The sequence below is a fragment of the Varanus komodoensis genome, unplaced genomic scaffold (genome assembly GCF_004798865.1).
Source record: "Varanus komodoensis strain SLA01 unplaced genomic scaffold, ASM479886v1 scaffold2, whole genome shotgun sequence".
NCBI classification, from domain to species: domain Eukaryota; kingdom Metazoa; phylum Chordata; class Lepidosauria; order Squamata; family Varanidae; genus Varanus; species Varanus komodoensis.
This window is the reverse complement of record NW_025335568.1, coordinates 44,302,483-44,365,938: the sequence shown is the minus strand read 5'-3', so window position 1 is coordinate 44,365,938 and position 63,456 is coordinate 44,302,483. Positions and strand designations below refer to the sequence as shown.

Here is a 63,456-nt window from a genome sequence, read left to right as displayed (position 1 = left end):
TCCTAAATATCTTTGTTCTAACAGAAATCCTACTGCATTCAGTATGACTTCCTTCCTTGTGAATCCATGTGGAATTGCAGCCTAAGGCATAGTCTCATATTAGTTACACTGTGGGGCTTCTCTATGTGAGGACTTTAACCCTCCACATATGCTTTATGAAGCTTCTTCTCTTTCTTGGTGGGGGGAAAAGAGCATTCTTTATGGGAAGGCAGGTGACTGTCAGGTTGCCAGTTGTCTTTCCCTGCTTTTCTATATTTTTCATCATTCAATCACAAGCTAAAGCTATGATATAGATGCAGTATAGTGGAATGACACCATAACAACAGACTTTCATTGCCATTTGTTCTGCATTTTATTATTCATAACACTAATGTTATTTCTAATACCAGTAATAATAATATTAGTAATATTAGTAATCCTAACAATATTAGTAATCCTACTAATATTCCCCCACTCTAAAAAAGGGATAAAAATGGGTAGAAAACACAAGCAAAGCAACAAAGAAGCAACTACTGGACATTGTGAAAACATCCGTTTAAAAGATGCATTAACTAAAATCACACTACCAGCAATTAGTTGAATTAGACAATCCCTCATTAAAGAGATGTTGCACTGTGCAATAGATATGAAACTAATCATTTCTACTGAACAAGACTGAGCGATGCAACAAGTAGAAGGCAAAGCAAAAAAAGAAAGAGAGGAAGGGATACAGCAGCTGACTGTCACCTTCCCTCTGGCAAGTGAGAGGGGAAGCCTGGCCAGTCCACTCCCCTTTTTGTGAACAATTGTCTCTCAATGAAACCAACATCTATGCAAAATAGAATACAGGGCTGACGTACAGGTACTACACATACATGAGTTCCTGAACCTCAAGATGCTTCCAGGAGGAAGGGACACTTTGGTGGGAGCTGGAATGCCCACCACAGAAGCCCCAACTCCACTGGCTTCTCTGTGTGCAGAGAATTTACTTAGCTATTGTAGGGCAGAGGAGGTAAGAGCAAAAAACCTTCAAACATTTAGTGAGGAAGGATTCACTCACAAAAGCCTAACTTCAGCTGTTCCAGAAGGCTGTAGCCAGACTCTTGACCATGTCCCCTTACTGAAAAAAGATAAAACACAGGAGCTTAGGAGAAGGTAGGGAAGAATGGTCAGAGATCAGTTTGGCAATGATTGTGAACTGTCATTTTGCTCCCTCTAAGTATCCCTTCCACTCTGAGTTTCTCTTACTAATATATTTGCTGGAAGAGGTACAACTAGCAAGTGGCCCAGAGTCCTCAAGGTGGTAGCAGGAGCCAATGTGGCTTTGCCTTATTCTCACAATCCCAAAGCAACTGGCAGGTGAAACAGGCTTTTCTTGATTAGGCCCTGCTCCAACCACTGATGGCTCAGTTCCTGGCAATGCCTGTGCCAGGCTGGTGTGGTGACCTTCCTGGGAGGCGAGAGGTGAGACCTCCTGGCGGCCGTTAGTCAGTGGCTGACAGCCACAATGTGCTTCCCTGTTTTGCAAGCAGGATTTATATAAGAAATAACAAAGCACCTGGCTTTGAACTGGAATTCAGGCATGATGGCACATTCCCTTTGCTACTTACAGAGCATTGGTCAAGTATACACAACTTGACTCTGCCGGCAATTGCTGGCACAAAACAGAAAAAAAGATCTCTCTCTCTCTCTCTCTCTCTCTCTCTCTCTCTCTCTCTCTCTCTCTGCAGTGGAATTTAACAGAAGTATCTAAAATTATGCAAACCTTCTGCACTGATACAAAAGAAGGAATAAATGCTGTCTTCACAAAATATGATTCCATTTGAGCACATAGTCGGTAATCAGAGAAAGAATTGCTAAAGCAACTTTATATAGCAATGAACGCTCTGGGAGTGCTCTGGTGTATGTGTCATTTTCCTCCTTGAAGCAGCTGAGCTGTTCTGAACTGCTTTACAATGACAACACATAGAATCTCCAGTGGGATAGATGTATTTCTGGTGCTTAATGTACTTCCTGCTCCAGTATAGCTTGACCTTCAGCTATTTGTGGCATAAGTAATCTGGAACAATGACCATGTTCCTGAACAATTTGTTTCAGTGGGATAATTGAAGATAATTTCAGTGTTCTTAAGATAATTTCAAGAGGATGCAGAACTTGCCAGGAGAACTTCAAGCACAGCCTTAGCTACACCAGAGCTGTTTGTCCTGGAGCTGCTGGAATGACATCTGAATGGCCAAGCTGCTTCAGTGGGTGGTGGTCAGAACTGCAGAGGCACCAGTTTGCCTCCTCCAGTTGGAAGAGTCCTCAAGTAGATGTTTCATGTATATAATTTTAGTGATCAGGACAGATTCTGAATTTAGAACTTTCTTAATATTTATTTATTCCATCTCTATACTGCCCAATGCTGAGGCTTTCTGGGCAGTTAACAAAAATTAAACAAAAGTTAAAATGACACACACAACAACTATAAAATTAAAAGAACAAATCCATAATTGCAATTGCTATTATTCAGCACAGCAGTGTTAAAGAGTTGTATGGTTAAAACGCCAGAAAAATAAAGAGAACGTCACATGGAAGAAAACAGAATACAAAGTAGGCACCAGGTGCTTCTCTTTGAAAAGCTCATTTCAAAACCGCTGTGCCACAGCTGAAAAGGTGTCACCCACCTCACTTCCTTTGGAAGGGGCTTCTGGAGAAGGACCCCCAAAGGTGGCTTCAGGCTCTGTGTAGGTATATGAGCTCAGTGGCACCAGCTCCATAAATTTGAGCATGGAGAAATTTTCAACTGAGATATTCACTGCGAAATGAATCCTAAGATGATCAAACATTTGTGCCAGATGTAAGGCTTCTGCTGTCCTTTTCAGAATTCAGTTGTTGGACTTTTTAACTCTTCTATCCTTCTTGTCCAAAAGGATTCTACTTTCTGGATGGAGTTGGAAACAAGGAAACTTGAGGGGCAAAGCGCTCATTCCCGTCGAGTGTTTACAGAGCAAATCACATGCTCAAGATGCCAGGCGAATTGCGGATGCAGTCGCAGCTCTCCATCAGTCTTTCAAACGCTGCGCTTGTCCTTTGCGTTTGAAAAGGCTGCCCGGCGCTCGCGACTGAACTAAGTGCAAGAGAAGAGAACAAGACAAGGACGAATAAAATCATCGCCTGGGTTGAGGCTGTGACTCCTCTGTCCCTCGCCCGCCTGGACGGAGGGCAGCCCTTCCTGCCCTTAGTGAAACCCACCCCCGGGCACGGGACCGGCTGCGGGGCGTGCCCTCCACAGCTCCGAGGGGCTGAGCGAGGTCCAGAAGACCAGTGCTGCGTCTGCTGGGCAAAGGCTTGCCAGGGCTGCTGCCTGGCAGCGGAAGAAGCGCGGCCGAGCGCGGACTCGCAGGCTCAGCATCTCTCGCTGCCCAGGAGACCGCAGGTGAGGCCATGCGGACTTGCAATGTGGAGATGGGGAAGGGAGATAGCGCGATGTTAGGGTGGGCAGGCACGGAAGAGGAACGGACTCTGGCTCCTTTAAGGTGAAGCAAGTGGCAGGACACACTCTGCCTGCTGAAATGATCTCCTCTCCTCACCAAAGGTGAGCTCTCTTCTTCTACACCTGGCACCATCTGAAGTCACCCAGCTGCAACAGCCTTCTACGGATCCAGAGAAATATGTTGTCCTCTGGTATAACATGCAGGCAAACAGACATGTAGTGAGGTCAGCCGCTTGGTGACTGGTGCAGTTCTGTACAAGTCCATTCAGAAGTAGGTGTCATTCTGTTCGGTGGGACCTGCTGCCTGGTGTGAGTAGGAGCTTTACCCATGGTTGCTCTCACTGCTTAGCAGCACAGTCCTATGCCTGTATACTGAGGAGTAACTCCCACCAGCTTCCGTGAGGCTTACAGAAAAGTAGAGACAGGATTGCAGAGTTAGAAATGCTTCTGTCTTCCAAATGTTAACAATGTATTGTAAAACACAAAACTCTATATAATTTCAAGACCAAGTGTGTTTGTGGGTAAGGTGTGTTTAAGATAAGAAAGTGTGCGGATTCTCCCTCCCTTCTCATGTGTGCCCTTGGAGTTCAAAACTTGGAGTTCACTTTCCCAAGGCACACAGGAGAATTCATCCATTTCTGTGTCTGTACTGCCTATTTCCTTGATGTAGATCCATTGGACTTCAGGTAGTCATGATTACCTTGAATCCTATTAATTTAAGTATGGGCAAAATTGGATCCAACTCAGCATCTGCCCACAGCCATCACTAAAACAAGCAAATGAAACAAACCAGGCCCAACCAACCCCCTAAACTGGGAGGCTTTTGAATATTCAGTGCAGAGTGGGAGACTTCCCCTCCACCTCTCCACCCATTCAGCATTCACTAGACAGCATTTTGGGCTATCTGAGCCATGACATTTGGGGGGGGGGGGGCTACAGCAGCTTCTGGCTGCCTGACAACTTAGCCCCTGCAGTCTCCTTTCCTTCCTGCCCCCCCCCCCACCCATGTCCCAGAATTTTACCTTTCCTGCCTCTCCATGGTCACATTCCTGATCTTGGATAGCAGTTGGAGTAGTTCTTTGCAAGGAGAAAGGAGATCCAATCTCTGGTCCCCAGCTCCGAAGTCAGGAATGCAACTTTGTAGGTGAGAAGCTGAACTAACCTATGGCCCCTCAGACGATGTCTAAGGACCATGGGTTTGTTTGTTAAGAAATCTTTAAGAAATAAAATATCTGTCTGCACTGGGAACATATCTGAAACATTCGAGGGAAATTGATCCACATGCTACAGGATATAGCTTCTACACAATCAGGCACTAGTTTTCTCCTCCCTTGATAGTCATCTCCATCAGCCATTCCAGCAGGCTATATGGAGGGTGATGAGAAAGCAGGGCCATACTGCCACCCAGCTGAAAGATTTAACACTCACTCTTTCCCCCTTTTCCTTTTCCCTTATGTCTCATGCATTTTATATTGCAAAGGCCGTAAGAGAGACTGTGTCCTTTACTTGATTGTCTGTCAACGGCTTCAGAAGCCCTTTCAGATAAGGAGTGGGACAAACATACTAAAAATAAATGCAAAATGTCCATGCTCATATATTATGAGAGCCAGTGTGGTGGAGTGGTTAGAGCACTGGACTGGGACCTGTGAGATTTGGGTCTGAGTCCCCACTTGGCTGTGTAGCTCACTGGGTGACTTGGGGACCAGATGCTGACTTTCAGCCTAATGCACTACACTGTGTTGTTGTTCAGGTAAAGTAGCAACAATTCTGTAAACTGCTTTGGGTTCCTTGCAAGAAAGATGGCAAGATACAAAACAAGTAAATATACATCAGAATATAATTTCTACAGGAATAACTGTGTTAATCTGTTGAAAAAAAATCCGGAGTGCCCTGTGGCATCATAAAGACTAGCAAAAGTGCCTCCAGTTCTCATGGACTAGCATCTTCAGATGCATGAGGCATATCCTATAGGATATGCAAGAGCATAGATAGCTCAGGAACGGGAATCATAACCAGTAAATCCATGGGAAATGTCTTTCACAGTGTGAGTTTTCCTGTTAGCCTTTCTTGATTGACTCGAATTGAGGGGTATTTTACTTTTCATTGTTTCAATTTAAATGCATCCAAATTGCCATGCATTTCTTTTCTTGCTGGTTTTCAATGTCATGTTGAAGCAGCTGCTTATAAAGTCTCTTATATATTCTCTTTTGGTGCAGTTTTTTGGTGAATACTATTTACTCTTGAAGTCTAAAGCATCACAAAACAATGAAAGGTCATTTCAGAAGTTATACCGTGAATGAAGTCTCCAGACCTGGTAAATTGTGGTATCTGATTTTCTAACTGTAGGAGCAATATGACAATGGGACCAATCATCTAGGGAGAACATGGACCTTCCCACATTGAAGGCATTCAAGGTGCAGCTAAGCAGCCATCTGTTAGGGATGCTTTAACTTGAAATCTAAGTATCAGCATTCAATAAAGCAAGAGCCACCACATCTGTTCTCTCAGCATTTGAAATGATCAGGTCAGCAACTGATCTGAGAGATAGAGGTTGTGACCTTAGGCAGCATTCAGGGTGCCATGGGATAATTCACATTTCCAAGTCCAAGACTGGAAGAAATATTCCAATGTCAGAGCTAGGAACCTGTGCTCACACAGCTGGCACTATGCTGGCAGCCTCTTCAAGATTGGCAATTAACCTTGGAGAGGAGGTAAGAACTACATTTCATGGTGCTAGTGAGAGGAGAAGGCTAGGCGAGCAGGATACAGTCTATTCTGATGAAACTCCAGCCTCCTTCCCTCAATCTCCAAACATGTTAAAATCTATTGCCTCCACTATTCTTCCCACTCTGCATCAGTTGCTCATATGCCTCTAAATCTGAGGGCTTATAAACATTTAAGCTTCAGTTGATCAGATCGCAGCCCAAGATTATCATCCCCTGTCTAGGTTTAATAAATCTCTCCTGCTTCTCTTAAACTCTTGTTGTGATACCTTGTTGTGATCTAAGTTAATATTTCGGTATCTATGAGAATTAACAAAAAGATTGATAGTTAGTGCAGTAAGTATAATTCTTGCTAGGCTTAGGAATCTCTGTAATATAAGCATCATGGGAAAGAAAAGCAATCTGACTCAATATGATTATAAAGATGATGAAGCTTTGGAACTAGCAGAAAAAGGGTTTGGTAAAACTTATCTGGAAACCCTTCTAGAGTCAGGGATTTTCTGGGATTCATATTTCAAATTGCTGTTCAAGTTCTGGGGAATCTCATCATGGAAGATCAACATGAGCAGAAAAAAGTGTCCACATCCTGATCCAATGTATCACTGTAGCACCTGTACATACAAATCAAAATAAACCATTCAGAATTACACAATTTTATATATAGAAGGGGTGGCATTATCATATCACTGTCATCTTTTAACATGTTAGTGGATTTGCTGTTTAAGATGCGGACAGAATCTTACCTGGACATTTATCCTTTTCCCAATATGCCTGTTGTTAACTGTTAAGGCAAATTCTGGTGTGAAAGAATAATATTAATTCATATTTAATGTCCTACAACTTCTCTTAAAGCTGTGCAGTTGGACAAATGTGGCAAACCAGTTTATCAAAGATCACTTAAACCATCATTAAATCCTCTGAAATCCACCTGCCTTTTTTTTTTTTTTTTGAGAAGAGCTCATTTTGACCTCCTATTATTTCAGCCAAAGATTTAAAAAAACTGGTGAGAGATAAATATGTATAAACTTTCTAGCATCTCACTGACCCAAGAATGCATGTTATTGAATTGGTACTGCCACATTAGATTGGGGAGTGGGGGTAGGTATGAGAAACATTGATGAGAGAGTAAGATATCACTGTTCAAATCTAGTGTTGTCTTTTGCTAACATCTTGTTAATGTACAAGGTCTTCAAAAAGTTTCTGCACTTTTATCTTTTATAAATATATTTTATATATTTTTGCTGATGGCATTAAAAAGGTACAGCGCCGGGAAAAATGCATCACAAAGGAAGACGACTATGTAGAAAAGTGATGTAATTTGTTTTTGAAATTCTAAAAAGAGTTTTAAAAAGTGAGGAAACTTTTTGAAGAACGCTTGTAAAAACTTTCATGAATGGAGAGTTACTTCTGTATTCTGTATGTGCAGTTTCAAGTATAAGACTGTTAGAAAGACACACACTGAAACTTTTCAAAAGCCTGTGATGAGCTAGTTGCTTAGTTGAAGTTTATTCAGGGAGCTGCTTGCTGGCTTTGTCACACTTTAAAAAAAAAAAATCTCTTTTTTAACCTTTTAACTTAATTGCACTGGAGAGCTGTCTCTGTATGGGTAAACACTGCAAATGAGCTAGATCTTCTGGAATAATATCAGCCTAAGCAATTAATTTTGCTTATTGAATTCTGTGCATTTTTATGAGGCAGGGAGATGATTAGATAGGTAGATAGATGGTAGAAAGATGAGAGAGAGAGAGAGAGGTAGAGTTCTCAAAAGATCTATTGTGCTAATTCCAGCCAACTTTTTTTTTATCAACAGAGCTACCGAGCCATGGCTATGACAACCCTGCTTTCCAGCTGAATGAAGTAGCTGCCCAAAATGATCACTTTAAAAAGAACCAGAAAAAGTAGGTTTATCTGTACTGAATTTTGTATTTACTTCAGAGGAAATTAAACTGATTTGATATTTTGTTTAAATCTTTTTAGAAAGGAAAATGAGAAGTCAAAGAAGGAAAAGATCATGATGGTTGGATTTTTTGAGCTGGTGAGTTTGTAATCTACTGATTTGCTTTCTGTTTGTCATTTGAGGGAGCTACTGTAGTTTAGATGTTACTGTTTCCACATCTACCATTACAGGGAGAGCAAAAGCATCCTTTGGGCTCAAACACTTTCTCCCTTCTTTGCTCACAACATAGAGACATTACAGTATCTCCTTTTTCTGAACTGAAAGTTACTTTTCAAATCCTCAGACATGAGTAGGAATAGAGAGATGAGGAAGTGTGCAAGAGCAAGTAATCTTGACTCCATGGTACATAATATTAGAATAGCATCCAAAGCAGCCCATGTTTTTATGGGGCAAACACTGAAAAGGCCCTGCTGCTTGTTGCCAGGTGAATCTTCCTTAGAGTTAGCAGAGTCAGGCCCCAATCTTGATCACGACATCTGGGTAGATTGCAGTTTAGACAGCTGTTCCATCAGCTATTGTGGTCCCAAGCCATATAGAGCTTTATAGATTGAAACAAGCACCTTGAGTTGGGCTCAGAAACATATAGGCAGTTAATGCAAGTGGACCAGAATTGATTCTATGTGTTTGGACCATTTGGTCCCTGTTATTATTCTAGCTGCTTCATTTTGCTTCTGAATGATCTTCAAAGTCATCACCATGTAAAGTGCATTGCAGTAATCTAGTTTAGATATTAGCAGAGCGTAGATTATTGAAAGCAAGCTATCCCTGTCCAGACAGGGGGAGTACCCAGGCTGCCAAAGTCAGCAGATGGTGCTTCATGCATCTAAAGCCACCTAGGCCTCAAGTGACAAAGATGACTCTTGAAGAGCCCCTAAACTATGAACCTGCTCCTTCAAGGGGAGTGCAAATCCATCTAGAACAGGTTGGATTCTCTACATCCAGTCAGAAGGACCATCCACTAACAGCAATTCATTCTTCACCTCAGGCACTGGTTTAGGACATTCTCGGCCTTACCTGCTGAAGGTCTGAACAGGAGAAATAGAGCTGCATATCATCAGCATACTGATGACAATGCACTTCAAAACTCTGGATAACCCACTTAATGGTTCCATATAGATGTTAGCATGGGGGACAAGACTTACCCCTGAGGAACCCCATACTGCAGAGTCCAAAGGACAGAACAATATCCGACAAGCACTACTTTCTGGAGCCAGCCATACAAGTAGGAGTAGAACCACTACGATGCAGTGCCCCTTAATCCCAATTCAGCCAACTGCCCAGAAAGATACCATGGTTGAGGGTATCAAAAGTCACTCCTGGATTACCAACAGGGTCACAATCTTCTCCTAGCATAGGTATCATATGGGATGAACAAAGCTGTTTCTGTGCCAAAATCCTAACTAAAATGGATCCAGATAATCAATCTCATCCAGGAGTTCCTGGAACTGGTTGGCTGTCACCTGCTCAAGAACCTAGCCAAGGAAGGGGATATTTACCGCTGTTCTTATTAAGAGCTTCTGGATCCAGAGAAGGTTTCTTCAGGAGTTGCCACATCGCTGCTTGTTTCACATGTCATGGGATCACTCCTTCTTGTAAGAAAGCATTAACCACCTCCCTGGTCCAGCTGGCAGTTCCTTTCCTGCTAGTTTGTATTAGCCAAGAACAGCAAGGATCCAGTACAGACATGATTGCACAAACCTGTCCAAGCACCTTGTTAAAATTCTGGAGCTACACCAACTGAAACCCGTCCAATAAAACTAAATCAGGCTGTACTCTAGGAAATTTGCCAGATTCAGCTGTTATAATGTTGGAGTCTAAGCCCTGGCAGACGCAAAAGATTTGGTCCTGGAAGTCCTTAGCAAGTATGTTACAGTGAGCCTCAGATGGGTCTACAGCAGCCTTCCCCAACCTGGTGGCCTTCAGAGGCATTTGGAGCTCAACACCCAGAATTCCCATCCAGCAGGGCCATTGACTGGTAGGACTAGCATATAGTAGGCCCTGGGTGACCTTAGGACAGTGGTGCTGAACCTATGGCACACGTGCCACAGCAGGCATACAGGGCCCTCTCTGTCGGCACATGAGCCAAGTTGCCCCAGCATTGCCCCAGCAGCTGAGAATTGGATAACAGTGAGCATAGGGGCCATGCGCATGCTCGGAAAGGAGTAGCGGTGCCAGGCAATGACATCACAAGCTGTGACTCATTAGCTGCAACTCATCCGAGCTTTCGCACGGCCGGTCAGTGTGCTGCCAAGGATATACTGTGTATATATATTTGCTTGACTGGCTGTGAGTTGTTTTTTCTAAACTTAAAACATCAGTATTCAGGTTTTATTGCAGTGTTGGCACTTTGTGCTAAATAAGTGGATTTTGGGTTGCAATTTGGGCAGTTGGTCTCTAAAAGGGTCACCATCACTGCCCTAGGAAGTTCCACTGGGTAGCAGATAGAAGACTGAATAAGGTCAATGAACAGTTGTTTCTTTGTTGCCTTCACTGCCCTCAATATACTTGATTATAGACATATCCAGGCCTTGACTGCATCCACTTGGATTTTTTGACCATTTACACTCAAGCTATTTCCTGTTTTGTTTCATTGCTCTTAGTTCTAGGTTATTCCACAAAGCCATACAAGCTCTACTATGCAGAGAGCATGCAGGAGCAATTGTGTGAACTGCATTCGAGAGATCAACCAGGATTTCAACAGGGCTGCCAGTTTTAAACTTCCCTGAAAACTATTTAATTCTATTAGCATCTTGAGACAAAGCATTCTAATAGGTTCTCCTAACCTGGCAAAGGGGAAAAGCTACTCTCTGTCTAAATCTCGGCTGGCGGTGAACTAACTATGACACGAAGATGAAATCAAAGTCCCCCACCTTCAGATCACCATCTCCATGATAAGCTGGGGGGAAAAAACAAGTCTAGAGTACACCCCAATATGTGCACTGGCCTGATGACAGTTTGGGACAGTCCCACAGGTTTCCTAGAGACAGTGAAATCTTGAGCTGCCCCAAACGAGGCACCATGAATGTTGGTGCCTTCCAAAATCAGCAGCCCAGGTGAACTCAGCATCACATCTGAGGCTACCTCTGTCAGCTCAGATTGGGAATCTGTTGAGAAGCAGGGTGGGCAGTATATCAAGAGAACCCCTAAAAAGTCTTGTTCGCCCACGCTAGTGCTCCAGACTGGTACTGAGAGGGACAGGGAGCTTGCAGAGATAACTGAATATAAACCATTATACCACAGAACTGAATATAAAGAGCACTCTTACCTCCTGCTCCCCAGCCCTCAAGTCTGCCCTGATGCTGAACCAAGTACCTGTGGCAGGCACAACTGGAAGAAGCCACTTATTCAACTTCTCTTTATCTGAATATTTTAAGATAGTCTCAGATTCTTTGAAGAAGCATTCTTCCATAAATTCATCCATATTGCCCCATTTTTCTTTATCAATGTAGTTTAGCTTTGCAGATGGATTCGATATCCTTTTAATGATAGTAGGGGCTATCACAGCTGCTGCAGCTGGAATCGGACTGCCACTTCTGATCATTATCTTTGGCCGCATGACAAACAGCTTTGTGGGAACCAGTCTAAATGTGCCTACAGGTAAAACATCACAATTCCCCCCTAACTGCTTATTTGGGATTCTGACTTTCCAGACATCCTGAAGCTGAGAATGCTGTTGAAGGGGACAGGACTTGAAAATACTATCAGCACTGACTGTTTTTCATTAGGAAACTTCAATGAAATTTGGTGAAACAAAAACCTCTCCAGGTGTTCAGGAAATACTAAGACAAATTGTTGTACTGAAGATCATATAGGTTTTATAGAAACTTGCCTTGAGAGAAGCCAATGAGAGTGATGGCGGCTGGATCTGGCCCCCAAGTTCCAAAGCCATGTGTTCTTACATGAAAACAGATTGATTCAAAAGTGAATTAATTTGTGCTGGGTTTGGCTAATGAACCATTAGGCTTATAAATGGAACTTGTACATTCACAGAATCATTGCCTTGAAAATGTGACACATGATTCCCTAAAGTAATAAGAGGCATTAGCAAAGATGCAAGTTCTTTTCAAGCATGATCAGGAAATGGGTGATTTGCTATTTGTTGTGACACTACCTGTGTGATAAGTTATATTCCTTATAATTCCTTCCCTAACACCCTGCTCTGAAGTTGCTCTTACAACCTCAGAGAAGCAGCTGGTGTGACTCTTTCCATGATGGCTGTGAGGGAGGAGGGATTATTAGCATGGATCTGCAGTTATATATACATACATACATACATATATATTCCTTGTATATGACGATATAATTCTTATAACCGTTACTATTTTACAGATGGTATGCAAATTAACAACTTTTCATGTCCACAAGCAGCTATTGATATTGAAGCCAAAATGACCATGTAAGAACCTGTACAATTATAGCTTTAAAAGCAGTTGCTCTATCTTGCATTTAGACCAAATTTTGCTCACTTTCCTATGTACAATTTTGTTGTAGATGGGGATCTGCCTAAGAGAATTTGTAGTTACATTTCACATAGTACTAAATTGTAATGAAACTGCTACTCTGTTTCCTTTACCACTGTGAAGCATGGATCAGGTTATTGTGTGTTAGTATGCCACTGAAATATTTTATTAGAATCTCAGCCTTGCGTGACTGTCTGCCTTGAATTGTTTGCATGGGTATGAACGGATCTCTTACAATCAGCAAATACATTTCCTTTCTTCAGTATAACTATCTGATCAAGTTACAGAATTCTGTTCATCTTTATAACTTTTGTGCACTGCCTTGGGAATTTTGGGGGCCAGAAGTAAACATTGAAATAAATTCTAACATAATGTTTATTAATCTTTAAAATCTTCAACAGGCACGTTTACCAGTACATTGGGATTGGCTCTGGTGTCTTGCTCTGTAGCTTTATTGAAATCTGGGCCTTTGTGACTTCTTCTGCTAGACAAGCAGCTAGAATACGCAACAAGTTCTTTTTTGCCATACTTCACCAAGAAATGGGCTGGTTTGATAATATCCAAATAGGAACACTGAACACTAGACTGACAGAGTAAGATGTTACTGTTTAAGCTATGCTTTGGGAGACTGGGGCAGTCAAGGTGGGTTGGTTGTGTGTATGAAGCAGATGATCAGAATGCTGGGCATGACTTCATTGACCTGAACCATCTGGGGGCCAGATGTGCATCCCTACCTCTTTTCAAATTCACAGATGGGTGTTCTGTACATTATCTTCTTTATTGATCAAACAGCATGAGCTGTGGATGTGCATCCACATTCCAAGAAGTCAAAATCCTACCCAGTGGATGTTTGGAAGCAGGTGCAGAGACTAAATTTCATCTCCTGTTCTTCACCAATAGCTGCTTAGCAGGGCTGCATGCTTTGAAAAGGACTGCATTCTCAGTCATTGGCTCTGCTCAATTAGTTGATCTAAAGAGAGTCCCATTAATTAAATTAACTTGCATTAATTTGATTTACCACACACTAAGCTCCTCCATGCATGGATTGCTGCATTAATTCCAAAGGAGATAAATTAGTTTCAACACAGAGAATGGGTATGTAGTACCACTGTGTGTCCTCCAGGATCCTACACTTACATGAAATGCCTGCACTGTGGTGTAAATCACAACATTTCACTGCCTTCCAGTTCTGGAATAAACAGGAATAACTGGGAGTTTTTTTGCAAATTTGGTGAGGCACATTTTTCTTGTTTGTATGCTTGTCAGACATAATTTCTCAACATCTAGATAACTCAAGCTGGGGCCAGGTTATAGCTTGGAACTTTGAATATTATGCAGCAGAATACAGTGATTATATCCCATGGCATTAGTGGCTATTGTGTTCATTTACACTATGCTGGATCTTACTAGAAACGCCCTGGATTGAGGCCAGTTTCTCTTCCTTGTTGCTCCGGTCCTATTTTCTTGTCAAAAGAAACTTGAGGAATGGAAAAGAAAGCAGAATGTTCCTTCAGATAGTAATTCTAATGTAGGTATAGAAACAATGACAGAATTTCCTGGTTTTCCTCTCTTGCAGAGATATTAACACCATTCATGAAGGCATTGGAGACAAGCTTGGTATAATAATCCAGTATTCTACCACATTTGTGACTGGAATTATTGTAGGATTTGTATATGGATGGAAGCTGACCCTGGTGATATTGGCTATTAGCCCTCTTCTTGTTGCATCTGGGGGTGTCTGGTCATATGTAAGTTGCTAGAGCTACAAATCATGGAATCACAGAATTGGAAACCTCCTCAAAGGTCATCTAGTGCAATCCCTGACCAGTTCAGGAAATCTATCACTGCAGCTCCAATAGGTGGCCATCCAACCTCAGCTTGAAAACTTCTATTGGAGTTTTCGCCACCTTCTGTGGCTTTTCCACTTTTGGACACTTCATGCTTTCAGAAAGATCTCTCTAATATTTCGTCTAAAATCCTTTCTTTTAATTAATGTTATGTTATACAATTTCAATGGAATAAAAAGAAGAGGAAAAAACTGGAGTTACATGCCCTACCTGTAAGGGTCCATTTGCACAACCATTTGTGTACTTCTGCAGACTGATTTCTGTCATTTTTCTTTATCAGCTCCTGTCAGTGTTGACTACAAAGGAGCTCTTGGCTTATGCGAAGGCAGGTGCTGTAGCAGAAGAAGTCTTGTCTGCCATCCGGACAGTTGTTGCTTTTAATGGACAGGCAAAAGCGGTATCAAGGTAAAATTATCAAAAAGTAGGTAGGTAGAAATCTAGGAAGGAATCTAGGAAGCTGCCTTGTACCAGAGCAGAGCAGACCAATGGTCCATCTACTTTTGTACTGACTGCACTAGTTGGCACCAGTTCTCTTGGGCCTCTGGCATGAGACTTCCCAGCTGAAGATACTGTAAATGGAGACTAGGACATTCCCCAAGCAAAGCATGCTGCACCACCAAAGTATAGGCCATCCTCATCTTCTGCGTTTTTTCACTTCCAAATGACAGCCTTTTTGCAATTGGAACTGTATTGTGAACCTATAACTCTAATGGCAAATCCACATAGAAGCTTTCATTCTCTCTGTCTTCCCCAAAGCTGAGACAAGCAAAGTAATAAGAGATCAGTAGGCAAAATAATCACTGCAGATTAATTGAAAAAATAGCTGTGTGGGGTAGATTCATTCATGTTTAAGATCTCATGGTGATGATTGCCCTACAGGCTTACAAAGGGTATGCATCCCATTGATGGAATAGGGCCTACCTGTGTCACATGAAACAAGGAGTGGGTGAGCACAACTGGGAAAGGAAAATAAGCAATCATGGCTTATTTTTCTGCCCCATAATTACTTATCATTCACTCCTGAGTTAATATACTTACCTCCACAGAGAGTGCCTTGTCGTGTCCTCTGAACCTAGCAAGGGTGGAGATAAGCCATGGGTTCTGGGCTGGCTGTTAACCTGTGCATTGTCTGCTCTTGGAAGATTGGGCAACATGACAAGCCACGCCCAGAGAAGCTGTTTATGGTCGTTTGGAAGTACACAACCAAAATCAACAGGATGGCAAATAAGCTACAGTGTCTTGTTTTTCTTCCTCAGTTATGGCAGCCTGGTCAATTTCTTATTTTTAGATTGCCATGTGAAATATATGGCTTTATGTATTCACCCCAGTTGTATAAAGTAAGGCATGGCCAAATGTTACTAAATTGGAAGGGTGAATTAAATGTATTTTCCTCTGCCTATCTATATGTGAGTGGAAACTGTGCAGTCAGAAGATCTAATTATTTTTATCTTCATCAGTGAGGCATCACAAGATAAAATGTGCCTCCCATTCTCAGGCTTGCTACGTGTAACAACAGTAGTCCACATCTTCAAATGAAAAGGCTAATTTATATGCCACCACATAGCCTGGGGTCTAATGAGGTTCCAGCATCCTCAGTGCTTTTCAGAAATTAATGAGGTTCCAGCATTAAGCAGTGCTTTTCAGAAATTAAAATGGGCAGAAATGCTTTCCTATATGGATACAGAAGGCACTTGGCAAAAAATATATAAATGTAATCTTTTTGAGTCTATTTGCAGATATGAAACAAACCTCAAGGAGGCTAAAACTGCTGGAACTAAAAAGAGCATCACATCTAATATTTCTTTGGGTATATCCCAATTTTTGATATTTGGTTGCTATGCACTTGGCTTTTGGTATGGAACAAAACTCACAGTAGATGAGAAAGAGACCTATGATATTGGAACAGTGTTGATTGTAAGTATAGTTATTTTACTAAGTGTAAACTTTACAAATAGGATTTCTGAAGCTCCGATATAGAGATTTCATGCTGGATTGGGGAGGTGATGACTCAACTTAAAAAAGCTGGAAGCATTGCTACCTTGTTCTCCACAAATTGGCTTGAAAGATGGCTCATTTATAAGAACTGTAATGAAAAGGACTTTTGTGGACAGGATATTTGAAGAGGTTTCATTCATAGGGTCACCATAAGTCAGAGATGACTTGACAGCACATAACAACAACAATGGATCATCATGCTCAATAACGGGATATTTCCACTTATCAAACTGGTGGTGTGGATTCTGGATACAGTAGTATATTATGTATTTGTTTGCTGCCTTTTGATCCTGCAGTTTAACAGGAATTGTCCGGAAATGAAACGGCATCAGCAACTGAGCTTTTCAGTGATGATGGTGCCAGTTTGTTAGGGAATGCACATTTGAACCTGATGTAGCAGCAATCTCATTGTTAATAATTCTAGGTGCTTTCTTATGGATGCAGAGCTCACCCACTCAGATAATACCTGCACTGAAGAAAGACCATGGAAAGTTCTTAAAACAGAGCAAATAAGTTCTTAAAACAGAGCAAATTAGCAGGGAATGGATAACTTGATGGTGCACTCTTCCATTTTCCAGTTCACTTTATGCAAAGATAGAATGTAGCCAGGACAATGCATATAATCATTTCTAATTTTACTTTTCTTTAATACATAAAATAAGACAACAGCTGAGATAGAAATAGTTCTTCAAGAGGTTCCAAATCCCACTGAAAAATGTAGGGGTAAGAGATAGAGGTGTGCACTGAACTGCAATTTCAATTACTATACTGTTTCATTAATTGATGACAAATCATCAAGCACCAATATTATTTCTCCTGTATTTCCTCCATAGGTGTTTTTTTCAGTGGTCATTGGTGCATTTTCCATTGGACAAGCTTCTCCAAATTTGGAATATTTGGCTAATGCTCGTGGAGCAGCCTATGAGGTTTTTAGAATTATCAAAAAGGTACGTATTGACCAACGTATATATTGTCTATTGTAATGCTTTACTTACTTGGATCTTTTAACAGAAGTAATTCAGATAGGAGTAGTTCAATTCATGCCTTCAAGTCATATGTGGGTTATGAAAAAATCTTTTTAAACTCATCTGTAGCCCTTCTGACTTTCTTTCTTGTTTGTCAAAATTTAAAATAGCAGAAAATTAGCTTCTGTGTAATGGAGGATAATAGCATTTACAAATATGTTTAAAAATGGATGATACTGTATATAAGTTCTGGGTTACCCAGAGATTCTGCTGGAATAGAAGCAATTTTATTTATTTACAATTATTTTAGTCCATGTTGAAGGGTAGTAGCCTTTTCATTTCAAGGTTTAAATGTCAAGATTTTGCAAATGTTTCCCATCAGTTTTTTAAGACACTGCAATTGTAAATTGGGGGTGAAAAGCAACACGGTCACAAATGTTTCTAGTTCTTTGTCATCAAAACCTGCAAGTTAGAAATTGTATCTAAAGACGTTATGGCTGGGGTGGAGTCTTTGGCTGACTAGCAAGAAATCTGTGTGCAGTCATTCATTTTAGGCTTGGATAACTTCTCAAAATTCACCCTTGCACAGAAGGCCTTAGAAAAGCATGTGTGTTGTTTTTCAGGATGAGAATAGCAAGCTAGGGAACCTTGCCATATTCACTTTTGCTAAATGCACTTTTAAAACTGGCAAGTTGGCACAGATATTAATATGTTGGCATGACTTCAGATCCCAATTCTTTGTACAAGCTGTTTAGGGGTAGGAGTGTCACTTAGGGAGGAGGAGAAGGAAGTTTTCTCCCCTTCTGTTTCAGACCACTTTCCTCATGAGCACTTACGTCACTTATATACCTACCATGATCTATGCAAAGGTAATCACAACAAATATCCTTCAAGAAAACTGGACTCCTTGTCAGTTATTATTGCATATCCATGTGGTACAATTTCAGCCTGGTGGTGAATTCTAGACTCTTCAATCCAAAATGGAGCTCTGCTTACCAGAAATGTAACCTCCAAACACACAAGAGAGCATTACAAAGGGTGCACTTCTAACTTCATTTACCATTAGACAGAAGGAAAAACAGTCCTGCGTTAAAGCAGTAGAAGAGTAATTTCTTTCAAATTGTCTTTCTAGCCCCGTCACATAGATAGCAGTTCTGGTGAAGGGCTCAAGCCAGACAAGTTCCAAGGAGAGATTGAATTCAAAAACATCCATTTCAGCTATCCCTCCAGACCTGATGCTCACGTAAGATGCGCTCGCTCGCTCTCTCTCTCTCTCTCTGTGTGTGTGTGTGTGTGTGTGGATAAAACCATTTGTATAAGAGAAATATTTATTCCCCTTTTCTGACAGTTTGAAGAAGTGCTGATAGTTTGTTAATAAAAAATAAGATAGAAGAAATTGGACTGGTTCCAGATATAGGCACACAAAACTGAGCTGGTGGACACAAACTCCCCCACTTCCACTTTCCCTCAGCAAGCCTTCCAGCCCCAGGAAAATGTTGTGCAAATGTTGGGGACCTTGCTGAACGAAGTGAGTTGTGGTGCTGGAGTGGGATACTCCCAAATCAGGTCGAGCAGCCCTTCTGTTTCAATCCAGTCCATGATCTGAAACAAAAGAAGCATTTCTATTTGGAATACAGGATGTCTTTTCCAGGTGGATTAAATAAGGGCATTGTTTTAGGATGTCATTCACTAACCAATTCATACCTGTAGGAAGTGTGACTCTGTGATCTTTATTTTGCAATTAATTAGTACAGTGGACTAAACTAAAAGTAGTAAGATGGCAAAATTTGTGCACATTTTTTTCCAAAAAAAATAATACATCCAGATTCTCAAAGGTCTGAACTTAAAAATCCAGCCTGGAAAAACAATTGCTCTTGTGGGTTCCAGTGGCTGTGGGAAAAGCACTGCCATTCAGCTACTGCAGAGATTCTATGATCCAGTGGAAGGACAGGTAAGTTTTGATCAATCCATGCCTGTGCATTTTCCTGTACAAAGCAACAGATCATTGAACAGTTGTTGGAATATCAGTATTATCAACACTGCCTGGTTCTCATACCATTTTTGACCAAATTTGAATGCTATCATTCATTTTAAGAGCAATGAGCCAAAAAGTGGAGTTAATTACAATGAAAATCAATGAAAATCAAGCATTTCATTGGGAGAAGCACAACTGACTTAAGGCAGAGTCCCATCAGGATGCCAGAGCCTTGTAGGCATCCAATGCAGGGCACAAGTAATCTTTGTCTCCCTGTCCTTCCTACTCTGTATTTGTGCTTGGCCATTTTTGGCCAACTAGCAAGAGTATTTCAAAGGGGGAGGGAAAGAAGCTGGAGCAGCTTCATTATTCCCTGTATCCTGGCTTCTCCCATCCCATTCCTTCCCCTCCCTGCTCCCATTCTCACTTTCCTGAGGTTCTTTTTCTGACATCAGAGAACAGCTGGTGTAGTTTCTCCCTGGTTTGGAAGAGAATTGGAGCTCCTGATTTTGGGCTACAGTGCCAGATTCTTCCAAGCTGGGAATCAAAGTATCTTATGATCCTTCTGATATTGTTCAGAGGTCAAATGCTGTTTAATGGTCTTAGTATCAGTCCCACCATCTGCACCAAATCCATTAAAAAGGACTTTGAAGTGTGCTTTTTCAAATAACCCCCCACTCAAAGACGGACTAAATAATGTCACAATTGAATTTTATTTAAGGAAATTTATTAAATGCTGTCCATATAGAAGTGCATTATTCATGTGGTTCCTGACTCCTCTGTGGTGGGCCTGTCTGTTCCTCTGTCTAAGAAACTTATCTGAGGATGCAATCCTATGTAAGTTTAGGCAGAAAATAGTGCTACAACTCCAAGAATTCCCCAGCCACTACTTAGAACTTATTCCTGCCTAAATATGCACAGGATTACACTCTGAATCCCACTATTAATTACCCCCACTTAAAATCTGCTTGTATGGCTCTTACAAACTCCACCGATCTTTCTCCCAGGTTACCATTGATGGACATGATATCCGGACGCTTAATATCAAGTGGCTGAGAGAAAACATTGGCATTGTAAGCCAGGAACCGGTTTTGTTTGGGACCACAATAGCAGGCAACATTCGGTATGGCCGGGAGGATATTACTGATGCTGAAATTGAGCAGGCGGCTAAAGAAGCGAATGCTTATGACTTCATTTCAAAGCTCCCTGATGTGAGTAACTGAATGTTCAAGGTCTCTGTCATGACCCTGAGGATGTAGCAAAGATGTAAGTGTCTCAGTCCACAAATGTTCTCCCACGCCCAATTAAGGAGATTTAGGATGCAATCCTATGCATGTTTAGGCAGAAGAAGCTACTGTATACAACCCCCAGTATTTCCATCCAGCATGGACTGTAGGACTTTTCTGCATAAACATATATAAGACTAAATCATTTCATAGGGCAGTTTTTCAGTATATGCAGATAGGAAAATCTAACAATCCCATATTTTAGAGGATTACTTAGATGTAATGGGAGACAAGATTTTCAGCTGCTGCTCCAAGGCACTGAGATCTAAGTCTAATAATCTCCACCTAACAGTGTCCTATCTCTTCTTAAGCCACAATCACAAAAAACCTCAGGAGAATAATCCAACTTATCTTTTTCTCCACCTCCCTCAACTAACACAGAAGTCAGAAAGCAGTGGATGAATTTTACTAGCAGGAGCTGCAGAAAAAAGTCCATGTATATGTCATTTCAAGGTATTTGGTCAACTTGGTATTCAACTGATCAAAACCCCTCTTCCAAATAAATAGCTACTTTCTCCACACAAGGAAGCAGACCTGGAATCTTCCTAAAGAAAATAGATGGAACTCATTCCACTTGTGAGATGAACCAAGAAATCCATTCTGAGTACAAATAGTAGTTTGGGCCAAGGACTTTATACAGTAGGATACTTTATGTAAAGGAAAAAGTTTGAAATGGTCTATAGGCCAGGCTTTGCTGAACGAATTACTTCTTTCTGTTCTTCAGAGCCAGTACTTGGAAATTGCTGTTTAAATAGCAAGAACTAAGATTTGCTTAAATTTTGTTGTTGTATCAATAAGCTCTGAAAGCAGCTAGCAGCCCATTTAAACCTGTTCCAGTCAGTGAAAGTAGCAGCACTTCATCAGAACAGAAGAGCAGAGGAATTCTTTCAATAGATAGCTTAGGGGCATGGAGTTATAAAGGATAGAGATTAGTACCCAGATAGTTTAAGAACAGAGTGAAGAGGGGGTGGGCAGGGGGAAGGGGGCATGTACATCCCTAGTAGCAGTCTAACATCCCTAGTAGCAGAAATATATACTTTATCTTGTAACCCGATCTGAGAGCCATTACGGCTAAGGGAGTGGGAAAGAAAATTAATTAATTAATTAATTAATGAGATTTGAAACTTATCCCTGCTGTCCACATATAGACATCTAATAAGAAATGATAAATATCCATGTATAGGTCAATTTTTCTCATAGGTCTATCAGAGGCTGCACATTCAAGATGCCCATAACTTAGCCAATTATATGTTAATTAACCCACAATTTACCACCATTACAAAATTTATTTATTGACAAAAACATTTATTAATATTACATATATATGACTTATGTATGGGATGAACCACATCCCCAAGTGATTCACACATAAATATAAAAGATTGCATTGAAAAGCACTATTAAAACATTTTCATTTACAACTCCGAAGCAAATACATTTAAAATAAACTAATTAGAGCTATTTCAAACTTACAAAAAGCACTGGAAAATACAAGTTAGATGGAGCAGCATATAGTTAATTACAATGATTTACAAGCCAGAGAAGGCCAGGGTAGAAAACTGCATTTTCAGCAGATGTTTGAGATGCACCCATCGTTCACACATGGCTCCAGGTTCACAGCTAAAACAAACAAACCACACTTCAACAAAAAATCATTTGTTAAACCATGGCTTTATCTTTACATGTGAACTAGGTCTAGAATTGATAGTGAGGTGTATATCAGTATTTGGGATGTTATAAATCCTCAAGATTATTGAAACTCGTATTGTACCCTTGGTATCCTGTGTGTTTGTTCTATGCAGAATTCTTGGTTGAGCATTTTGATATATTACACACAGTCATTTCCAACAGGCTATATAAATTTAAGTGTGTGATAATATATGACATTTGATAGTTTCCTTTTTATTATTGATGCATGTTGTGGTTATTCTTCCACTGTTGTCACATTGTACTTCTTCTTTGTTAGAATCAGCTTCACCTCATGCAAGTTTATGCAGGAAAACAGTTATAAGATTAATGATTACAAACATTTTTGTCAGAACACGTGAATCAGAAGGTTACTTATTTTCTCAGGTGCTTTTTGGGTCTCTAGTCATTTTACTTTGGATTCATGTTTCAACCAGATCTGAGGTAGTTATGTCAAATTAACGGCAGTACATGTAAATGTTTAATTAGAGTTAATCATAAGGTGGAGTCATTCAGCCAACCCATGTTAATTTTCTTCCTTTTGATAGCAGAAAACCTATTTTTAATCTTTCAGGAAGTGTTAACAGTTTGATGTAAATAGCTAGCTAAATCAGTGGGAATATTTTCTTAGACTGTATTCATACCATTGATTGAATCTGAGATACCATGTTCCTTGCTTGACTAAGAATGTTTCCTGCTATTGTTATTCCTGAAAGATAAAGTGGTAAAGGTATTATTGCCATCATCTGTAAGGTGCTGAATCCTCCTGGATTCAGTAGGATATCTTATCTTCCAATTTTCTCTGCTTGGTCACTTGTGCTCTGACCACCGTTCCTTGTTTCTCAAAGTTCAGCGTGATTTCCTGATTTTCATGGTCTGATTCTCCCAGAGGTTTAACACCATGGTTGGAGAAAGGGGAGCCCAGCTGAGTGGAGGGCAGAAACAGCGCATTGCTATTGCCCGTGCCCTGGCCAGAAACCCCAAGATCCTGCTGTTGGACGAGGCTACCTCTGCTCTGGATACTCAGAGCGAATCCATAGTGCAAGCAGCACTTGATAAGGTAAACCTGCTGCTATGATTGCAAGCTTTCATGGCTGAGTTTCAGCAAGGCATACAGAATGGGCGCAAAGCACTGGAAACCAGGCTGGGAATTAATGTACATTATGTAGACACTCACAATTCTGAGTCCAGTAGTGACTGGACCATCCAAGAGTACATCCATGCTAAATGCATCAAGTGTGTGTGCCACAGATTCACTTTTGTTCCAGCATTCACTCACTGGCCTTTTTAACAAAATGAACTTTTGTTCTACTTCCAGTAGTAATGCTAATGCCTGCTTGTTCAAATGTGCATTAACCAAGGCACTAAAGTACACTTGTGTTAATAGACATTTGCACAAATCCTCCCAGAAGTGAAAAACTGGTCTGCAAGTTCACAGAATATGCATGGCTTGGGAAAAGCTGATTTGCTCTAGAATCCACAGGTTGGAATCCTAGAAATCCAAATTCATTTGAATCTATAGCAGATTTTTCTGCCATCCGTATATTCTATCAGCTATTTGCTGGGTAGGGAGTAAACTAAGTGGCCAGCCGAATGTTGCAGGGCCTATTTCAGGATGATACAGTTATTTAACATAACTGATTAAAGCTGTAATGGTCTTATCTAAGTGTAGGTCCCATCTGGCATTCCTAAAAAAAAAGCTTGGCTAGAGAGGAGGGAAATTGATGCATTTCCTGAAGTTCAGGTCGGCATGGGCTGCATAGCAAGCCTATTATCATGAGGAGAATAATTGCAACTAAATAGCAGGTCATGCTTGAAGATGCTTATCCACTAGTGTGGATAACCCTTGTCTACCTGGAAAGTGTGCCCTCTTGCATGACCTTGTGGGATTTTCTGGAGCCAGTGTTAAAATGGAGCAAGCAACATGGTGAGCATTGACCTAGTGGCCCAGGCTACCTTCTTGGAGAAGAAGGATGTGAACTGGAAACTCTAGTAATTTATGAGACAGAAGAAGATGTACCTGCCCTGTCACCTGTTCTCCTAAGGATTACAAAATCCATCATTCCTTACTGCCCACTGGCATTTCCTATGCATAGGGAGAGACACCAACAGGGTGTAGCAGCATGATGGGGAGCTAAGCACTATAATGTTCAGAGGCATTGAGGTCATAGGAACATTGAGAGCCAGTGCTGATATATTTACTGGCCCCTGAATGCAAGTGTTAAGTTAGCCCTAGTCTTTCTCCAGAGCACACAGAGAGACTGACCATAAATTCAAGGATGTGGAACATTATCTAACAGTGTTAGTATATTTGTGTATAATCAATATGCAAACATGACAGAAAGCCATTTCTGTCATAAAATAAACCAGGAATACAGACTTATAAAAACTTGAAGCAAAGGTAGATAAAAGGAGGTAAAAGATACCAAGCAGTTCTCCAGGTTTTCAAAATAGACCAGAATAAGCAGGGTCTTGAAGGACTAAGAAATTATGCTTGGGAATTAACTTCAAGTAAATTTACCTAGGAGTCAGCTGAGTAAGTCAGATGTGTGCATGTGTTTTTATTATAGCATTAAACAATAACATTTAAGTGCATCGAGCCACAATTCATCATTATGTTAATAGCCTTTCAATCATTTCAGAAGTCTCTAACTCAAACCTGAATTAACAAGGAGCATGTTCTTGTGTGTGCTGAATATGTATTCTGAAATGGTTGTCTTTTCCCTTTATTAAGGCCAGGGCTGGTCGTACCACCATTGTGATTGCTCACAGACTCTCCACAATCAAGACAGCAGATGTTATTGCAGGCTTTGAGAAGGGCATTCTTGTGGAGCAAGGGACACATGAAGAACTCATGGCACAGAAAGGTGTTTACTATGGCCTTGTAACGCAACAGGTAACGAGAGGCAACAAATCAGCCTGCCTGTAACAGTAACCCATCATTCAGCATGACAAGTATGAGCCCCAGGCAGCCTTATGATCCAGCAGCTCCATGGATGGTGCTACAGACCTCAGGCCTACAGACAAAAGAGTCACACACATTTGCACAGCTGAGGCCAGTGTGCCAGTCCGAAGAATGCGTGCTTTGCACAGAATCATACATGTCTTAGTTACTGCACTTTTTGAACTACTGTAATACACTTTATGTGGGGTTGCCTTCAAAAAGTGTTCAGAAACTTCAGCTGGTCCAGAATGCCATGGCCAGACTGTTGCTGCATCTGCCTATAGAGAGCACGTAGCTTCCCTGTTTCAACAGCTTCAATGCTAGTCAGTTTCTAGGCACAGTCAAAGACTTGGTTATGCCACAAGTAGCAAGCTATGCCAGAACTGTCCCACTGCAGATATAATCATCATGCATGGTAATGAAAGCTTTGAAGTCTATTGGTAATTTTCTCCTACATGAATTCTTTTGCTTTTATCATTAGTGTTATGGTAGAGATGATCATGAGGATAAAACAGAAGAGGAGGAGACAGATTCTGAGGATGATGATATTGACCATGTTGAGAATGATGACCTAAAGAATCTGGAGGAAAATTACTCAGAAAATCCTACTGGCAGCAAAGAAATGCTTAATGGGAGAAGCTTTCGAAGACAGTCCAACAGACGCAGTATCAGTAGGATTTCTACTAAAAGATACTCTGCAAAAAAGAAGAAAATGAAACAAAAGACAGTGAAAAGGGATAAAGTGGTTGGTTCTACATGAACTCTATCAAGTCTTGCAAGAATAGTGTGGTGTTTAGAGTAGCTCGTTATTATTCAGAATTTTTAAATACAATACTTGTGTTGCAAATTTTGCTACATCTGATCATTGCTCAGGTTCAGCCTTGATGAACTCCCAAATTCATATATTCTGTGTTTGTACCACTTCCTTGAGGCCAAAGTACTGGTTTACAATATTTCAGTGTTATACTCTGCTTCAGTACTTTGTAGGAAACAATTGCCAGGAAAGGAAAAACTCAAAAAGAAAGGATACATTTCTCTTTACACTTTGTCCAGAGCTCAGTCCTGCAGAGGAAATGTGAAATTAGATCCTGAAGATCTACTAGGTTGACCTGGAAGTTCCATCATTGCATTCAATTTAAGAGTACCATTGTTGTGTTCAACACAAACTCCTGCCTGATCAAGCTCTTAACAAAGCACTATTGCATGTCTAAAACATGTTTTGAAGCAAAAGCCATCTGATTTCCCATTACGCTACCAAGAATTCCTGGAGGACTTTAAAATAAGAATCTCTTAAAAATTAAGAAAGCAATAAATGCTAAAGAAAGCATGCATGCTCATTTAAAACATCCAGTACCTTGCAATACCTTTAAAAATAAAGGCAGATGGTTCATGTGAAATGTAAGAGAGGGACCAACCAGACAGGTGAGCCAGTATTTGATCTGCTGATATCCTTATCTGATAGACATGTTGAGTCTAATGTAACAGCAGCCGAAAAATAACAAGAGTCACTGCTGTTTCACTAGTTGCTTCAGCAGCAGGACAAGTAGCACAAATGAGACAAAGAACATTAGTTTAATTCAGTTATAATAAGCTGTGCAATAGTTTGCACATATACGTGCATATGTGGAATCAAAGTATTAGACTTGACACGCACTTTAGGGCAACTCTTCTAATGGAACTGAATTAACTGTGGTGTTTAAGCCACAATAGCTCTGAGCAACTTTATCGCCAAAGGCCATGCAGACTTGTCACTGCATTATTGTTAAAGTGCATTTATCTGGTTGTTTAGGTAAACAAACAAAATAAAATGAGGGTAACAAGTGGAAGTTCTTTCCCATACTACTGATTAATTGTCAGTACTCTCCATACATAGCATTTGAAAACGTTCTGCTCTTCCAGTGATATTTCTGCCTACGCACAAGCTTCAGAAAAGGTCATAGTGGAACTTTATAATATCCTGTTTTTTAAGATTCTACTGCAGAGCACTTTTCATTAAAACTATAAAAATATACACAGACACACACACTGAAAAGTCTAAGCAGAGCAGCATTTAGCTCAACAGAATGATTTGTGCATTCATGCTTTTCATCATGACTGATGCAGTTTGACTTTTCAATGGCTTATGTAGGTAGATCTTGATGTGATTTAGCCTTTTGTTCCATTCCTTCTTTGTTTTTGACTGAGCAATTACAGTTCTGAGGTCATGAAAATCAGTGGGAATATAAAGAAGTTTCCTTATTTAGCACCTGTGAGTTCATGTGAATTTCTTGGCAACATTTCCCCTGGTTTGTTGCCCAGAAATTTAGTGTTCTCACCCACTGGTGACAACTGGAACTTTGCCTCTTACAGGAAGAGAAACTCCCTGAGGTGCCTTTTTACAGAATTCTGTCTCTGAATAAGCCTGAATTCTGCTATATTGTGGTTGGAGTCATTGCTGCTGCCTTTGGAGGTACTGTCAGCCCTGCGTTTGCTGTTCTGTTCAGTAAAATCATTGGGGTAAGTTTAGGACTGTTGAGTATTCTGTATAAAATCTTTCTTTCCACTTGCCAACCAAGTTTTTTTTCTCTCCTCCTTAGAATCTTATTCTGCTCTCATTTTTGTAAATTGAGTGATTTCTTACAGTAGTTGGTGACAAATGGGCAAAATATAAAAGGTGGTCTTAATCCCTGCAGCCAAGACATCTCCCTGAAAGGCTGGGTAAACCAGCCACCCCAAAGCTAATGCCCGCCAGATATTTTGAGCTAACTTTCATCAGCCCCACTCAACAGGGTGAATGGTCAAGACTGCTGGATGTTACAGTCCAAAACATCTGGACGGTGCCATTTTGTGGAAGAATGATGAAATCTGCTGATGGACTCTTGCCAGCACTATCAAATTTGGCCAACTGTTGCAGGCCTGCCTGGCTTCTAGAGTGTTTCCAGAAAAGATTCCAAGTGCTGGCACTGAGCTTTGCAGTCCCAAGAGACTTGTGAATGGAATATTCTTCCACCATGTACCTGCCCAGCCATGGAGATATGTAACAGAGTCCTCTCAGTGGGTGCTGAAGTCTTCAAAAGGGAGGTGGGTGGTGGCTGGAGTGAGGACCTTCACACTGGTGATTCTCTGGTTGTGGAAGTATTGTAGACCGGAGAGGGAAGTGGCTATATTAGCATTGCTTAGGGACCAAGTCAAAGCCATTTTATTCACTGGGATCTTTCAATGTTTAAATGAAATGTGTGTTCTTAGCTTTTGCTAACTGCTCCAAGAGCCTTGGCTGTTGAGCAGTATAAAAATGAAATAAATAAATAAATAAATAAATAAATAGTAATTAAGATGTCTTCTTAATTTCTATTTTTAGCTGTTTTTATTTTACTTGGCTACTGGTGCCTTTCTGTTTGTTGTTGTTGTTTTAGTTGTATTAGTGTGTGGAGGGGGTATTTTGACATGTGTTTGTTTTATGCATTTTATTCAAACACGTGCCAAATGTGAGACTCTTTAGGGGTTTGTTGAGTCAAAATGGGGCATACCGATACTTTAAATAATTGTATTTTCAGATAACTTTCCTCCTAACCTGCAAGAATAGTTTTTTTCCATGCTCTCTGTTGTGCCCTTGCATTAAGTTGCACGTTGCATCCCAGACTTCTGAACAAAGTGTTTAGGAGTGGCCATGAGTTGCCCTTGCATTTCTGTAACACCACAGAATCATGTAAATTCTGAAGCACATGAAACGTGTGTTGGTATATTCACTTAGCTTCTACTTGATGCTGGAGACAGCTGGAAGAAATATGCAAAGTAGACATATGCAAGTCATTTAAGTAAAGGGTGGAGGGGACTGTTGCCCTCAATGTGATGGGCAAACATCTGGAGAATCAGATGACTCCAACAAGGGAAGCGAAAAGAAAGCAAAATCACAAATGACCTGCAGTAGCTTGTTAAAGTCTGAGGAATCAGCTGGACTAAATAAACATATTGTAAGCAAGAAACTGTTTTCCGTATTGGTGATTCACACTGTGCTTTGCCATGCAGGCTTTTGGAGAACAAGATGATATAAAGAAAAGCCAAAACACTACGAAGTTTTCCCTGTTGTTCCTTTTGCTGGGAACAGTCAGCTTAATAACACATATAATCCAGGTAAGGAATAGGATCATGCTTCCTTCAGCTGTGCCCTATCTTGCACTTTACAGATGTACAGGAGTACAGCACCCATCATCCCCAGTCAGCAAGGTGAGTGACTGTCGATAATGGCAGTCCAACACATCTGGAAGGCACCAGGTTCGAGAAAGCTAACTTACTTAATAAGGGCTTGTCATAAGGGAACTTTTGAAAGGGACATCTGCAGAAACCCTAATTATGTACGAACTATTGTTATGTGTGTGTTTCATTTCTGTAGCCAGCATTTGAAATTATTTCTGTGTAAAAAGGACATGATGAATCATGAAGACTGCAATGGTTATGACGACTGAACTGTTCCAGGCACTGTACAGCCCTGCCCTTAGAAGCGATGAGGTGTGGGGAGGCAAGCAGCCGTAATGGCCCAAGGACCAAATTCAATTTCAGACATACTCTCAGAGGGGCATTCCAGTAGTGAGTGGGAGTGAGGGCAAAAGGGGCAGGTTCAAAATATTTGAAGCTGTATACCAGCTCAAAATATACCAGCATTTTTTTAGCATAGTGCTCTTCCTGCACATAACTAAACCTCAAGAGAGGCATTTCAGACTTTTCAAATGGGAAAAGGCCACATTAAAGCTAGGAAACCACACACCATTGGCAGTCATTGTGAAGGGTGGGTCCAAAGAATCTGTGGCAATTTCAGAGCCCTACAGGAATGGGTTTAGTTCAAAAGGCTGAGTTTTCCCAACCCTGGTGCATGTTAGAATGATGTCTGTGATAGCTGCAGTATTCTAGTATAACCAAGAGGGAAATCTCAGTCTTCCAAACTCTTCCTTCACCTTACCTTAGCATATGGAATTGTGGCAGTGCATGGAACACCATTTATCTTTAACTCTCAATCCCTATCCACAGGATATTAGTCTTTAAAATGTCTCAGCATTTTCCTAGAATACCCAGTTAATATATTCGTCTTTATGCCTTGCAGGGATTCATGTTTGCAAAGTCTGGAGAAGCACTCACCATGCGACTGAGATCGCTTTCATTCAAAGCATTGCTTCAACAGGTAACAATGAAAGGCATTGTTGCTAAAGGCATTGTTGTTGCTGTCCTGAGTGGTGTGTTTTGGTGGAAAGGCAGGATATAAATCAAATAAATAAAAAGGTATACCAAAGCATACTTTAGGATGGGTTAGGCATTTGGTTTGTTTGATTCTGTTTGTCTCCAAGCACTGTGTGCCATACTAAAGAAATGCATGCAGCAGTACAAAGTATAGGGTCACGGTAAGTAGTGACTTTCAGAAGGAAGTGCATGGAAATGTTAAACAAAAAATTAGGCAAAACAAAGTTGGAACCTAGGATGCTGTCACACCAAGTCAGACCGGCCATCTAGGTTAACATTGTCTAGCATTCTGAAGATCAGGTTTTTAGGAGTAGCTCTGATGTGGTTGGAATTAAGACAACCTTGACTGGGCAAGCTCAGCAGGTTCATTGATAAATAAGCTGAATCAACCCCCCTCCTTTTTTCATTTTTTAAGATTAAATCCTCTCAATATTTATCACTAGAAAGTATCAGCATAGCCCAGGTGGTCAGTGTAGTGCACTTTGAATTACCAATATGGTGTAATAGCCAGCAATTCAGGTTATGATGGACCATTTGCAAATGCAATAATTTTGTGAACCATCTTCTTTGCTTTTAGGAAATTGGGTGGTTTGATGACCATAACAATGGCATTGGGGTCTTGTTAACCAGACTTGCAACAGATGCTTCCCAAGTCAAAGGGGTATGTCCCTACTTATTATTATCTTGCTTTATTAGAAGTAAAATTGTAGAACATACAACAAGAAGTTACTGCAGAAAGCAGCATGATTTTGAAACTACCCAATATTTTTATTATAATTCAGTCCATCAAAGAATCAGCTACTTGTAAGCTGAATAAGCTAAGCCTAGCTTGTTCACTATACAGTAACGCATGCCATATTGTAGTCAGGAGAGGGCTGGCAGAAGGATGAGTTGAAGAACTTAAATGCTCCATCACAGAAATGCCTATGAGAATTTTCCAAAACTAAGCCAAAGCGTAATCTTGCAAACTAACATCGTAGGTTTTCAGCATTGCTTGCTGATACCATGTTGGCATGGAACAGAATGCATTCATTCATCCCATGGTACGCTTGTGATTACTAGTTCTAGCTACCAAATATAAAACTGTGTAATATTGCTAATGAATAGGCCTACTAAATGGCTTTTCAAAAGTTTAGTAGCATGACTTGGCAACTGTACTGGTCAAGGTCAAAGGAAGAATACATGTCCATCACACCTTCTTAGTTAAACTTAGACTGTAAAGTCCCCACATCCCAAAGTATCTTGTTTAAACCATGATGCATTGCAGCATGTTCAGGCTACCATTTTGAGTATGGAAGTCACAACAGATATACATCTTGGCTTGTTATGCTCTGTGAACCAATGCATGGCTTATGAAAGGGTTAAATAATCTATGACATCTGGCACAAGCCACAAGCCACCATGACATAAGACGGTCACCATGGACTGCAGTGACCATGCAAAGAGTCTCGTATAGTTAAGCCTACATTCTTAGGTTATATAATCCTGTCAAAACCTGTTGTTTTGAAATGAACTGGCTACACTTTTTTTAAGAGATTCTTTATGTCAGAAAAATAAAAATTCCATATGGGTGTTTTGTTTTGTTTTATTTTTTGAAGGCTACTGGAAGTCGATTGGCCTTATTGACCACAACCATCGTTACACTTGTGACAGCTGTTGTCATTGCATTCATGCATGGCTGGCAATTAACATTGTTTATCCTGGCCTGTATTCCTTTCGTCGCTGTTACGGAGACTATTAGTGTTAAAACAAGAACTGGCAATGCAGCAAAGGATCAAAAAGCACTCGAAGAAGCTGGAAGAGTAAGTTCTCCATATGTAAAATGCATGGCTATGATTAGATCTGGGATAAGGAACCTATGGTCTTCCAGATGTTTTTGAACTCCAGCTTTCATTGGCATTAGGTCAATGATAAAAGCAGTCTGGGAAGTTGTCAGCTACTGACCATGGACTGAGCCCAGTGGTCAGACAGTGGGCACTACATTCAACATTATCCTTAATTTTAATTCATGTCTCCTTTAGAAAGTTGGTTTGCTTTGCTCACTACCATGCACATGTGCAGAATACAAGTACAGGACATTAAAACAAGCCAACAATAAAAACAGCAGATAAAAGGCCATATGGGTCCACACAGGGGTCACACATGCCTCGTTTACTGAAATGAAAGAACTGTTCTCCTAACCATTTTTGGATGCCCCACGTTTCCGCATCAGATCAGGCATTAGGCTTGGCTATCCTCCAAACATAGCAGAAGGGATATGGATGCTCACCATGAAGACAGTGTGTTCCTCCAAGGTGCTCAGGACTGGTGCTGTAAGAATTTGTCTGCACAACTGACTGTTCAGATGGAGACTTGAAAATCATCCTTCCTATTTGGAGGACTCCAGATCTAGCTCAGTTTTGGCAACTAGTAGCCACCACCCCACCAATCCAGTCTGGCCTTCTGAAGGATACACCTTCATTGTCTAATTCTAATACATTCTAATAAATAAGGTAAAGGTAAAGGTTCCCCCTTGACATTAAGTCCAGTCATGCCTGACTCTAGGGGGCGGTGCTCATCTCCGTTTCCTAGCTGAGGGAGCCAGCGTTTGTCCGCAGACAGTCTCCGTGGCCATGTGGCCGGCATGACTAAACACCGAAGTGCACGGAATGCTCTTACCTGCCCACCGAAGTGGTACCTTTTTATCTACTTGCATTTGCATGCTTTCGAACTGCAAGGTTGGCAGGAGCTGGGACAGAGCAACAGGAACTCACTCGGTTCTGCAGATTTGAACCGGCGACCTTTCGATCAACCAGCCCAGCTGTTTAAACCAATGCGCGACCTGCAGTCCCTATTCTAATAAATAAATAAATCTAATTGTCTCCTTCAGAGAATGCCTGAAGCACTTACTGATTCTGCATAGCCCATAAGTCATATGAAAAGCACAAGCCCATTTCACTGTAATGCTGCTAAGTGTTTGCTACTGCATTTTCTCAGCTCTAGGCAGAGAGAGTCTTTCAAAAGCAGGGAGAGGGCAGGTATGTGCGTGCAAGTGAGCAAAGGCATGGCAGAGTGAGGAAGGGGCTGCCTTATCTCACCCTCTGCCTTAGGGTCTCTCCCACCTGCTCAACAATAGCAGTGTTGGCTCAGTAGAGTGGAGACAAGGAAAGAGTTGCAGCAATATCCTGCAGGAAGAAGCTCTGTGTCATGGCTTCTTCTCCTCTCCTTAGCAGGAGAGCAGTGTGCATATTGGACAGGTAGAGAATTGGCTGTGGGAGGTGATACTGGAGTGGAAGAGCAGCTTGGAGGAAGAGCATTTTGAAGGTGGCACTTAGAAATGGAACTTGCCACCCTTTGCTGTCCTTTGGGAGAAGCTCAGCAGTAAATGCATCAACAAAATGCTATGAATAACACTTTAAACATGTGTTTTTCAGACTCATTCATTTAAAAATAGAGGACAGATAATTGTTAAGTGCCTTTGCTTTTCCTTCCCCCCACCATTTTTGTCTTGGTTGTATTTGTATTCACCCTGTTAAGGAGCTCAGAATGGCACATGTGATGCCTTCACACAAACATTTTATCCTCACCACAATATACCATGAATTAAGTTGGACTGAGAGAATGACTGGCCCAACATCACAATGTGAACTTCATGGCCGAGCAGGAATTTACACTCAACCCATTCAGCACCATCCCCCATCCCTCCCAAGTGCTTCCTGCTGAAAATGATGGGTAGGCAGATGCACCATGATCTGAGGCTGAAGTGAACTCAAAAAGCTCCTGAGATGCTGTTCTCCTAACACTTTGTAGAACTTTGGGTACCAGCTCCAATGGAGGCTGCTACATCGGGGCTTCAGTTGGTTGTCAGCACAAGCACAGAAGTTCTGATATTGTATCAGAGCCCTGACTGGGACCTTACATACCAACTCATGTGAAGTTATGCTTGGTTTGGTGTGTGTAGGACTGTGTTATTATATGTTTTTAGAAAGAACCTGGACTTGAGTAAAGGAGGTTTTTTTTAAAAGCCTCATATTTTCCTATTTTCTCAAATCAAGATTTCAGCAGAAGCTGTAGAAAATATAAGAACTGTGGTTGCGTTAACAAGCGAAGACAGGTTTTTCGAGAAATATAAGAAAAGTTTAGAAGTTCCATACAGGTAAATCTTTTATACAATTTATTCTACTTTCAGGACCTTTCTCCCACTAAATTACATTCTCTAACATACCTAGACATGTGCACATTCTAGTACACAATTTTTTTTTCAGCTTCTGAAATCTAATTGAAGAAAATTGTGTCACTTTTCCAGCTTTTTTATTTTTAGCATTTATAGCACGTTGAGGCATTAATGTTGCTTGCAATACCTACAAACTGTTGATATCATGAAAGCAGTAGTTTTGAGCTATGCAGTTACCAATGGACCGGGCAAAGTTATGCATGCATTGAGCTTTAGCGTGTCACTGCTAAAATGTCTTTCCAGCTGATTCCAGGGGCATAATTAAAATTTAACACATGCAGAGGTCGTTATTTTAACTAACTGTATTAATGATACAGCAGTTCTGAAATTCTGCTCAGAAAAATTCATTTTATTACATTTTAGAAATGCAGTTCTAATATTAATTTCTAGTTCTAAAATGGTGTACTCAAACTCTCATAATCTTTTTGTGTACTTCATTTATATCTAATCTGTGGACAATTTTACTGAATAAACTGCAGTCACTGAAAAGTAAGCCAAGCTGGTTTAACATGAGAGAAGTATCTTCTATGTGAAATGGACCAGCAGTGTGTTCCTGCCCAGTACCTGGTCCCATCCTGATCTTCTCCTTATCCATTTCATTTATGCATGGAATTCAATGGTAATATATCTGAATACTTGTGATCTTAACTCACCCAATCATGAGGGCAGGAATTACAAGTTATTTGGACTACGTAGTTTGGGTTGTATATATGTGCTTCTTCTAATGTATATTCATTGTATCAATGAACCATAACCCAAGATGCAACAGTTGTTCTGAAGAAAAGCCAGCGGGAAAGATTTCATTGTCCCAACAATGGCTGATAGTTTATGTGAAGCTAATGCAAAAGTTTTTTCCTAAAAGTTACTATATGTTGAGAAGTTTTAACCCAATATCTCTTGCATTGGCTTAAGAAGCGGTGAATTTTACTATGAAGTTATAAATTTGGGAGTTGAAATGCTGTCTGTTGTTCATTTTTGTTTCATAAAATATAAGGATTCCTTATCCTTGACTTTTTTTAATTTCAGGGATGCTCTGAAGAAAGCACCTCTTAATGGAATTTCATATGCCATAGCCCAAAGTTACAACTTTTTTATAAATGCTGCTGTCTTCAGATTTGGAGCATGGCTTCTTGCTCATTGTCTCATGAACTTTGAACAACTTTTTATGTAAGTATATTTCAGTCTGTAAATGCCTTTTCTATTCCAATGAATTCAAAACATGAACTAATTTTTAAAGCCGCATGACCAAATTTTCCACATAAATTTATGTGTATGCATAGTATTTGGAGTATTTGGAGCATAGTATTTATGTGTATGCATAGTTCAGGGATTGTTTGTCATTCACAGAGATGTAGGGCCAAAATAAATGATAAATCATTAAATTACTACTAACAATTATAGTTATACTGAATCTCCATGTTCACTGAATGCCAGTTACTGAGGAACAACAATGTGGGTTTCCCAGGTATACCTGGCAGGTCGCAGGATGCTAAACTAGATAGGCTGCTGGCCCGATCTTATATTCTTAATGGCTTAATGTCAATATCTGCTGATATTGCAGTCATTATCTGCTGATATCACACTGCAGTCATTGGACCATATCTACCCAAGCATATGGAAGCCTGAACTTTGCTAAAATAGGGTATACATAGTGTCACTGTGAGGAAAATATAAGGTCTACTGTTTTAGAGAAATACCTAAAGTTAGATGGATTTTTTGGGGGGTGGGGGGGGGGGGAGACTCATCCCTTTCTGTGGTTTGGTCAAGTTAAAAGATAATGTTCAGCTTCTATTTCTGGCCAACACAAGAGAATAGCTTTTTTCACATTACACAATGCATGAAAGAACAACTTTTCTCTGGTTGGTAGATCATTAGTGTAATTTGAACATTGAGAAAATAATATTTTGCTTAGCAACAGATGTGAAGCTTCACAGAACAAACTTGTACATAGTTACTCGGAAGTAAAACGCTTCAAATTTAGTGTGACCTACTCTCAGATGTCCAGGACTACAACCTAAAATTTGTATTCCTGACATATAAATCAAGGCTCACTTGGGAAGTATGAAGTCATTTTTCTACAAATCATTGCTTGTCACAATTCACAGGGCAGACTGTTGCTTCTCCTCAGGTTTCTCTTAGGTACAGATAAATGGGAAATTATAAACTGTTATTTAATGTTCAGTTTATGTTCAGGTATGATGTGAGAAATTACAGTGCATAATAATAACATAGGCCTGTTAAAGGGGGGTTGCTATGTAAAAAACTCTGTTCACAATATTCAGTGTAACTCAACTGCAGAAAGATTTGTTATCTTAGATTCTCTAACAGAGTATATTTTGTGTTCTAATATAGAAATGTGAAACCTGCATTTTGTCTTTCCAGAGTCTTCACCATACTGATTTTTGCTGCTATGACTGTTGGTCATTCTAACTCTCTTGCACCTGATTTTGGCAAAGCAAAAGTTTCTGCCCAAAGAATTTTTCAGCTTTTGGATCGGAAGCCACCAATTGATAGCTGTAGTGAAGAAGGTGAAAAATTGGTAAGGTCCTACAGTTTATTATGATAGTCCCATTAGACAGACTCATATTTTTCTCAAAGGAATAGTATAAGCAATTAGCAGTACTATTGTTTGCTTTCATCTCTGTAAATTTGATCAGAAAAGTTTTTGTCAGCAACCTGGTTAATTGTCCATTCCTTAACAGGAGGAGAAGAATCACAGCTATCCTTATAGAAATGTAGTCTTTTTTTTTTTTTATCAGAGCTGTGTGTTTTCTATGAAAGAAAAAATCCAAATGTTGTGATTTTGTGATTGAATGAAGTTTTTCATTAATTCCTAGAATGAATCAAAAGCAAAGCAACAAGAATATAGGGCAAGGTACAACCAAGGCTAAATACCTATAAAAGTGGACCTCAAAACACTCTCACCAAAAGAATCATTCATAGGAAACCTGTGACCCCCTAGTTGTTAGACTGCAACTACTATTATCCCAACTAAGTGGCCATACTGGCCGGGGCTGGTGGGAGCTGGAGTGCACAGTTCACAATGCTTGTACAGAGGAATAAGTCCTACCCAACCCTGTGGAACTTACTTCTGAGTTAACATGCACTAGATTGCTCCATAACTCCCTTTGCTTTCAGTAGAAGATACAACCTTTCTATGAGCCCTGAAAGTGCTTCCCTTGGATGGATTGTCTCCAGAATTTTTTACAAAAATTATATGTTTGCTGTTCAACATTCCATTAAACATAATAAGAATAGCTGGGAATCACAGCAGATCAAGAAAGCAAATGAGGTTTATGCTGCCCTAGCAGGATAGCCACTAAACAAAATGGAAGTGTATAATTTCACATTTTCTCTTATCTATAGGGCATTTAAACCAAGAGAAAAAATTTGAGGTATCTCTTTACTTTGTATATGTCTGGTGCCAATTGCAGGAAACATCACTGAATATTCTTACAGAAGGACTAACTAATAGGATATGTCTACATCCTGTAGTATCATAAGGGTTTAGTGTCTAAATCAGGAATAGGGATGATGTTGAATACAGGCTCTGCCTTCAGTTAATGGAAGGCTCTTCTCAAGAATGTTACTGCACAGTTTTTTTCAAGGATCCCCTCCCCCCTCCCCCCTACATTACACCTCACCTCACCTCTTTCAGCAGGGCTCCCCAAGCCTCTGCATAGCATTTGTAGCAGATTGGAAAGATTCCTGTGGTGCCAGCTGAATTGCACCCACTTACATCTGATTCCAACCCATACTGCTTTATTTAATGATATCAGCTAAATTACTAATTCCTAAGAACTGTCTTCATTAAGAAGCACCTTTAATATGATTTGCAAAAACATCTCCACTTAAATTGTCAAACTAATTCTCACTCGCTCTCGCTCTCTCTCTCACTCCCACACACACACACACAAGTCCTTCCATATCCCAGTACCCTCCAAGTGCTTTGGAGTGCACCTCACTGCTACCAATGAAGCATGTCCAATAATTAAGGATAACTGGAAATAAAATGTAAAACAACTTGAGGGCATCTGGCTGTGAAAACCTACCTTGGATTACTGAAATCTTTTCATTTAGCTTTATAAATGCAGTATTTTCTTTTCCAGAATTATTTTTATGTAATACAGTATAATGAAATTATATAAATGAGTGGTTATAATCTAGTTATAAGAATATAATGAAAAATGTATGAAATCCTAATAGTACATTTCTGTGCTCTTTTTTCTTCCACCTTCCCCAACACCTCTAGGAGAAATTTGAAGGCAACATTGAATTCAAGGATGTTCACTTTGGATATCCAGCCAGAGCAGAAGTTCAAGTTTTGCAAGGGCTCAGTGTACAGGTTACCAAAGGGCAGACTCTGGCACTGGTGGGGAGCAGCGGCTGTGGCAAAAGCACCTCCATCCAGCTTCTGGAGCGGTTCTATGACCCGCGATCAGGACAAGTGGTGAGTCGGTGGTGACTCCTTCTGCATCTACGCTGGGAGTAAGCACTCCATCAGAAATGCTCCTTTGGCAATTGATTCCCAGTGCTGGCTCTAGTGAGTAGGAGTACTTTTTGATGTGAGTCACATATTTATTCCAAGTGGAATGGAGGCAGAGGAAACAGGGCAGTGATCCACATGAGCAAATGCCCAGGATGAGGGTTTTATGGGAAGGCTCTTTTGTTCCCAGTGCCATCCCTGTAATGTGTAGGATCTTTGCTTCAGGCATCTTTGTAGTTCCCTCCTTGCCTTTCTGCTTGCAGTTAGCAGATGGAGTTGACACCAAGTGTCTACACATCCAGTGGTTCAGATCCAGGCTGGGCCTTGTGCAACAGGAACCTGTTCTGTTTGACTGCAGCATTGCAGAGAATATCCAGTATGGAGACAACAGCAGGGCAGTCAGCCAGGAAGAAGTGGAAGCAGCCGCTAAAGCAGCAAATATTCACCACTTTATAGTCAATCTCCCAGAGGTAAAGAAAGACATCCTTACATTGTACTCCACTTTCTGTGGAACATCTCCAGTGAATGGCTAAATGAAAAGGGCACACTGTTTCATTTCTCAGTACTATATTTTTTCTTTTCCTTAAAAAACCCAGAGCACAAAATATGACAAAATTTTATTCTACTAAAATCCCACTTGTGACCTGGAGCCCCCTAGGAAGATTTGCATGGAAACCAGTGAGTTTACTTCCAAGCTTACTTGGAAATCCATGATGTATCTTGGCAGAACTTAATTACATTTGAATTGCTTCAGGCATTTATCTCAGAGTGCACAGTCGAACTCTGAGTAAGGATGCACAAAACCTGGCTGTACATCTTGTTGATTTCAACAGGACAACCGCAGGACTAACTTTCTCCAGACTAAGCTTCTGGTCAGTAAGAGTTTCATTTTTAGCAAAACTGTGGTACTGTTTTCTTTTACCAAACATCTAGAATAAACAGTGAGTTCATACTGACTGAAACCAGTACTGATTATTCAAAACTGTGACACATTTCAATTAATTTAAATGAAGGTATTTTTAAAAAAAACATATATGCACATTCTCCCTATGTATATGATGCTTCAGCTATCTATATTTTGAGGCTCTGGCTCTGTGGTACAGAAAAACACATAGTTTCCTTTATGGTTGTACATTTGTGAAAACAATGTAGCACTTTGCATTGGAAGTACAAACAAAGGAATTTTTTGCAACACTTGCACATCTTGTCTTTTCTATAAAACTACAGAAATACAATACTCGTGTAGGGGATAAAGGAGCCCAACTTTCGGGAGGACAGAAACAAAGAATAGCCATAGCTCGTGCCCTTGTCCGAAAACCAGCAGTTCTGCTTCTAGATGAAGCCACGTCAGCTCTTGACACAGAAAGTGAAAAGGTTAGTACATCCTTGCCTTGATCCCTAAAGGATAGCCAGTGTAGCATAGTGGTTAGAGTGTTGGACTGGGGTGTGGGAAATCTGGGTTCAAGTCCCCAGTCATCCACAAAGCAAAGCCTAACTGCTTTTTGTAGTGGATGAATTTGAGAGGAAGATTGTGTGAGCCTTCTTGAAGGAAAAAGGGCAGGATGTAAATATAATAACTACAATAAGAAATAGTTGAGTTGTTTTTAATTATCTATGGAGAGAAAATGCTCTATTGATGCAATCATGGTAAGACTGTTTTTTTGCCTTCGGTTGCAGGTTGTCCAACAAGCCTTGGATGAAGCTAGAAAAGGTCGAACCTGCATTGTTATTGCTCACAGATTGTCAACTATCCAGAATTCAGACATCATAGCAGTAATCGAGAATGGCACAGTGATAGAACAGGGAACCCACAGCCAGCTGCTGGCATTGAAGGGGTTCTATTATGCCTTTGTCAATGCACAAATATCCCATTAGACCACAAGTTCCCTCTTATGCGTAGAACCAGAAAGAGGATGTAGGAAAATGAAGGGCCAAGGGACTAAGTACTGAAAAGTATTCTGCATGTCAAAGGAGGTTTTGGGCTTCTGTCCATCAAAAAGCAGTCCTCCCCCGCTACAGTGTCTGTGCAACATGGCAAATAGCTTTCGAAACTGAAAGGACGATGTTATAGGGGTAGGGAAGACTGGATTTCCTGTTGAAAGGAGAGAAAGTAAAGAACACCATTAGATATGGCCAAGTCCAACATCTAAAGTGACTTGCAGGATCCCTGTCATTATTAAGGGAGTTTGTAATGTGGTGTTGCTGAAGGGTTTTCATTGGTTCGATGTTCTTTATTGCTTTAATTTTGGTCTTTTTAATTGTGTTTTTAATGTATTTGTTTTTCTGTTATGTTTTAATTAAGATTTTTAAAATCTGGATTTTATTGTTAGCTGCCTTGAACACTTTCCTTCCCTTGATCAGGGTATCAATTAAATGTTGATTTTAACTTTTATAACAGTATTACAAATATTTGAATGGCAAAAGATCAAGAAGAAAATGTATTGGTGAGCTTGGGACATATCTGAAGGCCAACCTCCCCCACTCCCCATAATCTGGACCACTGCATAGAAAACGGTAAGAAATTTAACTTGAAGAATTCAGCCTGCAGGATGCCAGATGTAGAAGGCAGAAGCATACCTGGTGGACTATGCCAAAGAAGTTGTATCACTTGATTATAGTGAGCCCAGCCACAAACTACAAAGAAATAATATACAGAAAATATCTTTCAAAGACTTCAGGGGCATTTTCTACACACTAAGATGCTTTTAAGTATTTATTATTATTCTCTCCCACCTGTCCTCCAAAGAGCTCAAAGCAGCAAACATGAGTGAAGGCCTCTCTGTGAAGTAGCCAGAAAGTACAGAAAGCTGCCCTGCCTGCTGGGAGCACTTCAGTGGTCAGTCAACATCATGACTTGGTCAGCTGGTGGGTGAGGAAGCCCGGGGTACACATCCCATAGAGAAAGTCCCTCTCTCTGACCATCCCTGGGGCATAAATTTAAGGCTCCTCTTGGTAACAGCCATTGGTTTTTCTTTTACACTTGCTTAAATGTGAAAAAAGCACAAATCATTTTCCTTTTCTACATAAGAGTGAATCTGAACATTCCAGGAAATACAAAAATACTTTCAAAGCACACTGCAGAAAATGGAATATCGCTCCATCTGTGGTTGGCTACCAACAGTGGCATATTGATTACAAAGGATAGGGATACACAATATGTAGGTAAAGGCATGATTGATCTATTAATCAATTGATTCCTGGCTGTTTGCTATTTTTCCTTATGGAAGAGTCTTTGGGGGAAAAAATCCTTCTTTTTCTTACACTTGGCAGACACATTACAGAAATTAGTATTACTGTCAATATCTATTTTGCACTGCAACTTTTTATGGAGTCTAACATCCCACATTAGACTTTCGTTATGTTTTCCTTAATTTCTAAGCTGAATTTGAATATCCCTCTCCAAATGTTGTTGCTACATAACTCCAAACACTGATTTTGATTCTTGGTATCCAATGTTAACTTCTTAGAAGTTAGACTAGTTTGCATTTGAGGTTTAGATGGAGTCACAGGTCACATGCAAGCTGCTTTCAGGTTCTCCAAGTGTTTTACAATTCATTACTTCCTAAAGACAAATATTTAGTATAATGTATATGTTATGACAAGCATGTTTCCAAACCTTGACATAACTCGAAAGTCAACATGTTATCAATTTTATAAATATCTGCTTCTAGTCAAAGAAGTGTACCGTTGAAAAACAGCAGCCTCATCAAAAAGGAGGGCCATGTGAGAGCTATCAATGTGGATACTTCAAACATTTTGTATAGGAGCATCACTATAGTTTAAGGATGTCAGACAGGACTGCATGGTGACTGTGGTACAAACCACAGAAGGTGTTGTAAGCAACCAGTTAGAGTATGGAAACCCCACAATTTATTTATTTATTATATTTTTATTCACTCAATAAGCAGTATTCTCAAGGCTGGGCTACAAACAGTTAAATACAATGTCAATAATCAGTTGAAAAAGATAACATACAATACAAAATGACAAGCAGCAGAAGAATAGATAAAGCAGTCATAAAGAACCAGAACTAGGCCTCTAGAGTGCCTGAGAGAAATGAAAGGTCTTTGTCTGGCAATTAAAAGATAATGTAGGCATCTTTGGATGGGCATTCTGTAAGTGAGGTGCCACAACTGGGGATCTTGTAGCCATCTACCTAGTCCTGGATCATATGCTTTTGCTGAAACTTTAAATGTTGGTCACTTGAAAAGGTAATATGGCCCCTGTTATCCGTTAGTTGTTGGTCAGGGCAATAGGTGTTTGAGCTCCAGGTACAGACATCAAACTGAGCACCAGCATTTGCCTCACAGTTCACCCAGTTCCATTCACTATGCAATAACATGCAAAACTGATGCCCATTCTAGATTCTACAGTAATGCATACCAGGCAGCCAAATCAGGCACAAGACATAAATTTTAGGTAAGTTATGGACTTGAACATTGGTGTCATATCAAATGCCCATGAAACTGTAGATCCCAATTCAGAGATGTGCTACCAGGCAGCATTCAGATCTCTAACAATTCAATAATTAGCACTGTTTTGATTATTTCAATGACCCTCTTCTACTCTCCTTGCCTTCCCCTACACATCTGGGAGGCGAGATCAAATACATCTCCTGATCAAGAGAAAGAAAGATGGGGTGAATTTCCTTTTCTTTTCCTCTGTTGACCACCGGGAAGCTGACAGTGTCTGCCAGTCACTTGTTTGCCAGTGGTTTAAACTGCTGTGCTGCTGGGCTGGTTGATCGAAAGTTCGCCAGTTCGAATCTGCACAACGGTGTGAGTTCCCATTGCTCCGTCCCAGCTCCTGCCAACTTTGCAGTTTGAAAGCATGCAAATGCAAGTAGATAAAAAGGTACCACTTCGGTGGGCAGGTAACAGCGTTCCATGCACTTCGGTGTTTAGTCATGCCGGCCACATGACCACGGAGACTGTCTGCGGACAAACACTGGCTCCCTCGGCCAGGAAACGGAGATGAGCACCGCCCCCTAGAGTCAGGCATGACTGGACTTTAATGTCATGGGGAAACCTTTACCTTTACCTTTATGCTGTCCAAATCTAACTACAGGGACTACTTACAGATTTGGGACGCAGAGATCCAGTCAAGGAAGCACTGCACAGAGCACCTGCTCTACAAAGTGTTTCTGATCCAGCAAAGGGATTTCCTGAGAACCATGCCTCTACATACAATTGACCCTGGCTGAATTCTGGCAACAGACTTCTATTTTTATTTGAATAACCTGCTATTTCTTTATAATTCATATGAGGCATAATGTAGTGCATAAGAACATAAGAAAAGCCAAGATGGATCATACCAAAGGTCCATCTAGTCCTTCACTCTGTACACATGATGGCAAACCAGCTGCCCCCAGGATCGCTCAAGCAGGATGTGTGCAAGACCTCTGCTTGCCCCACCAATTCAGCAACTGGTATACGCAGGCAGGCCACCTATGGTAAGGGAAGTAGCATATAGCCAGCAAGGCTAGTAGCCCCTGATAGTCCCTTCCTCCATGAATCCGTTCAATAGCCTTTAAAGCCATCACTTCCCACTGCAATAAATTCCATAGTTTAGCTCTATGAGTGTGAAGAAGTGCCTCCTTTTATCCGTAGTAAACCTTCCATCAAACAACTTCATGTGACAATTTCAGGTGGAGAAAGTGTCTCCTACTCCACTTTCTCCAGACCATCTGTTATTTTAAATACCTCTATCATGTCTCCCCTCACTCGCCGTCTTTCTAAGCTGAACAGCCCCCTTTGTTGTCGCCACTCCTCACAGGGGAGTTGTTTTTTGTGCACTTCACAAAAAGAAAATTCAAGCCTTTGCTGCCTTTTGTCATACCAATACACTTATAAGTCCAGACTCCAGACTCCATTTTATTTACAGTAAATTAAATGTACAAAGCAGCAGTGAGTACAAAATCCAGAAAGGATGCGGCACGTTTCTGATGAAGGAGCCATCTGCAGCAGCATCTGTAAGGTGATTTATTTTAATACTTGGGGAAAGAGTTCAACTTGGAATATATAGAGTTTTCTATAAAGGCTCGCATTTCAATTTGCTTATAAACCTTGCTTCACACCTCTTCTGAGACCTAAAGCATTTTTCCATGTGTTTCTGCCAAGCCTTTCCATTTTATTTTTCCCAGAATTTTTTCTTTTAAACCATAGCAAATTAGCAGTATATTTCACTTTTGCATCCACTTACACTTTATGAAATCACACATTTATTGATCTCTTCAATATAAACACTACCTTTCAAGGTAGTTTTCAGAATAAAGCATGATTAGCTACACTAATATTTCAAACATCCATAAAAGAGAAATATATCAATCCATACACATGAGGACCACAGAAAACCTACTGAATGCTATAATTTTAAATGGTCTGGAAGAGAATGAACTCTATTTCTCAACTTCATTCATGGAAGAGGAAGAATTGTGAGGGAGCTGGCGTTTGCAGAATCTTGCTTGTAAGGAAGGATACAACCCATGCTCCTCTGCCTGCCATACCATTCTTTGCACATATCAGAAGAACAGCAAAGACATAGGACACTTGTGGGCAATTCATGGTCCAGCAATGGCCATCAGACAGCCTTCAACAAGCTTTATAAGTGGCCCATTTAGATGTCCCAGATGTCCCATATTTTCTGCCATGCAGTTCCACTTGCTAACAAACTGCGTGCTTGTGATGGATGCTGGGATGGCCCAAATCATTTTGCCTTAAGGCAAAGAACAAAATGGAGTCCGTTCCCATTCCAGGTACAAAAGCTGATTGGACTACCAGATGATCTTGTCTTCAGCCATGTCCTCACACATACTTGAAGGCAGCATGCTAAATAATGGGGCACAAGCAGGCTGCCTAGCACCTGGGCATTTCCTCAAGCACTTTGATAGGACCTTCCATCACATGTTTCTTGAAATGACTGCATTACTCCGCCTAGTAGTAGGACTGGTCCTGGATGGGAAGGTGTACCAGGTATCCTGATACATCTATGTATTGCTCACATGAGCATAATCCACATGTTGAGACCAGAAAGAAAAACAGCATTTCCAGTCTGAACAGACAAAAATACGTGTCTTATACAAATAATGCAAATGTTACCAGTAGAATGCATCTATAAAATCCCTGTACGGCATGAACAGTATAGTGGCTTTGGCATCCCGTTAAGGAAATGCTTCTCCCTTTGCTAATATGAGAATATTGCCATAAATGCAAAAGATTATGTTGTCTTTATCTATTGCCCACCGATATGAATCAGTTGGATTGGCATCTATGGAGAGTGGTAGGAATCTTGGTCTTTTTTTTTTTTTTTTTTTTTAAGCATAGTCTCACAGCTCAGACGCAGGCTGGTGTACAGACAGAAATCATTCTTGGTTTGCATGCAATAGTGACATCTAATGGCTCAAAAGGATAAATACTGACAATCTGACTTTGGAATACTAATTTGGTCTGTCTCGAAGAGATGCCCAGGCATACACCATGCATGTGGCTTATACTTAAAATTATTTTTATCTTGCTTTATTTTCTTTTGTTTTTGCCTACCCATCACCTTCCACTTAGACAGAGTTCCACCTGGCTCAGAATTGTCTTCCTTGATTGGTTTTGGCTCTCTAGGGTTTCAGGCAGGATTCCTTCCTAGACTAACTGGAGATGCTGAGCGTAGAACCTGAATTTCATTCAGGAAATTCAGAGTGGAATCTGCTTTACATCTTCTGGATGCAGAACATGGGCTCTACCACTGAGCTCTACTCTCCTGTACTAGCTATTGACTGACCCAAAGTCACCCAGTGAGCTTTATGGCTAAGCAGGAACCAAAATGCAGTGAAGCAGCAGGCATTGCTTGCAAATGCCTGTATACATGACATTGGGCAATGAGCTGATGTGGTGGATGTCATTATGTGACGTAACACAAAGCTGCTGTCAGGGTAGATATGGAGACAGACCTGGCATCTGTGCTGCAACAGTGTCTGATTCTTGCAACTGCATCTCTTGCTAGTGAGCAGCCTTTCTAAGTTGCTGAGCTTTGCGTAAGCAACTACAGACCTAGCATCTCACACTAGGCAAGAACATGTATAAACCAACAGCATTAGGATACAATCCTATGAATAGACAGAAAAAGGCCTTGGTTCTTTCTAAATTTTCCTAGGATTGTGCCCTTAGTATATGGCACAATTCAGCTATTGATCCTCACAGCCTTTTCACATCTGGCTATGGCTCTTCACAACCCATCTCCACCTGCACAAACAATGACTGAAGTCCCTCAGCTTGTGAAAGTATTGAACTTTGCTACTTGTAATTTTCTGTGTTCTCCAGGGGGTTATTGTAAATCACAGACCTGATGCATGCACAGATCTGCTTCAAACATCACTGCAGGTGTCCCTGCTAGCTTTTAAAAATAATCTGATGTCTGTCTATTTTTTAGAATACGAGCCAAATGTAAGCCCCACAGTCAATCAATCAGTCAGTGTAGAATTCTTGCAAAATTTATGTTGTGCATTTAAATTGGCAAAGGTAAGTAAGGAGTGTTTCCACTATACAGTCACACAGCGTCTATCATCTTACCTTACTACTATTTTGGAACTCATTCTTTATTGTCACTTACAGCAATTTGTTGTGGTTACTGTCTCCCCAAAACAGCAGCCTTGATCATAGGCATGAAGTTGTAGGCATAAACAATTCCATCTGGGATTGATGGGGGGAAAAATCCATCTACTATTTATTCCATAAACTCAGAAAATTAAAATAATCTGTGAGACATTCATGCCTACTGCTCTTATTATTTATATATAATAAATATCATGCCTGGGTGTGTTCGTGTGTGTGTGTGTCATTGTTATTATATTATATATTTTGTAATCCACCCAGAGAATAATTTTGGCTAATAGACAGGATGGAAATTTAAGGAAGAAAGGAAGGAAGGAATATATGTGCTTAAGTGCCCTATCCAGCTTGTTTGCTCTTGAATCTGCTGTCCAATATATGTCCTTTAATGATGCTGGAATGAAAATTCTCAATATTCTTTAAATAGGTTGCAGTAAAACTGCGTGGTTTAATTGGACAATGTATTTTAAAGCATTTGATTGCATGAGGGAGCTGTCATACTCATATCCTGCTTGGGGGTTCTTGTGGGAAGTTGGTTGGGCCACTGTATCAACAGACTGGCCATTGGTCTGCTCCCGCAGGGCTCTTCTTATACTATTATGTTAGGCCTTTGCCCCCATCTGGGATCTCAGGCTGGATGAGGCCCATTCCATCTGCTATTTGCCCTGAAGCAGATGCAAATAGCAGGTGCTGTGGCAGATCTGGACCAAGAACATAGTGGGGAGTGCAAAGGGTTAAGCCTACTCACGCTACATGCACAAACCCAGATTTTACTGTACCTGCCATTAATTTGTTAAGCCACTCGCACAGCTAATGCTTTGCAGTGAGGTCCTAGTAAGGCAGGATGTGGTAGTCCATCTCAAGTGGCAGTATGGGGCAAATAATGGATTTGTAACTGGTTTTACTAGAGTGAGGGGCTGCCATTGGGTTTTCTGCATTCAGCAAAAAATACCTTGTTAACCATGGCAAGTGAGGTTGCCTCATGATGCCAGAGGTGATGATCTCTGACTTAATGGGTCAGATCTAATTCTGGTGCAGTGGTCAGTTTTGAAGCCCAGGATTTCATTGTGTCAGTCCCCAAGCCACATCTCCAAGAAGTATCCAAACTTTCAAGAAGCTGGCTTGATCCTCTCAAGCAAACTAATTCTAACAGGTTGCATCTCCACTGAGAGCAGGGTTTTTTGCAAAGCTGATGGCAGAGCAGACACAGATCCATGTGCAACAGAAGTGCCTTTTGCTCACACAAAGGTCCCTATGGATTTAAGCCATAATTATACTGGGCTTGGGATGTTCTTCACACTGAGAATTTGAGGTGGGGCTCCTCTTCCCAGCAGCTGTATAAGCCACGGATGGTGTCTCATAAAGCTTACAGAATATGGGATTCCATATTGTTTTTCCATTAGCAGGAAGTTCTATTTTCAGGCATATGTTTGTGTTTTATACATTGTTCAATAGTTTGAATGGTGTAAATCATTTTAAGCACACCTCAGTGTCAAGCATGTGCATTCCCTGTGGCTTGGTCATCTGTCTTCTAGCATCACCGTTCAGCTCTGTTCTTGTGTAAGCTTCCCAAAACTCCAGCTCTTCAGATGCTCTAGTCCCAGTCCCAGGCAATTAACTTCCCCATGGTCCTCCTGGCTTTAATGGGTTTGGTAGTCTGCCACTTCAGAGTTCATGATGCGAGCATAGATCCTCAGAAGCACAAATTCCTTTGTCTAATATGTTCAACACGTAGGGCACGTTATTTCCAAGGCCCCTTTGAGATACAAGTCCGCAAGACTGTCTGCGCGCTACTTTAAATAGCCCTTTGAACCAGTATCAGTGCTGAGATTGCATCACTGATCAGGGAGGTAGTGATGCCTAATATGGGTTGAGGGGCAGCTCCACAGCCTACCTTAAAAAAAGGAAATGCTAATCTGCAAGACTTGGGCTCACTTCCATGCCCCACTAACAACTCGCTGACATAGTAGCACCTTGCTGCCCACACTGCCATCTTTTCAGCAAAAATATTTCTGTTTCTCTAGGATTTCAGAGTTTTATTCTTGCATTTGGTTGTTTTAACCTGTAGGGTAGCCTATTTTAATGTGTGAGCTGCCCTGGGAACTTTTTGTTCTAGAGCGGCATACAAATAAAGCATGTAATTAATTAATTGATTAATGAATGACCTGATCCCATAACCAGGCGTTAATGCGATAATCACAGTTATCATGTGAATCTTCTCCTGAAGCTCACCGTGTGGGCCAAATCATACTTGTGATGTCACTGCCGAATTTCCACCCTGTAACATCCACGGCTTACAACTCCCTGCTTTCACATAAAGCAGCAGTAGTAGTTATCACATATGAAGGAGTTTCTCTGTTCTTCCAAGTGCTGGAACAAATTGATCTGCTGAAAAGGGTGTGCAGTGCAATTCTACAAGTCTTCTTAGAAGCAGGCCCCAGTAAACATGCTTAGGAAGGCATTCCTAGGCTAAGAACATGAGAAGAGCTGGGTTGGATCAGTCCATCCAGTCCAACATTCTTTTCACAGTGGCCAACCAGCTGCCTATAGGATCCCACAAGTAGGATTTGAATGCAATGGCACCTTCCCACGCGGGTTCCACAGTAACTGGGACACATAGGCATACCGCCTCTGGCATTGGGCTTTGGAGGACCCTGTTCCCAACCCTGTGCTAACATGAGCTGAATACACAGGGCTGGATCCAGATTTAGGCACATGCAACTGGACTGGTGAAAAAACCGCAGTCTGCCCACAGTATTTAGCATCCCATATGCCACCAGTTCATTCTTCCAGCTCTGCCCCAAGGTGCTTGCCAGCCACATGCAAGACTCTGGTGGGTATTTGCTCATGCAGAATCTTCAGTAGGGCTAGGCATGCCTTTGAATTTTATGTGAGTGGTACTGCTTAATTAAACACCCTGAAATCCTTGTTTTCTCATATATGCCCAGTTCTTACATAGCTAGTATCTATTAGCTATGGCACTTCAGATGGCTTTTGAAGCATTCTGGCATGGGATGAGGAGCACTGATTGGATGCTGAATTGGCTTGCCACTTCTTTGATAAGTGTGGTGGCGGCTGGGGAAGAAAGTGGGAGATCCATCTTGTCAAAGTTTGACAAATCTGGTCCGTATACAAATTGTCTCCCTTCATTGATTTCCAACAATTCTTATCTGGTCTGTGTTAGAGCTACAGATGGAATTAATAACCCCAATTCCTGTGATAATAAAAATAGTGTAATTCTTACATCAATTTGTCCCTTGGGTTGCATTTTACAGCCACAGCAGCAGCCATTTCTTTAATTGTGTCATTTTACAAAAGAGTGCATATATATTTTATTCAAAAGGATACTTTATTATCATAGTTGTAAAGGCTAGGAATTTTATGCACATATTTCAAGAACCAAGTGCCCATTCAGACTGGCAAAATATGAATAAAACACAAGCAAGGTGGCCCTCTTCTATCTGCTTACCTATGAGGAAACCCAATCTGAATTTGGTGGAACTTCCTTTTCAGGAAGAATGTAGAAGAGTGCACCACAAGTGACTCTAGCCAGAAAGCCAAACAACAACAATGACTGAAAGAGAATCTCCAGGCAACTCAGCTTGGCAACCGTCCTATATGCGAAATACGAACTAGCAGCAAAAGCACGGGATTGTTCAGCAACAGAATTGAATGACAATCTGTGTCATGTTCCTTCAATATCATTTTCCGTAAACAACCGCTATGTTATGAAAGCTCCTGGTTTGAACATTAATTGGGAGCAAACTCTGCTGTCGGTTGGCAGCAGAGGACGTGGTAGGAATATAACTGTCCAGCTGCCGCAGGCTTTTATTATCCCCAGGGGGAGTGATGAGGAACACTGGTCTTTTTACAAGGATGCAGTTTATGTCAGTTTAAGAAGTCCTCTTCTGGCAAATAAATCTTCGTAATAGAATAATGTAAAAAATTATAATTAAGCTTATACAAGGCTTGAGGGAGATGCTAGACAAGGTACAAACAGTAAATTAAAGTTATATTTAGAAAAAGTCTGGATCATCAACATCATAAAAACAGATTCTGGAAGACCAGGTGTGTTCCAAAGTAATTCCATAGTGCACTTGTGCCCCCTAGAGGACCACAGAAAAAGTTTTCAAGATGCAGCACACCAGTATTAGCAGGTCACTAGCATAGATCATAGGATTGCATTCCATGTCTGCTACAAGGAAGGTGTCATCCTATGCATGCTTTCTTGGAAAGAAGCACCATTCAGTTCATAAGGCATAGATGGCATACTTACCTGCAAGTCAGTCCCATGAACCAAATGGACCACTCTTTCTGGATGTCCACAGAGTTGCAAAGTAAGGAATCGTTTTGCAGCTGTACCCTTGCAGTCTAGTTTATTGCAACCTGTGCTTTCCCGAAAAAGAATCTTTTTATCTCATCCATGGTGAAGCAGATTTCTTTTTTAGGTGGAGTAAATGAAGATTTACCTCATTGCCAGCCCAGTCCCATGAGGCATTTTGCAAGGACTGTGAGCAGACTGTGACACAATCACTCCAGCCGCACAGAGATCAGGAGGCTGCATGGTTTACTGAAAACCACAAAGCAAGGAAGGATGGATAGCAGCCAGGATGCAGGTGGCAAAAGCTTCGATCTTGATGTGACTGAACACAGGTCAATGCATACTATCATGCTTATCATGTGGCGGTGGCAGTGGGAAAAAAAGCTTTCTTCTCTGCCACCATTGCAAAAAAGTCTTTTCATGTGAGACATCACTGAGGTGAACTAGGAGCATACTGAGTTTGAAATTGCAACTGGGAATGGGGGACCTAAGCTACAAATGAAAGGAAAGGAGTAATTCATGGAACTGGGAAAGAGGTCCTAAAAGAGTCATCACTCAAGGAGGTGAGAGGAATGGCAAATAGAAGGGCCTTTTCAGTGGCTTCTCCCCACTTATGGCATAGACTCACTGGTGCCAAAATACTCTCTTTTCAGCACCATGTGAAAACATTTTTCTTTACCGGATATTTTAACAACTGATTTCAATTCACTTAATGTGAATGGTGTATATAGTTGTCATTTTAACTTGCTATGTTTATTATTTTAAATGATAAGATGTTGTTGTTTTATTACGATGTTTTACTGTTTTTAAGAGTAGTTTTTGATTAATGTTGTAAGAGGCCTAGAGATCCCTTTCGGGATGGCTGGCAGCATAGAAGTGCAAAATAAAGAAATAAAGGAATAAAAGAAAAGATGTGAATTGAGAAATAAGGCTCCCTTGGAGTGCCAACTCATTCTTTAAAAAATCTAGTTACAGCACGATTCTACAGGATTTTTCAGAGCCTCAGTTCTAACTTTGAAATTGCACCAAGGCTATAGCTGTGACTCCAAACCCAGAGTGCCCTCCCAGCTCCTCACAGCCAGCACGGAAAGGACCGTGCGACTTCGAGTTGGCAAGATTGACTTTCGAGGGGGGCTTCTGGGAGTGGAGCAGGGAGGGGAGGAAAGAGGCTCTGTCAAAATATCCTAGTGGAGCCTCATGCTCCTTCCCGCCTGCTTGAAGGCCAAATATTTAGACAGCCAAAATCAGCCATCTAAGTGTTTTGTGTGGCAGGAGGACATAAATGCAGTGTTCACCTCTGTGCCCCTCCCACCATGAATATAATGCCTGTAACCTTCCAAGTTTAGAAAGGTAGATTTATTGTGCCCTTCCTGGTCAAAGAAACTAAAATGATATGCCTGAAAAGTTTCCTTCTGTATTTCCTATGGAAAGATCAAAACAGGGGAAATGGACTCCATTCCTTTACTCTTTGGCATGGAGATTCAAAGAGATTTTTAAAATGGAAAAGGAAGAAAACTAAATCCTACAAAAGTTTCCAAGAAAGTTTTCAGGTTTTTTTTAAAAAAATAATTTAACAGGATAGATCTCTGGCAAATAAATTCAATCCAGAAATCCACATGGCATAACAAAATAAATTCTTTTGTTTTGTTATGCCATGTGAAATAAATACTTATTTTGTTTGCATTGTGTTTTAAATCCATATTTTGAATATCAGACTCACCTTCCCATTTCTCTGTTGTGTATGCATTACTTTCATTTTAACTTAATTATTTTAATCACAATGTGTATATGATTAAATATTTTTTCTGCTTCCAAACTCAAAAATAATCATTCAAAAATAAGTAACAGGAAACCAGTTCTAACAACACAATCCTAAAATCAGGGAAATGTTGTTTTCTACAGCCACCTTGTGGCTAAAAATGAAAAATGCATAGGTTTTGTCCTTGATATTTTCTACGGGGCTAGTGGACTTCTGAAGCAATTATAATGCACTGCTCACAAGGACAAAGTGCAGTGGAAAATGCATTTTATACTATTTTTAATTACTATTTTTAATTATTGCTAGTGTTGTTTTATCTAGTATATTTTATTGTTTTTATACTTTGTTATAAACTGCCCACAAGAGCTTCAGCTATGGATGGTATAGAAATGAAATTAATAATAACTCTTAAATGCACTGTCTAAAGGAGTCCAGCATGCACAGTCTTCAGCTGCCATCGCTGCATCCCATCATACTTTTAGAGGGGGCCACAAAACGGGCTGGAGGGAGCCTTCACCCAGCAAGCATCCCATTCAAGTCAACACAAAAGCAACCCAAGCAGTTCCTTGGGGCAGTAATATTTTTTAGAGATGTGATGTGGAAGAAATTTCACAAAACAAAGCCTGTGCACAATCTGAGAGTGGCCCCCAGCGATCCCTTGCGCTACTTCAGGGAATGCTTGAGAACCACTGAACTGTGTCCAGTCACATACAAATTGGGAATTTAATTAATCCATTCATTGTGATATTGCAAGGGATCCCAAGATACAAGAGCATTTCTGTCTTAGGCAACTGAGGGCAGCTATAATCCAATGGATCAGGGGGACACCAGCTATATTAATTGTGATCTCCGTTCTTCAAGTGTCATGATTTGTGTAGCTCAAACACCACTCACATTCAACAGAGTGGCATCAGCAAGCTGTGTGGGAGCAGGGGGTGGATCCTGGTGTTTATAAAAGTATTAAAAATCTTTAGGAAAAGAAATGGTGGGGAACCTGAAACAGCAGTGAAGACTGAGTGCACTCTTTGGTCATGAAATGCTAGTTCACTATTGCAGAGAGTTTAAACGGTGTGCCAAAAATGGAACTGAGCCCTGCAAGCAAAAGCAAAATTGCACTGCAACATTTTGTTGCAGGTCCCACTGGCACATCCGTCAGTTCATATGAATGCTGTGCCCAGATAACACACCCACGTCTCCTCCAGGCTTTCAAGCATTCACTGGCCAGGCTACACAGTGCTTGTTAACCTGCACATTATAAAAGGCAGTGGAATATCATATAGATGTCTGTCTTTGACATTTATTACCACTTTTTGGCATCGATGCGTGAAGCTTGACAAGTGTACACTCTCTGCATGCTCATGCAAAGATAGTTTCCCAAAAGCCATTGCTCTTCTGCTGAGATGTTTGACAAGGTGGTGAAAATCATGCCGCTAAAACAAAAGCTAACAAAAGGCATCAACACCTTTCCTCCGCTCCTGTGAAGGAACCCGCCAAAGTTGTCAAAGCGCTGTGATTTATGCCTGGTGTTACAAAGGGAGCACCACCTCCGAGACCCACCATTTCTCTTGTGGGATAGACTGGGAGATGCAGTGAGTTCACATCAAACAGCGCCATGCCAAAATTCCTTCTTCCTTTGTAGCAGACTTGCCTCTTTAGAGGAAAGTCAGCCAGGGAAGACAAGCCAAAAGCGGAAGGAAAGGGTCTCATGATTGTCCCCAGAGCAATGTTGTAGCTCCTTGCAAAACCCAGTTTACCTGCGCCTGAGAAAAGAGGGGGTGAGGGAGGGGCATTCTTACCAGCAAGATCTTTGCATGGAGGGGCCCATATGGCCTAGGCTGCCCACACTTTTCCGGGTACCAATAACCAGAGACAGAAGCAGGTCCGCACACTCACACAAGCAAGGTCAACACCAAAAGGGGTGTTTTGGGAGACACCCACTCAGACCTTAGAGACAGGAGCCCTTAGGTTCCTGTGGGGACAGCTTACAAGCCCCAAGTGTGCCTTCCATCTTGCCATTGCCCAAGAGCACTTCCAGGACCCGGGTCAAGGGGGGAGGCACATTTACATTTTATAATTATATTTATAGCATTCAGATAGCCAAATTGGCTATGGAGGATGGTAAGTAAAAGTTGTCTAAACAAATGCATATTTATATCTACCTTTTTTTTTCTTTCAAGGCACTCAAGGCAGCTTACATAATTTTCCTCCTCCTCTCAATCTTATCCTCACAACAACCCTGCAAGTTGGGTAGGGCTGAGAGTCTGTGATTGCCAAATAAAGCCCTTCCTCTTGTCATGGGGATTCCTCTAAAAGTTTGCAACCCCCCCCCCCCCACTGTAGCAATGCTAGCCACAGGAATAGACTTGCAAAAGGGGGGGGTGGAGCACTAGAAACATCAAATTCCCCATCTCTGGAGAGCTGAAAAAGGTGTTCCTGCATTGCAAGGAGATGCCAGCTCCTGACCTGTTACATTTGACAGGTCCTTCCAAAGTGGGGGGGGGGGATGCTCACCTGCAGCCTGTGCTAGGCACTGGCGCAGGTAGAGGCTGCTGGTGATTGCAGTGGGCATGGATCTCAATGCACCAGCCATGTCCCCTGTGGTACTGGCAGGGTTCCAGAACCATGGTAAGCCCGACCATCCGTTGCACACAAAATGGCCAGTGAGGCCGAGGAACCACCACGCATGGCTTAAGAAGGCAAAGGCTCAGGGATTCTCCCACTGTCTCTCAGCTTAACCCACCTGGCACAGGCCTTGAGGATAAAAAGAAGAGGGAGGTCATGTACATTGCCTTGCATTCCCTGGAGGACAAAGATGGCAAAGAAATGAATGAACAAGTGAGGAGGGAGGGAGGGAGTGAATGCTGCAGGTGACCTGATGACAGCAGTCGGTACTTGCTGTTAGTGGACCCCTGTGAGCTTCAGTCTCCAGTCCGTGTGTTCAGTCTCCAGTTCTGCTGTAGGGAGGTAGCAATTGGATAAAGCAAGAGAAGATTTACTTCCTCCCTGTGTTTATGCCAGGTCAATGAACGCAAGCTTGTGTTCTTCACAGCTACGTTGTGAGAAGGGAAGAACTTCTATCACTGGGTATATTTTTACAAGATTAAATGAGTATGAGCAGGTCTCTGGATGGACAAATAGGCATGAATGGGCTTTTGCAGATGAAATGGTCCATTGAATTGCGTCAGGAAGGAGACAGCACATTTCTGTTCTCTCAGAAAGTCCAACCTGTGAAAAGGAGAGGAGAATCTTCTCTGTGCAAGTCATCCTGGCAGGGACTGTGTATTAGGATTGCTGAAAGGCAGAACTCATCTTACTGCTGAGTTAGACACACAGAGGTGTAACTGAGGGCAGCCAGCTTGTGGCAATACTCCCAACCCCTCTGCATTTCATCTGTTCCAACTTGATCTGTCCCATTTAGAGAGGTGTGGAGCTGCACCCAAGCAACCCATAGAGACAGCCTGGGAAACTTGGAACCTGAAGGCCCTATAGAAAACCTTCAGGAGATCTGGGCAGGGGTTGAACCACGACCACTGTGCAGATCTGCAAAAGCTAAGCCAGAGTATCAAGTCTGCATTGGTGTCACAACCACTCACTCACTCACATGAATGCACACACAAAGTCTGTCCTGTAAATCTGTCACTGAGGTTAAGATAAGGAAAGGGATGTACATCAAACTGTCCACCTCATTCACACACCCAAAGCCATCTGGAACAGCCTCATGCCTACAAGTTCGCTCCAATTTTAAAAGCCCAGTGAAAAAATGGCCATGCTGGCTGGGCATGATGGAAATTGTAGTCCAACATATCTAGAAAGCACCAGGTATGGCAAGGATAGTAGGTCCGTCACAGAGCTGATTAATGTAGGCCAGGCCTGCTCAGCCAGCATATAACAATGCCAACATTTATACACAGGTGTGTGAGATTGCTGGATTTGTCACACATACACACATGCTGGTGTGCACACACACAGTCTGTACTGCTTTAAGCTGCTTCAGTAGTGAAATGCTTCTATCTTCAATGCAACACTTACCTGGACACATTTCTGTTGCACCTGCTCCATTTTAGTACAGTCTCTAATTCACAGATAAAAAAGATCATATGACTCTTTTCATATATTTGGAAAATGACACTGTCCAAGCTCATCAAGCAGCTTGTGCAATATTAGACCAAATCCATTCTGCAGGCCAAGCTGGAGCTTTCTATGTTTCACATGGGTTGCAAAATCCTGCATCCATTTTTCATTGAGGTTTTCATGGCAAAAATCTTCACACTAACTTTTTTCTCACACTGATCATTCAAATCTCTCACATAACCTACGAATATTGACAATACAAGGAAAGTTTTGTGAATATTGAAACATTCAGAAATATATTCATTGATATAAACAGTCAACTAGATGCGATTTCAGAATGCCCAGATAGATGCCCCCAAAGTGGAAGCATATATTCTTTGGAAGCATTTGTGAAATTAATCTGGGATTGCCAGTATTCCCATGCTAATTTCAATATACACCTAAACACAGACATTAACTTGCTTCATGTGAATGGCATAAAAGGGCATCATGTGTAGGAAGGGCCTATGGGGATGCATTGCACTTTGGCTCTGCCCCCGAAGCATCAGGTCTGCCCATCTGCAAGGGAAAGCACACCTGTGCCTTTTCCGCACGGATGTCCCAGGCACCGAGCAGCATGGCCCAACAGCCCCTTCCTGTGCATGATGCCCGTTCATGTACAAAGCAGACCACTCTAGGATATACTTAAGAGTTTGGCCACAAAGGTGTTCAGTGGAAAAGGATTTCAGTCACTATTTTTTTGAAAAATATACACACACACTTGCACATACACACAGCTGATTAACCCAGATCAGTATGGCCTCAAATGCTTTACAAACAAAATTAAAGCCGTAAAATAAAGCAACATAGTAAAACATTTAACAACTAGTCATGTAAACCCTGGTTAATTTTTTCAAAATCCCACACATTTTATATCTATCCAAGCAAGATGACATGTTCCAAATTATTTGTCTCTACTCACCCAAGAAAGCTGGACACTTTGAAATATTATTTTATTGCATAGTGTTAGTTCTGAGGCTCATAAGACATAATGGGAATTTGGGCACACCAGGATATTTTTCTTTAGATTGGCATTATAATCTTCTTCTTCTTCTTCTTCTTCTTCTCCTTCTTCTTCTTCTTCTTCTTCTTCTTCTTCTTCTTCTTCTTCTTCTTCTTCACATGAAAGCTGCTTATATAAATCATTTTTAATACGTAAGATTACAATGCTGGACAAACTTATCTAGGAAGTTCCATTGAATACAGTGATGCTTGCTTCTGAGTAGACATTATAGCATCTCACCAATTTTTGGTCAATTCATTTTGTGAAGGAATTGATTTTTTAAAAATTAACTGATTAAACATTTTCCCTCATTATTAAATTGGATGCTGATATCATTTTGAACTGAACATCCTATAAAAATACTGGTGCCAAGGATTGTCCTTAAAAGTGCATATGGGACATTGAATCACCCTGGAAAGGAAGGGAGATGCTTCTTTCATGGCATCTGTACAGCTCCTGAAAACAATCCATGTTTCTAGCTTCGGGAATATCATTTATACCCATTGTACATTTAGAACTTTTTATTTCCTTTATATTTAACACATTGTTCTCTACTCACAGTTCTTTACAGATTCTTTCAACAACTTCATGATCCTCCAATTTTGCTTTTTCTTTTTAGAAGCACTTCCAGCCCACCCCATTTTTGAACAAGAAAAAATAGTGCATTATTACTGATGGCAAAAGAAAATGTGTTTTCCCACTTATGTATTTGCACTGTTCTGGTATAGTGCAGTGCCCTCTGCAGCAGAAAAGCAGGAAAGGGAAAGCTCTTTGTGTAGAGACTTAGATCACCAATCGTACAGCAACGCTAGACATGGAGACAGCAATTCAAAGCTTTCCGACTTTTTTTTGGACACGGTACAGCTTTTCAAATTATTTTTTCAACCTCCTCCATCTGAAGCCAGATCTGACTATGTTCAGCCAAATGTTCCTTCCCCTATATATTTCATGTCCCAGACACTGGAAAACATGGCACAAGGTGCTTCCATAAGCGAGTGTATTGGAATTTTAAAAAATGTCCACATCCAAGATACGTATATTTCTGTGCGTAATTTTCTAGGTCTTTCCATTTGACCAGAGGCATTAGAAAATGCTTTTGAAGAAAGATCCTGATAGCACATTGACAGCCAGCACAGGGGTCCAACAGGACTGATTGCCTTGACCTGGTGCCCTCCAGATGTTCTTGACTTCAATTCCCATCCTCCCCAGCCAGCAGGGCATTGCTGGCTGGGGGGAGATCAGAGTTGCAGTCATGACTGCATGGATGAATTCAGCAACATTGCAGCACCTTTCTCTCTACCTGTGGCTCCCTGCATTGAAGCCAATCTTTGCAAACAATGACGGGCATCAGATATATACTAAAGAAGCATATATGTGATCATCCAATGGATCAAAGTGGATCAAAAATATGTTAAACATGTATCATGCCCAAAATGATTAACCTGGTTACATTACCTGCTCCTCCGGACCAGAATCATATTGTAATTTGGGGAGCCTTCTTGTTTCAACTTTCAGATAAAACCACAGGCCTGAAGTGCACGCTGCAGGTTTCAATTTGCTGCAGATCTGCATAGCGTTCCCTCTACAATCATGACTGCATCATGGCACAAAATAGAAATTATAATCCAAATCCTTTTGCATTTCGTTGTGTGTGCCAAGGGGCTTACACAGTGCCAAGAGAGTTTCTCGCTGTTTCCCTTCCTCACCCCCGCAAAAGTAGGGCAAGTCATAAACTGCAGCTTTGTATTAAATCTCGCCCAAAACAACCCTCCCACACAATATGAACCACCTTTTTCCTGCTCACGTCCCATGGAAATAACCATGCCAAGAAGTTTTAAATTAAGTATTCTTAAACTGGGCTTTCCAAACCATTTTAGCAGTATTTATTCATTCATTAATTCATTCTTTCACATATTTATAGGCCACCTATAACTGCCAAAAGGCCTTCCTAGGTGGCTTACAACAGTATCCATTGCAATGATATGCTGGGATAGTTTGGGAAGCAAAATCAATGCTCAGTTTTCACTAAGTTCAATCCATCATTCCTTTGTTCTAAATTTTTTAAGTTGGCAGTCATCCAAAATGTAAAAGATTTTATGAAAGAGCAGCAACTGATGATCAGAGAAAAAAATAAATTTCCTTTCCCACAAATGGCAACATAACGTACATGCCTTTTAGCTATTGTGATCATAGCTAAAGTGTGAAAAAAGCCCATTGGAATGTATATTTTCAAAGTAGTTTTACAGTCACGATTTTAAAGCTCGGGAATTAAAAAAACACAACGAACAAAATAAAACAAGTATCTCACACTTGTGAAAATATCCTAAGGTGAAAAATGTGTAACAAATGAATAGAAGTGGTAGAAAAACACCAGAGCACCTGAAGATGAATAAATTACCATTCAGATATGCCCATTTACTAATGTTGCCGGAGCGTCCTACTGTGTACAAGGTTTGGCACAGCCTTTCCGCAAGCGATGCCTCCTGATGTGTTGGATCACAATTCCCATCACCCCCAGCCAGCACACCCATTGACCAGATTAGGGAAGGCTGCCTGCATAATGCTACGTAGCCGCCGTTGGACCTTCTTCTATCCAAATGTGTGTAACAGTGATTCCTTCCAACAAGACTGAAGCTCTTAACTCATTGCCTTTGCCATAACGAACACCTAAAGCCAGGGAGCTTCCACTGAACTGGCCAAGAAGGCTGTCCTTATACACATAGACGAGAAGCCTCTCTCGGGTTTATAATTCAGCTGCTTACACAGTTGACCAGGCAAGCAGCTTCATTTGAAAATCAGCATCTCTGTTTAGCCGCACAGCAGCTGCAAGAGGAATTTCAAAAACATCCCAGGCTGCCCACAGACTTCTCCCTCAAGGGCCCAGACTTGTATTTAAAAACAAAAACACTGAAATACAGCAAATGCAGTGATGGAAAGGAGGGGCAGCCTCACGCCATTTTCGCGATCAAAACTGCCTCCTAGCTGTTATTTGCCCCATTGGGAGGGGGTGGAAATACAGGTGTTTGTACACAGCTTGTAAAGACTGCAACCATCATGAATGATTATGGATGTGTTTCTACAACTACTTAAAAAGCAAAAAAGAAGTTTTTATAAGTCTAGCTGGAAAAGCAGCTTTCCATTTTACATAATACTATGCAATACAAGTTACTTGCAAATGAAAAGGACAATCAAAGCAGTGCAATGACATTTACTTTTAAATCCAATATATAATTATTTCTTCAATGGAGTTTCTTCTTTCCCCATCTTCAGGGACATGTACATTGACTGCAGATTTTTCTGCATTTCTCACAGGGAAATAGCTAATGCCGCATGATCACTTGGATGAAAAGCCAAGAGGTGCATTTACATCTAAGCAAACTGGTTCTTTTTCTAAGTACAAAAGTGCTATCAGGAACTTGATAGGCATGTCAGCTTTAGCATATCATAACGTGCATTTTTTTCCATTCTAACCAATGTGACCAAAAGGTTTGGCAAAGCACAGTGCTTTGTGAGAGCACTTAAAAGGCAACCAGATCTTCAGCTAACAGAAATCTGTTGTGCATCCAGGTGGATTTAAACACATTTTTCTTTAACACCATTCAAACACTAGACAATCAGCTTGAGTGGAACAGGTAGCTAGGCATGCTCCTCATGTTACGGATGGAAAATTAAGGCAGACAGGTTGTTGACATTAATCCACAGCATATTCAAACTGAGGTCTCTACAGAAATTGGATGATAGGAATCAGAAAGGAGGCCAGGTTGGGGCATTACTGCGTCCATCCTAGAACACAGAGACAGATGCAAGATAATAATACCTTTGCTGTTCCTAGCAGATGCTTGCCGATCAAGCTGAACTCGATGCCCAACATCCCAGGATGGAAGCCCCAGAAAGAGCCCTGAGAGGCTGATCCATTGCACGTTAATAGCAACCTTGCCAAAATCAAGAGCTTTTCAGTTGCTCAGACCGTGCCTTGGAACCCTCCTGCAACCTGCTTTGAGTTTTGCATATGGCAGGTGGGATACACATAAATATTAAAATAGCTGTGCAGCACACTCAGGTATTCAAAGCATTTCACATGTCGTACCAAATTGTGATTCCTTAAAACAATACTGAAAGGTAAGGCAGTAGCATTATACTCCCTAACAGCAGGTGCAAATGACCAACCTGAAGAGCAAGGACTTCTCTCCAGAAGGGGTTTAACTTGCTTCCATTTCCACTGAGGAAGGAAAAGTGTGTCCTTTTCGGGTGATTTTTTCCAGGAGGTTCTGATTTCTGGAGGAAATGCTCCATAAATGTCTGTGACAGAGAGATCCCAGTAAACGCCTTGCACAAAGCCCAGACAGTGGTTTGCCTTAATGCCACCTGGAAAACAGATTGAACCAAGGGCCTTTATGTCCACACCAGCACCACCAGCACCATCTAGCTGTTGTCATCTGCCAATAGCTCCTCCTAGTTGTGATAGCT

General features: G+C 41.0%; 1 protein-coding gene across 1 annotated transcript; it reads left to right on the top strand.

Annotated features, from left to right (window-relative positions):
• The first annotated feature begins 3,309 nt into the window (after positions 1–3,309).
• On the top strand, positions 3,310–41,536 carry LOC123022737 (ATP-dependent translocase ABCB1-like). The gene is made up of 25 exons (XM_044428699.1): positions 3,310–3,397; positions 5,671–5,768; positions 7,988–8,075; positions 8,155–8,212; positions 14,722–14,846; positions 16,178–16,355; positions 17,270–17,383; positions 18,534–18,644; positions 19,227–19,352; positions 20,384–20,587; positions 23,238–23,408; positions 25,083–25,244; positions 25,774–26,037; positions 27,642–27,788; positions 29,298–29,402; positions 30,367–30,444; positions 31,078–31,161; positions 32,099–32,302; positions 34,535–34,635; positions 35,740–35,880; positions 37,096–37,252; positions 38,966–39,163; positions 39,463–39,669; positions 40,427–40,573; positions 40,877–41,536. The coding sequence occupies exons 2-25, from the start codon at positions 5,720–5,722 to the stop codon at positions 41,072–41,074; spliced, it is 3,417 nt and encodes a 1,138-aa protein (XP_044284634.1). The 5' UTR covers positions 3,310–3,397; positions 5,671–5,719; the 3' UTR covers positions 41,075–41,536.
• Positions 41,537–63,456: the final 21,920 nt, after the last annotated feature.

Excerpts from the sequence above, each read along its gene's own strand:
- LOC123022737 (XM_044428699.1), top strand. The coding sequence starts at position 5,720 with ATGAAAGGTCATTTCAGAAGTTATACCGTGAATGAAGTCTCCAGACCT. Across the intron at positions 5,769-7,987 it reads GAATGAAGTCTCCAGACCTG|AGCTACCGAGCCATGGCTAT; the intron begins GTAAATTGTGGT and ends TTTTATCAACAG. Across the intron at positions 31,162-32,098 it reads ATGCTTCCCAAGTCAAAGGG|GCTACTGGAAGTCGATTGGC; the intron begins GTATGTCCCTAC and ends TATTTTTTGAAG.